This window comes from Alligator mississippiensis, unplaced genomic scaffold (genome assembly GCF_030867095.1).
Source record: "Alligator mississippiensis isolate rAllMis1 unplaced genomic scaffold, rAllMis1 scaffold_28, whole genome shotgun sequence".
NCBI classification, from domain to species: Eukaryota; Metazoa; Chordata; order Crocodylia; family Alligatoridae; genus Alligator; species Alligator mississippiensis.
This window is the reverse complement of record NW_026775377.1, coordinates 963-64,672: the sequence shown is the minus strand read 5'-3', so window position 1 is coordinate 64,672 and position 63,710 is coordinate 963. Positions and strand designations below refer to the sequence as shown.

The 63,710-nt window shown below is 51.1% G+C and overlaps 3 long non-coding RNA genes and 2 other non-coding genes across 5 annotated transcripts; 1 reads left to right on the top strand and 4 right to left on the bottom strand.

The window, feature by feature from the left end:
• Positions 1-17,781: 17,781 nt before the first annotated feature.
• Positions 17,782-20,090, bottom strand: LOC132247342 (uncharacterized). The gene is made up of 2 exons (XR_009458640.1): positions 19,881-20,090; positions 17,782-19,789 (listed from the first exon to the last, which is right to left on the bottom strand). It is a non-coding gene; the product is annotated as an uncharacterized LOC132247342 (long non-coding RNA).
• A 1,953-nt stretch (positions 20,091-22,043) lies between these two features.
• Positions 22,044-61,328, top strand: LOC132247341 (uncharacterized). Its single transcript, XR_009458639.1, has 4 exons — positions 22,044-32,469; positions 52,388-56,537; positions 57,135-57,200; positions 58,512-61,328. It is a non-coding gene; the product is annotated as an uncharacterized LOC132247341 (long non-coding RNA).
• On the bottom strand, positions 31,019-41,668 carry LOC132247343 (uncharacterized). Its single transcript, XR_009458642.1, has 2 exons — positions 41,582-41,668; positions 31,019-34,314 (listed from the first exon to the last, which is right to left on the bottom strand). It is a non-coding gene; the product is annotated as an uncharacterized LOC132247343 (long non-coding RNA).
• LOC132247348 (U2 spliceosomal RNA) lies at positions 43,994-44,187 on the bottom strand. Its single transcript, XR_009458650.1, has one exon. It is a non-coding gene; the product is annotated as a U2 spliceosomal RNA (small nuclear RNA).
• LOC132247346 (U2 spliceosomal RNA) lies at positions 46,767-46,957 on the bottom strand. Its single transcript, XR_009458647.1, has one exon. It is a non-coding gene; the product is annotated as a U2 spliceosomal RNA (small nuclear RNA).
• Positions 61,329-63,710: the final 2,382 nt, after the last annotated feature.

Below are 63,710 nucleotides of genomic sequence, written 5' to 3'. Positions count from 1 at the left end.
AGCTGACTTGCTACCACATGTGGATATAAAAGAAGTGGGGCAGCTTTTCTTAGGGGGAAAAAAGAGAGGCGGGGACTGGACTAAAGCTTTGGGACAGACAGATCTTGTGGAACGAATCGTAGGAATAGCTGTGTCTGAAAAGAAAGCTTAGTATTAGTTTTATGACAAGAAGTTGTTAGTTTTGTTTCGTTTCCTTACTGAAGACATACCTCCTGAATTCTGATGCAATTTTTGTGTGTATGCAGTTCAGTTTTGTGTGTATACTGTATTGGGGAACACTAGCTGTCTTCAGAGCTACTGGTTCAAGAACAGAAGAACCTTACATCAATTGTTAAATTAGCCTTTAATTGTGAAGCATTGTCCCCTACCTGTCTATAGCTGTGTGTTATGTTTAATCTTATACTTAGATTGTAGGTTGTCTGGGCAGGTAAAAAAATCATCTTTTTTTCTATATATGCTCCGTTCCAAGCATGAGAGAGTCCCAGGCACAGGCAAGGACAGGACTCCAGGAACTACTGTACTGTTATTATTATAGGCCCAAAGACACTGTCCCAGTAGGAGATGTATTAGATATTCCAACGCTAGAACCAATAGTTTCCTTCAAGGCCCGATACTTTGAAAGTTCTGATGTCCCTTAATTCCCTACCTACTTTCCACAGATTCTTAGTTCCTTAAGGTACGGGGTCTTATTTAGGGTCTAGTCCTTCAAGTTACTGGGCTTTTGCTCCTAACTTCCATAGGAGGAGTGAATGGACATCACCATGTAGGACAGGCCATCTGGTTTATTCCCAGACATGCATCCAGTTGTACAACCTATATGACCTCAGACACTTAAATTGTTTTTTAATTTCTCATTGTAAAAATTGCTCAAAGATTTTGATGTCATTTGTTAGCCTCTTGCTGTACAAAGCATTAACCAAACATAACATGAACCACAGGTATTTATACTGGTGAAGGATAAAAGAAAGCACAGCTGTGAACACAGCTCTGTTCCTCTTAATCTTTTTTTTTACCCTTTATAATAAAGTTACTACTATTGCTCTTGTCACAGTAATCTTGCTAATTTAGAGCCATAATCTTTCTTTCAGTCCTGCCAGCAAAGGAGGGAAAACTGGAATGAACTGAGATGGTGGAAAACAATGTAGGTAGTACTGACTTCTTATGTCTTCATTTCCCTTCTTTCTTCTAGATCTCTTTCCTGTAAAAGTCTCCAATACCCACAGTGGATTGAAACCTTGAGTTCTTAAACATCAGATAGAAATGTGGCAGGATGGGATGACAGCTACACTATCACCATTTTATACTATAACAAGGGCTACTCTACCTAGCCATTCATTTAGAGCCATTCCTTTAGAATCCTTCTGCCACCCCAGAGAGAGCTGGAAGCAGGTTAAGAGCCAGAACCACTTTTTGCTTTCTGGTAGGGCAATAATCACATCATATGGTGAGGTAAGATACTTCAATGGATTGGCTACATCTCAATTCATGTTCTCATACTAGAGAGTGATGGACCCCAAAATATATCACAGAGGGAGGAGAGAGATGCATCTAACTTCCATGAGTGCAGAAGGAAGACATGTGGGCAGAGGAAATGTGTCTAAACCATATGGCAATCTCTATGACATTTGAAGCATTAACAAAGGTACAGCAGAGATATCAAAAGATCTTCCCTTTCAGCACCGATCACAGTGTAAAAGAGGTAAAAACTAACAATCTCTCCTTTCTGTCGCTCTCTTTGTAAACAATGGCATTGTTTAGACTTAGACTAATTTATCTGGAACATGTCCTAATGGCAGAGAAGCACCCACCCCCACCCCATCAACAGCACAAATCAAAATGTTTTGAAGAGAGGCAGCCAACTAGGGTTTTGCAGGATAGAAGCCAGAAAAACCCAGCTGCTTGGAAACACCTACACCATTTCATCCTCAGCTTTTCCTACTTATAGATCTATATTTGGTGGAAGTACCTTTTATAACTAGGTCTTATATAGCATACAATTTGACTTCGACCTAATGTTTCCCCTCAAAAAAGCTGCTCCCCAGTCCACTGCTCACAAGATGAGGCATTCAGATTGCCGATACATACAGGAACCTTTTAAAAAAAAATCTTTTGTTAATAAAAACTCTCTTGAGTTGAGGTGCATGCAAGCTTGTAAACTATCAACAACAAAGAATTCCTTAAAATAATTTTTCATTAGTTATTTGCTGTTTGTATTTTGCTAGTTCAAAATATGCAACTCATTCTCATGTAGTCAGGATTTCATGCACACTGGTTGGCTTCATTTAAACTTTCTCCTGCACAACAGATACTGTTTTAACTTTTCCTAAATTATGCACACTTTTTAAGTACAAGGCTCTGCTCTCTCATATTTATACCTAAGTAACTGAGCAGAGTTTGGCCTGCTGACAGTTTCCCTTAAACATAGGGAAGTCTATACCAAAAGTATACTGTCAAACCAGTATGCAAGTTGGCAGGTGTCAGTCTTGCTGATGAACAAATGCAGAGATTTTTGTAGAGATGAACATGCTGCCTATATGTCTATAAATAAAACCTTCTATCTTGTTTGTGGAGGAGATGAGCTATAATTATATATTCACCTATACAAACGTATTAGGGGTTACCAAACAGTGTCATGCCTCTAATAGGCTTCCCAGCTCAGTGACCCTAGTCCTGACTTAAATCTTGATCTCTGTCAGGGACTTGTACCTTAGGTGAAGGAACCCTTTGCACCCCTGAGTGAGAGTGTATTTGTTGCAGGAAGTGGGTGGAGAAAAGAAGAAAGGAAGATCTGTGCACAGACGTTTCCCTCCACACCATGTTCTGGAGGCCATAAATTTCATGAAACATTTCACTTTTAAAAACACGTTCAAAATCAGAAGCAGAAAAAGGGAAGAACATATCTACTGAAGACAAAAATAGGGTCAGTTCTGAAACAAGCCAACTCAGGAAGATGGCTGCCCTAGATGGAATAGAAGTGCAGGTATGTAAACATACATCTCTATGTTGTTATATATATTTGTATAATGAATAGCATTCATTTTAGAGATGGTGGTCTTCTATGAACTCCATATCTGAAGAATGACCTCCATCACTTTGGGCACCCTTAATGTTGGCTTAAAAATACGACAACAGAGTACACACTTACCAAAGCATCCTCCCTCTGCATCATTTTACTACCAGTCAGGGAACAGGCTGCTAAATCATCCAGCATACTTTTCCACTACCCAAGAATCCTATGGTTCTCTAGCTCTTCCTTTTGTCAGCATGGGATCAAAAAGATGAATTAGTCTCAATTCTGCAGGCTACCTCACTTTTATGAGGCAAGTATTTTTGTGATATCTTTTACTGGACTAGTTGGGAGAACTGTTGGACAAGCTTTGAGATATCAGGTCACCTGGTCACATTTGATGCCCTAAAGCTTCTCCAACAACTCTCCCAACTGTAGGAGCTGGTTCAGTAAAAAGCTATCACAAAAAATCCTTGCCTCTCATACACTTCCCAGACCATCACAGCTTACACAACACTCTAACTACTCATACACTCACACCGAACATTTATTTCTGCAAAACTGTTTTGCTCTCATCAAGATAGCTGGGGAGGTTAAGGTAAAACAACCCCTCCACACACTTTTAAAAAAACTTTTCACCTTGTCAGTCTGTTACCTTCTTCCATTCACTGCAGAGCTGAAACACCACAAAACCTCCAATAAAGCTTCACGTGTCTCTTTACCCAGGAATGTAAAATTTAGATGTTCCCAGTACATTACTGGATGCCTCCTGAGAGAGAAACAGGTTTTGATGCCATTTGGTTTCTGTGCATTGCTAACACCCCCAGAGAATGAGTGGACCCTCTTTGTACTCAATAGTATCTGGTCTTTAAGAAAAACCTCTTATAAAGCAAAGGTCTTTGCTTTGATTGTAACATGCTCTTTTAGGACCTGATCCTGTAACATACTCAGTGTTCTTTATTCTCATTAACCTAAATGGATATAGATGTGGCTCAGAACTTTGAAAGACTGGGTAGAAATGCATAGCTATCTACATCAAAAAGTAGTGCAAGGAAAAGTTAAGCATTTTCCCACAAGACAATCAAGGGCCAGTTTGTTTGTTTAAATAATTTTACACTATTATAAGTTCTGATTAAAACAGCCTTACTTTATGTATTTATGTGAATCCAATTGTTCATAAGCCATGAGTTACAAGTATTATCACAAGCTCATAATCATGTTAAAATGTAAATAGTTTGCATAACTTTACACTGTATAGTCTGTTTGTTCAGGACATTGCCTTTAGAAAAATCCTTAAGAAAAACTGTAATTGCACTTAGAGTTGCATTAGAAGTCATGAGGAACTTAGCTACATACTGCTCTGGTACATATTCTGGAACACATGTACAGACATTCAGTTTCTCCTGGGAAAGTTGCTGCTCTACCAGAAGAAACCACAAGTGTATGGATGTTCAGGATTTTTCTCACAGAGCAGAAGAGGCAACTACAGGAGAAAAGTAACCTGGCAACAATGAGGGTTAAATCACTACCGAGAGAGTTTCTCCTGGGAGAGCAAATGTCTGTACACATTCTCTTCTGAGAAGTCACAGCACAGTCCTTCAGCATTCCAGGATGCTTTGCTCCTGCCATCCACCCCCACCAAGAGACAGTGTCTGAGTTGCTGGACTCTGCTGTCTTAACTGAACTGGGAGCAAAACATACCCCCTTCCCATTCCCACATTTTGCTGCAGTCTAGGTCAGCCAGTCAGGAAGCCTGCAGAAAGTTCAAAATGTGTAAAAAGGGACCCCACTGTGCTGATCTACAGCATCAATACTGCAAGCTCTGCTCATAAAGGGCTCAGCATTTGAGTGGAAGTTTTTTGGTAAGTTTGTCTACTAGGAAAATAAACTGGGAGAATTCTTCCAGATCATTTAAACATGTGTATGCAGCCATAGTGCAAAGTGTCCATGCCACATGTATGTGACGTGTCAAAATTTCCACGGAACAATCATAGGTTGAGTGCAGCCTTGTCCATGCCATGGTAGTTTACATGACAGTGTGTGTGTCTACATGTGCAAAAGCTATTGGGTGAGTTTACTGTAGAGTCAACCCAGCCTGAGTAGCCATTAGGGCTGTGCGAAATTTCATCAGCTGTTTCGTTTCGATGATGTTTCAACTGGTTTTGAGCTCGAAAGAGTAAAATCAAAACAAAACAGCAGACTTCAAAACAGCCTGAAAATGAAATCAGGCCAGTCAAAACATTTTGAAAGTTTTGAAACGTTTTGAGTTTCGAAGCAGCAGCCAGGTGGTGGGAGGCAGGGGAGAGCCAGGGCTGCGCTTGGCAGCTCCATGTGGCTCAGCCCAGCAGGGAGCACAACCCTGGCTCTCCCCACCTCCTGCCACCCGGCTGTGCTCCGATGGGCTCCACCAGCCCTATGGAGCTCAGCCTGGTAGCGGGAGGCAGGCAGAGCCATGGCTGCGCTCTGCCTCCCACCACCAGGCTGAGTTCAAAGGGGCTGCAAGCCGCTGAGACCTGAGCCCAGTGCAGAGGGCAGAGTACAGTCCCAGGGCTGAGCCCCGCCCCCTGTACCAGACTGCAAGCAGCTGGGACCTCTTCCAGCTGGCTCGGGTATGGGCAGATCAGCAGATCAACTGGTGCAGGGACCTGCCACCCCAATCCTGGGGCAGGGAAGAGTCCCCAAACCAGCTGATCTGCCCTGGGCCCCACACCCTCCTCCAGCTGGGGCCAGGGCAGATAAGCTTGTGAGGGGACCTGCCACCCCAATCCCTGATCCCTGCACCAGCTGATCTGCCCCTGGCCCCACACCCTCCTCCAGCCAGCTCCGGTACGAGGCCGGGGCAGATCAGCTGGTGCAGGGAGCTGACCTGATCACATAGTGGGGGAGGGTCCCCACACCAGCTGATCTGCCCTGGCCCCATACTAGAGCTGGCTGGAGGAGGGTGTGGGGCCTGGGGCAGATCAGCTCAGGTCCCAGTGGCTTGCATCCTGGTGTGGGGGTGGCAGGGCAGAGCAAGGAGCAGGTGGGAGGACAGGCGTACTGATCCGGGGTGGGGAGGGTCCCTGCATGAGCTGATCTGCCAGGCAGCAGCACTCATCTCCTGTCAGCTGGCAGGCAGATTGGGGTCCTGCAGGCACCCCTGGGAGGGCTGCAGGAGCTGTTCTGGAGTCATCCTGGGGGTGCAAGCCCCTGATCTGCCTGCCGGGTGACAGGAGCCGGGTGCTCCTGGTGCTAGTCCCAGGTGGCAGCACCCGGCTTCTTTCATCTGGCAGGCAGATCAGGGGCTTGCACCCCAGAGAGGACTCTGACACAGCCCCTGCAGCCCTCCCTGGGGTTCTGGTGAGACCCCAATCTGCCTGCCTGCTGCATTTTATGTTTCCCCATAATAACTATGGGCAAAACATCAAAACAGCATTGAAATAGCAAAACACTTTTGATTAAATGAAATAGCAAATCTGTTTCGATTAAGTCAACATTAGCTTGTCACACCATAGCTCACAGAGTATCTGCAGATTATACAACCATTGAGACAACTGGACCTTTAGCTTGATGGTTCTGACTTCATAAGCCTGTTTATTATCCGTGTGACTAATACAGGTCTGAATCAAATCTGAACAAAAAATCCAGATCTGAGGGCTGAATCTTAATGGGCCAGTACTGAGCACAGGCTCTGCATTTCTTGTCAAATATAAAATATGGTATCTGGAGTAAAAAAGCTACAAACTGAGGACCATCCAGAGCCAGTGTTCTGGTGGTTTTGCTGAGATAGATCTAAGACTCAAAAACATGTTTCTGAGTTTTGGATTGGAACCATGCTAACATGCTGTATAGGACTCATCCATCACCTCGACTTGAAGGAGAGCCCACCGACAGACTGACTGGTCGCACCAGTGCCCTGTGAAGGAGAGGCAGGCATGATCTCCACCCCGGCTGCTCCAGATATCTAAGGAGAAGTGTAAAGTCACCTGCAGACCTGTCTTGCACAGCTCCTCCCTCAAGTACCCCCTGCATGCTTCATACAGAGATGGCACCACCTTCCTACTGAAGGTGGTGCATGTGGGCACTTGGTGTGATGGGACTGCAAGTGCCATGAGATGCCTGAACCCTGGTCGCTCAACGAAGAAGGCCTGGTCATTAACAGCAAGCATCTCCCCAATGAATTGGGTGAGCTCGCTCGGCCTTGCAACGTGCCCCACTTTCTGTCCACCTTTCCCCCACTGTTCCAGCGTGGCCTGCCTCTGCTTTGGGGAGACAGGAGATTTGGAACAAGTGGGGGACTTCTCTTTGGGCATGCTCCCACTGCTGCCAGGCTGAGAAGGAGCAAGGGCAAGGGGACTCTCCCTGCAGAGATGCATCAGCATCCCCATAGTGCTCATCTGTTTTGTTCCCTTCCCCAGCTGGTTGTGGCTTGGCATTGCAGGCAGATAGCATACGTGGGATCATCTGCCAGTTCAAAGTGATCCCAGTCCACACTACCCACTCACTTCTGGGGTGTGGGTGCATCTATGGATGCTGCTGCGCTTTCCCCCCCCTCAGCAGGCAGAGGCACAGCAAGAGGAGGAGCACACTCAGCTGAGCTGCTTGCCTCCACCTCTACACCAACATCCTCCAAAGTGCCTTCTGGAGAAGTAGACCTGGCTTGAAGGGAAACTTGAGGGTGTCAAGCACAAACTCAGCTCTTTTCCCTCCTTCCCCAGAACTTCCTTTGCTAGGGCACTAAGATCCAGCACCAGCTCTTCTTCTGGCACTGGAAGGCTCAGCATGGGAAGGGACACAGGGGTGGAGTAGGCTGCTGGTCTGGTGCTGCTGGTTGTGGTTGTCGTCATGGTTGGGGTGGAGGGGGTATGGCTGCTGCATGTGGACCGGATGCAGTCTCAGGCACAGGCAGTGGCTGTGGCACTGCTCCCCTCTCCTTGCTGCTGTCCTGGGTAGAGATAAAAGTTCATATTCCATTGGATTTCACAGAGGAATCAAGAGATGGAAAACTTCTCTGGGCAGTCTGTTCATAGCTGGTACGGAGCTTCTCACCTCCCGTTAGGATCTGTGATGATGCAAAAGTTACTTAAGGCACCCGTCTGTCCAGTAAGGTCCAGAACCACTGATGGGGAAAGTCGAGAGATGTTTCATGGGCCCGGTGGGAAGAATTTCATAACACACCCCAAAATCCAACAGTTCTCTGACTGGCACGTCAGGGAGGAGGGCACGGCTGTGGTCAGCTCTGACCAGAAAGGAAAGTACCCTTGTCATAGCGCTGAGCCTGTGCTCGTCACGTCACATCTTGTAGCTGTATCAGTAGCTGCCCTTTGCACAACTGCTCTGCTCTCCTGGGAGCCCTCACCTCAGTAGAGAGCATGGCATCACTGCCACAACCCACCCCAGAGGGAGACAAAACACCCCCTGCCCCGCTACCGGACATTGCTCCCCTGATTCTAGGTTTGAATGTAGCTTGCTGGGTTTTCAGCCATGTCTTATGTAGGGCTTCCTCAGTAAACAAATGGCCTCACTCTTGTCATCACTGCCTATCAGACATCCCAACAGACTTAAGCACCTAAGTGTAATTCTAGTCCACCTTGCTCAAGTTCCTGAAAAATCCATGCATTAATCTGTTTTTGTAACGATTGCCATCTCCTTAAGGCTGAGGCATTAAAAAAAAAAAGTGAGGAGGCAGCGGTGGTGGCAAACAATCGACCCTCCTTTTGCATCAACTGTTTTCCAGGGACCCAGCAGGGTGGAAGAGAACTGCACTGAAGCACCTAAATCCACCGACCCACTTAGGAGGGGAACAGAGTCTGGGTCTCGGTTTGTGATATAGGGTTGCAGTGGAGGGGTGGGTTGAGTGAACTGTACTCGACCTAGTTTGTTTTGCAAGTCCTGAAGACACCCCTGAAAAGCAGAGATCTGCTAAAGCAGTGCTGGGGCTGCACTGTTTTAGACCGGGCCATGAAATACAGTAACCGAATCACACATGCATCCCCATTCTCATTTAGAAACCGAGTAGCTGAGGCTTTGGCCCATGCCATTCCTCCACAGTCAGGTACATCTCCACTGAGGTCACAGCTATTCAAGTAGCTCGATAGAGTCCTGGCAGCAGCCTTACACAGGAGCCCTGGACTCAATATCGGTCTATTTTACTAAATAGCTGGGAGACTACTCCATCCATGAGACCTCTCAGCAGACTTAGGCGCTGAAGTGCGATTTTATTTCCCACCCCCCTCACTGCGTGCCTGAGAAACAGCGAGTCCAGATTTTGACCCAAAAGTTTGAGCCACTTACAAAAATGCAAATAAAAAAACAGACAAATTGCACGGTTTTGACCCAAATATTGAGATCAATGTCCAAAAACCATGATGCAAACCCCCATGCCCTGAAATGCCAATTTATTACCCCAAAATTGACAAGCGGGGGCGGCAGGGCGGAAAGAGGGGTTTAAAAAAAAATTGCAGGCTTTTGATCATGAAAAAAAAAAATGAAATCAACTTCTAGAAATGTTAATGGAAGGGGAAAATACCCAGAATAGCAGGGTTTGACCTAAAAAAAATGGTCTATCAAGTCAAACTTCCAAAAACATGTTGTTCAAGATTTATAGAAAAAAAAAGCAGAATCATGGGTTTGTTACCCAAGAACCCATAAAATTGACTTCCAAAAGCCAAAATCTATTTATCCCCTCCATGAGATCATTTTACCCCCTAAAAAAACTCTCTCATTGAGGGGGATATATAATTAATGTCTCCATTTTTCCCTGAAAAAAACCCTGAGGCATTGGCTAAATTATTACTAATCTATTTATATTCCCCTCATATGACATTTTGGGGGGGAGTGGGGAGGGGAAACAGGAATATTGGCTAATTATTATAAGTTTCTCATCTTTCTCACCTTCCAACAGAGTTGTGTAGGGGGGAAATGGAGAAACTGGATGAAGTTAGTACTAATCTATTTATATCCTTCCCCTTGTAGGATCCTTTTTGTGGGGGTGGAGGGCATGGACATTGGCTAATTATTATGTTTCTCATATTTCTCACCCTCCAATAGAAGTTTTTTTTTAGGGGGGAAATGGAGAAATAGGAATAAGTTATTACGAATCTATTTATGTTCTTCCGCACAGGATATTTCGGGGGGAGCTGGGGGGGGGGGGGTGGGGGCGGAAAGAGAAATATTAGCTAATTACTATAAGTTTCCTATATTTCTCACCTTTCAATAGAGTACTGGGGGGCTAGGGTGAGCCAGTTACTATCATTTCCTGATATTTCTCCCCCAAATCCCCCTCCCAGCATTTTGTGTAAACCAGTCCTCAGGGGGAGAGGCCAGTTGTTACAGAAGAAGATGCAGGAGTGGATGCTCAGGCACTCCAGTATGGGGTAAAAGTAAATACATTCGTACATCATTCATACATTCGTACATCAGGAAGGCCCAGGGTGGACTAGGCCCTCTACTGAATGGGCAGAAGCAATTGGTGACGGACAGGGGGGACAAGGCTGAACTCCTCAACGAGTTCTTTGCCTCAGTGCTCCTAAACAAGGGACACGACAAGTCTCTCACTGGGGTTGTAGAGAGGCAGCAGCAAGGCGCCAGGCTCCCAAGCGTAGACCCTGAGATGCTGCAGAGGCACTTGGAGGAACTGGATGCCTTTAAGTCGGCAGGCCCGGATGAGCTCCATCCGAGGGTGCTGAAGGCACTGGCTGATGTCATTGCACAGCCACTGGTAGGAATATTTGAACATTCATGGCGCACAGGCCAGGTCCCGGAGGACTGGAAAAGGGCCAACGTGGTCCCCATTTTCAAGAAGGGGAGGAAGGAGGACCCGGGCAACTATAGGCCAGTCAGTCTCACCTCCATCCTTGGCAAAGTCTTTGAAAAAATTATCAAGGCTCACATTTGCGAGAGCCCGGCAGGAAAAATTATGCTGAGGGGAAACCAGCACGGGTTCGTAGCAGGTAGATCATACAAAGCTTGGGTAGATGTGATATCTTTTATTAGACCTGCCAAATGGTTGGGGGGAAAACTTTTTTCCAAGCTTTGAGGTTTTGCAGGCTTCTTTGGGCATTGGAAGACTCTGCTGTTGTGTGGTCCCCAAGGTAGAAAAGAAGCTGAAGTATAACAAGAAATCTGACAATGCAGACGAATGGCTGTTTAAAAGACAATGGGTAGAGATAGGAAGAGCCGGTGAAGGGAGGGAAATGTGTGAAGGGAGGCATTTTCTTCTTTAAGCTACTTAAATGTTCCAGCAAAAAAACACAGAATATCATAGAAATAATTGGGTATCATAGAAAATTAGGGTTAGAAGGGACCTCAGGAGGTCATCTAGTGCAGCATGTCCCAACCAGTGGGTCACAAGAACATATGAACGGGCTGTGAACAAACTTAAAAAATGGATCAATACACTATAAAAATGGTTTCTCCTTTAAAGGAGAAAAACACGGGAAACTGTGGGTTTTCCCTTGCAGATTGGCAGTCCCAGCCTGCAAGGGGCTGCTTGCCCCCTCCCCCGCTGCTTCCCTGCACCCCCACTACCTGCCCCGTGCACTGGGGGTGCTGGTCTGTGGGGTGGGGGGCAGCAGGTCAGGAGTGAGGGGCACTGGGCCAGGATTGGCCATGGATGTTTACAGACGGGTCCTGGTACAAAAAAGGTTGAGAACCACTGTTCTAGTGCTTCTAGTCTAGCCCCCTGCCCAAAGCAGGACTATCCCCAACTAGATAATCCCAGGCAAAGTTTTGTCTAGATGGGTCTTGAAAACCTTCAAGGATGGAAATTGCACAACTGCTCTGGGTAACCTCTTCCATTGTTTTACTATCCTCCGAGCAAGAAACTTCTTTCTAAATGTGACATCTTTTACTAGAGCAGCTAAAGAGTTGGAAAAACATGGTTTCAGGTACAAACACCCTCCTTCAGGCACAGGGAAAAGAGGTTCCTGCTCTCATCAGCAACCTTCCTGCACAGCCTAAGCCAGTGGTTCTCAACCTTCTTTTCTACTAGGACCCATTTGCTAAACACTCATGGCCTGTCCCACCCCAATGACCCTCGCTCCCAACCCACTACTCCCAGCCCCCCGCTGCCCAGTGTGTACAGCAGCAGGTGGGTGTGTAGGGCAGTGGAGGGTGTGTGGGGCATGGGGGGCCCCAAGCAGCCCCTTGCAAGCTGAAACTCTGCCAGCCTGAAAAGGAAAAGCCACATTTTCCCACATTATTCTCCTTTAAGGGGTGTTTGGTCACACGCACTACTCATTTCCTTACCACGCATTGTGAAGATCTGCTGACCACTGCTTTCCTCAATTCACACCTGAATCTCTCAAATTAGGCAAGGCAAAAAGAGTATGTGACAGTGAGAATTGGCATCTCTATTTGATTTACCTTCCTCTCTTTCCAAAGGATCCCATATTTTTCTCCCGGGATAAAAGACTGTCCAGTCTTCTGTAGCTGTATGAAAGAAATATTGAAGAGCAAGTTGAAACCACAACCAGTCATTCCCAGTTACTTGATGTCTGGAGCGAGGGACAGCATCATGGCCGGGGGGCAGGGTACTGCAGTTTGGGGTGAGGGGCACTGGCAGGGCTGGGGTCAGTGGGTTGGGAGTGAGGGGCAGCAGCAGGGCTGGCGCGGGCTATGGCTTGGCACTGAGAGGCAACAGCATGGGCAGGGACAGGGCACTGGCATGTCCCTGCCCCCCACTGTCATATCCCCTGTCCCCCCTCCGCCATGTGACAGGTGTCCTGCATTTTGGACATGGAAATATGGAAACCCTAAAGCAACCATCCGCATCCTCACTGCCTGCTCCGCTGCACCCCTCACCTTGCCTGCCCAGCCAAATAGCATCGCTCCAAGCACTCCCCCCGCCTCCCCCATATCAGGCCAGCACACCTCGTCTTCAACCCTTGGCTTGTACTGAAGCGGACTGAAGTCATGTTTAGGAAAGAAATGAAAGCATAAAAGTGACAATACCCCCAGCCACAAGTCACCCACCCCTACGACCCCCCAAGTGTGGGTGCAAACACCCCCTCATTTGCCCACACTTACCCTTGCGGTCAGGGTGACACCAAGGACACAGGTGTGACCTGACTCCAAGCAGTGTTGGCTCGGGAGCAGTCCAACTGCTGTGCGCGTCTCCAGGAGCCACACGGCGACGAGCCGGTTCTAGAAGGGGCCATTGTGATGCGCGTCACCTTCTCCAGGTCTCCCCGTGTTCACGTCTCGGCCATGTCCGGCCGCACTGCTGCATCAGCCTCCAGGTGTGAGACAGGGCTGGGCTTGCACGCGGCCTGATGGTGCTCACAACGAGGGACTTCGCACAGGACCGGCCCCTGCCAGGGTTTCCCTCCAGGGCACTGTGACAGCAGATGAGGAAAGGGACTCCAACACCAGGTCCTAACGAACACCATTTCTTGTCTGTGCACAAGAACAGACGGCCCAGGTCTGTCTCACACGTGCTCCCGGCGGTGACTCTAACCTCTATTTCTGGAGGCCGGGGGCTCCCGCTGCTCCCAGCTCTGCGCTGGGGAATACACTGTATTACTTGCCGCCTACTGTCGGCGCTTTGACTGTGTGGGTCCTCCCAGTGTCTCAGCATTGCACCGCTTTCATGGGCAACTTCCCCCAGTTTCCCTTCAAGCCCTTTCGCTTCCTGGAGGGCGAACTGTTTAACCAGATCCGTGTCCTGGATCTCCCTCTTCTGCCTTTGGTCAAACAGCCCTTGCACCAGAGCTGCGGCTGAAGAGGATCTTTCATGGATATCATGTGCTTACTGCGCCTCGAGGTAGTGCTCCTTCTCTGCCATCCTCATTTTACCTTTCCTGCCTGGTTCCTTAACCATAACCACGCTCTCACTTTCGTTTTCGATGAACGGACTGGAAGACGGACAGATCTTGGTTGAACGACTGTGTCCTGAGATTAGTCCTCAAGCTTGATGTCTTCAAATCCCTGAGCGGTGGCCATGGAGAGGACAGAGACATGTCCTGTTTTCTTCAGCCACAGAAACAGACGCAGAGGAAATCAAGAACTGCAGCAGGGGACATTTAGGTTCGATACAAGACCTTTCGCACTGTATGAGGGCGATTTTTTTAGGTTTTTTTTGAGCACGGAAAGGGGCTACCCAGAGGGTTGTGCAATCTCCATGCTTGCCAAGGCGTGAAAGCAGGGTCGATGCTTGGCTGGCCGGGTTTGTAGGTGAGATCCCGCCTCGAGCAGGGGGTGACTGGACGGCCCCGACGTCTCTTCCAGTCCCGGGTTTGATGATTCAATGCCCTCTCGGTGTGCTACTAAAGGGACAGGAGCAGCGGCATAAGAAGATCAGATCAAACCCCTTTTGTCACAGAAGAGTGAAAGACATGCTCCATTTGTTAGAGAGGCTCCATGGCCTCGTTTGGAAAAGGGGGGTGAAGTAGCAGAATAAAGAGTCATTTGGGGAGCTTGGGGTGATCAGTTCATACAGACATTTAAAAAAGTAACTATAAAGCAGTGCCCACGTGCTAAACACCTTGGAGATTGGCAGCGTGCTCTCCTGAGACAATGTGAAGTTTCATGGGTCTGAAGGCTGATAAAATGGTACACTTGAAGCACTAATTCAGATTCATAGATGCTAGGGTGGGAAGGGACCTCAACGGCTCACCGAGTCCGACCCCCTGCCTGGGCAGCAAAGAGCGCTGGGCCAGACGCCCCCAGCCAGGTGCCGATCCAGCCCTCTCTTAAAGACCCCCAAGGTGGAAGAGACCAACACCTCCCTTGGGAGCCCAGTCCAAAATGTGGCCACCCTTACTGTGAAGGAGTTTTTCCTGATATCTAGCCCAAAGCTGCTCTCTCTCAGTATGTGACCATTGCTCCTTGTTACCCCAAGAGGTGCCCTGGTGAAGAGAGCATCTCTGGTCCCTTGCTGCATCCCCTAATGAACTTGTTGGCGGCCACAGGATCCCCTCTCAGCCTTCTCTTGCAGAGGCTGAAGAGGTCCAGGTCCCTCGGGCTCTCCTCCTAGGGCCTTGCCTGCAGGCCCCTAACCACACGAGTGGCTTCCTCTGCACCCTCCTGACTCTAGCAACGTCCTTCTTGAAGTACAGTGCCCAAAACTGGACCCAATACTCCTAAAAGTGGACCCAATATCCTAATCATACTGTATAGCTCTTTTCAGCTTTGCCTTTGTGTAGATCTGCCAGGTTGTTTTGGCATTTTTTAAAGTGCCAGGTCCAGTGAAATGTCTGGGAAACTGCCTCTGGCGGGTAGATGTCGATGTCCCGTGCAGCGAAGACTTGCAGCTCCAAGAGGCGCACGGGATATTTCTATTGAAACTTCCAAGCAAACATGAAGACGCGTGTGCTTTCCCTAGCTGGCATGACACCGATTTTGTTAGGAAGTGTTTAACTTGCACATTTAGAGCTAGTACTAGCAAAGTGCCCATCAAGACTGACAGGCTCAGGGTCCAGATCCGTCCCCCGTGGGTTAATGGGTACTGGGCCTGGGGTACAAGGGGGTGGGGAGGGGCCCTTCCCCTCCTGGTGCTGGCGGGGGAGGCTGGGGGGACCCTGCTGGGCTGGGGGTGGGAGGCACATGCCCCCCTCTTCTCCCTGCTACCAACCCCCCATCCCCCATTATGGCTAATACACACACACTTACACACAGGCGTGCACACAGACAGGCACACACTCTACTTACCACAGGGGCGATGTGTGGGGGTGCACACAGGTGCACGTGCACCCCCTGAGCGTGGCGGTGCACCCCCTACTAAAAGGCACAGCCCACATTGCTGGCAAGGTCTGTGGGTGGTCGCTGCCCCCTGGCCAGCGCTCGCCACCTCCCCCCACCCCCCGACCGATGCCAGCGCCAGTGCCATCTGCGGGAGATCCCGCTTAGCCCTGCCACTCTCCCGCCACCACTGCCCCGCTCCCGTCGCCGCCGTAGGCACGTGTCCTTCATGACGCACCATCTCTCTGCACATGGGCACGCTGGCACAAGCATATTCTCCCTGCCATGAACACACACACGTACATGCAGGCACACGCACGCACAGACACATGCACACAGAGACAGAGATGGGTGTGCACTCTATTCACTCGCTGTGCACGTGGACACATTAACATGCTCTCCATGCCATGAACACAGATGCATGCACACGCACACACGTGAACAGACACATGCACACATGCAGGCAGGCATGCACTCTACACACTCACTCTCTGCACATGGACACGCAGACACAAATACACTCTCCCTGCTATGAACACAGACACACATGCACAGACAGGCATGTACACATGCAGAGAGGAGCACACGCACAAACATGCATGCACACACATACACACATGCACACACACACGCACATATGCATGCACACATGCATGCAGGCACACACGTGAACACAGATACGTACACATGAAGACTCATGAACAGACACACAGAGGTACATATGAATTCACACAGACATGCACATACACACATGCACGCACAGGCACATGCAGGAACACACACATGCACACAGATACATGCACACAGACATGCATATACACACAGGCATGCAAGAACACACGCATGCACAGACATGCACACAGATGTGCGCAGACACATGCACACACATAGATAATACACATGCACACGCATGCATACAGAAACCTACAAGCACACTCATGCATGCAGACTTGTGCATGCACACATAAGCATGCACAGGTGCACATGCACACACACATGCACACGTGTGTACACATGAATGCACACAAACACATGCATGCGTGTGCATGCAGACATGCACATGTGCATGCAGGCATGCACGCACATAAATGTAGGCACACAGGCACATGCAGGCACACATGTGCGTGCACAAACACACGCACACATGCTCGCGTATGCATTCACACAGATGTATGCAAGCAGACACACGTAAGCACAAACTCATGCATGCAGACACATGCATGCACAAACACATGCACGTGTGTGCATGCAAACATGCGCATGTGCACCTGCACACATGCATGCACATACATGCATGCACAGAGACACACCTGCACACACACGTGCATGCATGTAGACATGTGCCTGCACACATGCATGCATGGAGACATGTACACGCGTGTACGCAGACAGATGCATACACACGAATGCAGACAGACACATGTAAGCACATACTTATGTGTGCATGCACAAACACATGCATGGACAGACAAGGACATGCAAGCACAAATGCATGCACGCACAGGCACATGCAAGCTCACACTTGTGCGTGCAAAAACAAACAAGCACATACGCACACGATCCTGCCCGGCCATGGGGCAGGCTGGGCTGGCGGCAGGGGGAAGGTCCGGAGCCCCCAGGGGTCCCAGGAAGAGCAGAGGGGAGCCGGCCCAGCTCGGCCCCATAGGGGTGGGGGTGGGGGTAGCAGGGCTGCAGCCCCGGCCCTCCCCGGGCCCGGGCACTCCGGCGGGAAGGGGTGCTGCAACGACACCCCCCCCCCCGCCACCGGTGCAAACGCCCCCTGCTCCCCGCGCACACCCAAGTCTGCATCCCGCCCCCCGCGCCGGGCAGGGGCCGATGGGGCAGCCTCGGGCTGGGGGTCCCGCGACAGGGGTCCGGCTCCTCTCGTGCGGGGCTTTGCTTTTCTTCCTCTCCCTTGCTTTAGTCGCAGGTCAGGTCCTGCCCTGGGCAGAGCCCGTGTGCCCGGGGGCGGGGAGGTGCTGGTGGGGACGGTAAGAGCAGGGTGGCAGCGATCTCGGGGTGTTTGGGGGGATCTTGGGCGCTGCCAGTGTTGTCTCCAAAGGACAGTGTGAGCTCGTGCCCGGTTCGCTTTTGCCAATAAACACACAGGGGTGGAGGATCCAACTTAATCTTTATTGTTTCAAGTCTGCGCAGAGAGGGGTGCTTGGCAATCTTTTGCAAAGCAAGCACCACCGGTTTCTACCTTTGGGTACCTTTTATACATATGTTTGCAAGTGTATCGCTCAGTGATTGGTTACAAGCCACTGACATAAGACGTTCTCTACTGAGCATGTCTCTATACCTATGGTTTAGCCATGTATTTCATTTGCATACATGTATGTTTCATTAACATACTTTTGCTCTGCCCAGGGGTGTGATTTTTAGCATTATAATGAGACCTTTTTCTCAACTTCTTGCTATCTTACAAGTGTCAGGGAGACATTATCCTGCTGGTGTTAGGGAGGCATTCCAGGAATCCTCCGCATCCCACACGCTGTGCTCTGCAAGCATCTCTTAACACACACATACCACACCCCTCCCAGCACCAGTAAGTTGCCTTAAGTATTCAGTTAGATATAGTTTGCAAAAGCTAGATATACCATAAAAAAGATTACATAAAAAGATTACATCACCAGGAGGAGAAGCAGCACTGACTAGCACCACGGAGATGAAGGGGGTGCAAGGGGCACACGAGAGCCGTGGGTGAGCTGGCGGGGCGCTGCAGGGGAGGGACGAGCTGTGGGGGACCCAGGCCCAGGGGATTGAGGAGCGTTGGCAAAGCCGCATCCCAGGGCAGCCCGGTGCTCGCCGGCGTCCGGTCCCCAGGCGCTGCCCTGCGACCTGGGGCTGGCTGGGGGGAAGGAGGCCGGCGCCCGGCGGCCGCTGGGGACCACGTTCCCTTTGCTGTCGGGAACCCGTCAGGAAGTCCCCGAGGAGCCGCGGGGAGGGAGCCGTCCGCCGGTTCCTGACAGAAGAAAAGAACTTTTCAAGGTGTCCTTTAGGCTTCACAGCACACGGCGAGATTGATCTGCGCTCGGCCCCCCAGAGAAAATCACCGGGCTGGATTCCTCTTCCCTTGCACACAAATGGGCAGCGCTCGCCGCGCTCCTCCCGCAGAGGCTGCAGCCTTCCCTCCCGCTCTTCCAAAAGGCCTCGTGGCTGGGCAAAATAGGCCAAAAAGGCTCCGGGGGTGGCAGAAGCAGCTCCTTGCAGACCCCACTGGGCATGGGCAGGTCTGGGAGAGGGGTGATGTGGTGGTGAGGAAAGGCGAGGTCAGGGAGGAGGGTAGGGAATGCTTCCCCAGCCTTAAATGCACTCCTCCCTGCAACTCAGGGGCTCATACACCAGAACCCCTGGACCAGGAGGAAGGAGAAAGCTGGGAGGCAGCGAAGAAAAGTGCCCGGGTGTCACTTGAAGTCAGCTGTGTGGGGGAGGGCACCCTAGCGTGAACGCACTTCTTCCCCTGGGAGTACTGTTAGAGACTGATGGGGAATGCACAGGCTCCAAGGCTGATGCAAAGATCACCTCCTCTCCTTCCCCTACATCGGGGCTGACCTCTGCCTGAGGCGTTTCCTCTTAACCCCCTTCCCCGACAATGACACCTTGGGGGCCAGCCTCTGGGCTCTGGACTCCCGCTGTGCCCTACGAGGGACAAAGCCTGGGGGAACTCCTTCTGCAGGCCACCAGCATGAGGGTGCTTGTCTGAACGCAGCCCCTGCTGGGTGCTGAGCAGGCACACATCTCCAAGCCCTTCCTGCACTGCCGGCACAACTAGGGATGCTTCTGGGTGTGGACGTGCTGATTCCAGGATGGGTGGGAGAGGTGGGTGAAGCCTTTCCAATACTCAGAGCACCCACGTCACTTCTCCCCTGCGAGATGCACCGGTGTTCGGCACAGGCTGCAGGAGTAGGTGAAGCTCTTCGCACGCTCAGAGCACGGATATGGCTTCTCCCCTGTGTGGATGCGGTGGTGCCGGGCCAGGCTGGACGGCTGCCTGAAGCTCTTCCCACACTCGGTGCAGCGGTGTGGCTGCTGCCCCCTCCGCACACACCGGTGGTGCGACACGCCTTGCCAGCTGATGAAGTCCTTCCTGCACTCGGTGCAGCGGTGTGTCTTCCTCCCCTGAACCAGCAAGAAGAAAGGGGTGAAGGTCTTAGCACGTGTGACACAGCCGTACTGACAACACAAACCGAGGGAAGTGGCCCCCGCTGACCTGTTCGGGCAGGGATGTCTTTGCAACGTCAGAGCGGTCTCTGTGACGTGTTGCCCGTTTCTCGGTGTCATTGCGCTACAACAGCGCTGCACGTCGCAGCAGCCGCGAGGGGAGACTGCTCGAGCCCTCGGGCTCTCTAGGGGCCAGGCTGCAATGGCACGCACCCCCCTGCCCCGTCCGCTTCTACCCCGCGCGGGATGGACACCCCCCCGCAGCCCTGCTCCGACCGCCCACTACCCCTGGCCCCGCCCCTCCGCGCTGACCCGCCCCCCGCGCGTCCATCGCCCACAGCACACGAGGGGGGTTCAACAGCCTCTCCGCCCCGCCCGCCCTCAGCCCGCGCACCTGCGCCGCGGCCAATGGGGAGCTTGCGCGTCACTACAGCGGGAGGAGCAAGGGGGTTCGCGCGTGCGCAACGCAGCGCCGGCTGGGCGGTGGGAACGGGCCAGAGCGGCGGGAGGCGGCAGTCAGGTGCCCGCGCCGAGGCCCCGGCTCCCCCGCCCCGCGCCGCTGCCGGTAGGGCCGGGACTGCGTCCGGCGCCCCGGAAACGCGGCAGGAGCGGCGGGCGGCGGCGGCGGAGGAAGCGTGTCGAGGCTGCCTCAGGCCCGCTTCGACACCCCGCCGCCCCGACACCAGCGCTGGGGCAGCGCCGGCCCCGGCCCGGCCCCGATGGAGGCCGGGTCTCTGCACAGCCGCAGGAGCGGGGGGGGGCAGGAGCAGCCCGGCTGCGCTGGAGTCCGGGACCGGGACTGGCCTCGTGAGAGCGGGTCGTCCTCGGCTGCGAGGGGTTGCCCACGGGTGTGTGTACGGGGGCGGGGGTGTGGATATCCACATATACACTTGTACACGTATACATATACATGTGCATGTCAGTATACACACATGCAAAGAGTGCGTGTGGCAGTGCACATACATGTCTGCCTGTTTGCACGCACCTGCATGCGCACACACGCAGTATGCACCTGCAGGCACGCTGTACCCTATGTGCTACAGGTGCACTGTGTGTATACACCTGCACATGCAGATGCGTGTGCATGCATACACACACACACACACACATACATGCATGTACATGGCTGCATGGGCTCACACACCGAGTGCGTGAGTAGGGGTGGGAGTCAGTCAGCTCTATGAGGCATGTAAACACCTCGAGGTTTCAACCCATAGCATCAGAAGCCGTTGGTATCTGCTGTGGCAAGGGGTAGGGGGATTTAGTATGGGGTAGTTTTAAAATTGCTCTTCTGTGTAAAGTTAAGAGTAACAGTCCTGATTTCCTCAATGCTGAAAAAAGCCCTTCTTCTCCCTGATTTACATACTTAGGAACATGTTTCTATTTTAACACTGATTGATGGAGGTTGGGTGTTTTGCTTTTGTTTTGGCGAGTCTCTGCTCTTACATTGGTATGTGGTATCATAACTGATAGGTGATTTCCCTTGCGGAGTGGGGGGGTGGGGTTCCAAAGAGGAAATCGTCCACTATGAATGCTTTGGGCTTGATTCGGTACTCTGTAAAGTCAGTGAAAAGACTCCCATTCATCTCAGTGTCAATTGGATTGGATCCTTAAAATGGCTTTTCTTGGGGAAACAAGAAAGATTAAAAATAGATTAAAAATAAAACAGACGGATTAAAAATAGAATGAAAAGTTTTGACTTTTAAGCTGCTAGTTCAGGTGTAGTAACGGCTGGTAGGGAATAAAAGTCGTAACTGTTTGGGAACCTTTTGGCCTTTTTGAAGATAGGCTAGTATGATTTGTGGTGGAAAAGCATCAAACCCTACTTTCCAGCTTTTCTTGTGCTGTTTTCAAGGTTGCTTTGAAGACTGTTTGTTGGCTCCGTTAGTATCTTTGGAAATGGTGATTTGTATTGGACACGGAACTTTTGTAACTCTTGGAAAGGATTTCTAAATGTATTGTCTACAGAACTAACTAACCGTGGGTATTTTTAGAGTCCAAAATGTGAACTAATTCACTAATTGAGAAATTAACTTTTTTTTCTTCTTCTTCTTTCAGCGCTACAACTTGTTGTGAAGCATTCACAGCTGCTCCACTTATGCATATTTTCAAACAGGCAGGATCTTTTGAAAACGATACCTAATGTTATGTTATTAAAATGGCTATCCATACAAGGCAGAGAGTGTAAAAATGAAAATGCTGACAGGTATTTTTTAATCTTTTGAGATTTTAACTAACATATCATTGATATTTATGTTTTATTAATTATCTCTGTAAGCAAATACAAATTGACGTATTATGCATCTACTAGACAAGGGTTGCTCAATTTCCATCCCCTGGGCCAAATGCAGCCCCATGGAGCCATCACATCTGGCTTGTGGGGCTCCCCAGGGGTCTGGGGAATTGGCAGCAAGCGAGTGGTGGCCATGAACACAGCCTCCCCCCCACTTTCCCCTGCCAAATCCCCAAGCCCCAGTACCTGCATGGCTGGTCTGAGCCAAGCTATGCCTCTTTCCCCCGTGGGCCTGGGCCATGTTCCCCCACTTCGGGATCAGGGTTGGACCGTGTCCCCTTCCTTTCCTGCAGGGCCGGGTTGGGCCGGGCCACGCGCTCTTTCCCTCCCGACACGGTCACCTGGCTAGCCTTCTTTCCCTCTTGACAAGGATGGGTCAAGCTCCTTTCCCCATCAGGGCTGTGTTGAAGCCAGTTTGTCCCCCACCTGGCCAGATGGTGCCCACCCACGTGCCAGAGCAGGAACACCTGGATCCAGCCCATGAATGTATTGGCCACTGACAGTCTGGCCTGCCGTGTAAAACTGTTGGGGCTGCACTGTACTATCGGTGGTCCATTAAACCAATTTTAAAGAAACGAGTCATGGAATCACAGATTATGCGATCATAATTTTATCACTACTTTAGATTTTCCTTTCAAAGGAAAAAATAGAAGTACTCTGTGACAGGCTCACAGCCACAGGGGCTGCCATGACACCCCTAGCGGCCTTGCTGCTCCTGCCTGGCTCCAGCTCTAATGTCACTCTCTCTTCATTGTTCACCAGCCGTGCCTTGCTCTTAATATTACAGGTTGATTCAAGGAGGCTGCTAGCAGGCCTTAGAGTGAGCCCGAATCCAGTAAGTTTCCCCTGGGTCTGAGGCCCCATTGGCCGCTATCCAGACACCCAACCTTGGTAGGTTCCTCTCGGCCTGACTACAGGTGCCCTACAGGGACCTAGCCTTAAGGGCAAACGGTGCGGTTCCTTTTCCTCCCCTACACCACGCCCTAAGCCTCAGAGGTGTTCTCCCTTTGATTTTCCTTCTTATACACTCTGCCCCCTTGAGCTCTCAGACCCCTCCCCCGCCCAGCCCTGGACACAGGTGGCTCTGGGCCTCTTGGACCTCGTGATCTGGGTCTCAGCCTTTTTTCAGTTCTGGGACCCCTCCCTGGGTCCCACCCTCAGTGTGAGGGCTCCTGGGATACTGGCTGTCTAAGCAAGCCTTGAGTCTGCACCCCCAGGGTTCAAGGCTAAACATAAATCAATAAGAAACATCACGGCCGTCTGGCAGACACCTCAGTCTTTAGAGGTGTAACATAAAGACCACTTGCCTGTAAACCCAGTCTTCCTCAGTCCAAGAAACTTGCCTCTGTTTCCAGACCTGTAGAGTTGTTCAGCCAAAATCCAGTTCCCTTCAGGGACCCGGAGCCAGGAGTTCTGCACTGTGCAGTAGCTGGGGAGAAACGAACAGACTGGTGCAGACTCTGGGCTCATGTAGCTCTAGCCTGAGCCGTCTTCCAGCCAGGTGAGTCCCTCATTAGCTCCCCCCTGCCCCCTAAAAGCAGCCTCTCGGGCTGCTTGCTCTCCTAAAGGGTCAGGCACATCCCAGTGCCCTGCTACATATTCTGTATACTAGATAACCATGGTAGTTGATTACTGTGTTAGTTATTTGTACGTCCTTCGATGAGGAGAGGTGACAATCCCGACTAAAGTTCTGTTGTAGCAGATGCTGTACAAATGCAAATAAAGACTTAGGGTGCGTGTAGATGAAATGAAAATTCCCGTTTATGTCGACGCAACTGCATTTGTCACTATGGCCTGTTTGTTAGTTCTTATCCTGAAAAGATATAGTCTCAAAAAGCTCCATTTGTATTCGAAGGCCAAGTCTGCGTGTGCATAGTTTTCGACAAATGAGCTGTTAAACTCAGTAAGACTCTTGGCCCATGAGGCTAAATGTTTGCATAATCTTTTGCAGAAGTGGGGTGTGAAACTAGTTTTACAAATACACAGCAAAGCTAAGGCAGGTCTTACCTTTAAAGCCGCTAATCAATCTAGTGTTATGACTTCATTTACTTAGCTAGAGTAAACCAAACAAAGGAAATGAGACTTAATAGATACAGCATGGGATACTGGAGTTTTTACAGGTTAGTTTTATTTTGGTACTGTTTGTAGGCCACATTAGCCCACTGATTGCACTGGTTGCTGTGCAAACACACATGAGCTTCATGCTGATAAATTACAATTTTAAGCCTTGGGACCGTTCTCTTTCTGTCTTGGTTGGAGGATTTGGACCAAAAAGGAGAAACACAGGGAGGGGGGACTTTGGGGAAGTGATTGAACAGAACAAAATCTGAAAAACGATTCTGCAAGAATATCTTCTTTTACCACCTGTCATGATGTAGAAATAGGCAAGAGGTCAGTTTGGCTTTTAAATTCAGGAGCAGTGTGTAGGTCTGGGATGAAAAAAACCACCCCATTTCTTCCACCTGTTCCCTTATATACTAAGCAAATCTGATGTAGAGAAAGAAGGGTTTTGTTTTTACGAAAACTGCACTTAACCTTGACCTGGCAATCGCATAGCATCATAGCTCTTAACTTACTTGAATATTTGATTACTGTAACTTTAAAAAAAATGAAACATCTAGGAATTAAGAACTGTAAAGTAATAGGTAGTGTGTTATTTTATCATCTCAGGTTCAAGCAGGACAGTTTCAGGAAAGTATGACTTGAGAGAGGCAGCCAGACAGACAATCCAAATGCTTCAGTTGGCAGGATGAAGTGATATGCTAATGTAAGAGAAAAGGTGGGTGTACAATGGCAAGGAAATAAATACCCGTTAAAGGGATGGGAGGTCTAGGACAGTGGTTCTCAACTTTTTTTGTACCAGGACCTATTTATGAAGATCAGTGGCCAGTGCTGACCTGCTTTCCCCCAGCCCTGCTAAAGGGAGCCCCCAGCTGCCCCTGTGCCATTCGGGCCGAAGTCCCGCAGTTTGTGCGGATTTCAGCGGAGAGAGTCCAGCCCCAGCACAGGCTGGAGGGAGAAGGGGAGGCCTGTGGCGGCCCCCCCTGCCCTGGTCTGGGGCTGCCATGCCTCACCAGGAGCCTGGTCACGGTCCCTCCAGCCCATCCCTCAGCAGCGTCTCCCAGTTGCTCTGCCCATACAAGTATGAGCACCAGCTGTAGTGCCACCAGCCCAGCTATGCAGCTCCCCCCGATGCCTCCTTCTCTTGCTGAAGGGGCAGGCTCCTACCCGTCCTGTCCCCCCTGCCCTGATGCAGCCTTGGCGCCCGGCTATCTTCCCCCATATCTGGCAGGTACCCATCCCCCCTGCCCACACACACACACACGCACACACAGTCCCCAAGTCCCGGACCTCCAACCCCCACTGATCATACACTTACCTGCATCCAGCTATTGGTGCTACTCCCAGGACCCTGCCTGGGTGCATGCAGGCCATGGGGATGTGTGTGCAGAGACGCACGTGTGCCTGCTGCCTCCAGTCACCCAAAGCAGTGACTTGCAGGCAGGCTGGAATGAAGGTTGTGTGTCTGGGGAATGACAAGCTAGATGTGTGTGGGCTAGCTCGGAAGATGACATTGGGAGAGATTGGGGGTGGAGGGGAAGAGGTGGGAGAGGTGGATTCTTTGCTAGTGAGCTTCCCTGGGAATCAGCCAGCGTGGGATAGCTAGAATCTTCCTGCGAGCCCAGCTGTAGGTGTTCGGATTCAATGCTGGCAAGCATAATAAATATTGTTATAGTGTTTTGCTGATAGTGTTAGAGCACAGGTGCTCAACCTCTGGTCCATGGGCCAATTGCAGCCTGTGGAGCTATGATATCTGCCCCATTGGGCTCCCCACAGTTGGGAAATTTGGGGGTTTCTCACCTGTCAACTCTTTCTTCTGGTGAGACACCCCCCTCCCCCTCCATTGCCTTTGGATTGGTTTCTTGTCATGCCCCTACCTTTCCTCCCTCCATGGGCTTCGATTGGGGCTGGCCAAAAATCCCTGTTCATGCTGGATCAGGACTGGGCTGTCCCCTAGCCCGCTCTGGACAGCTGGATGGGACCCTGTCATGAACTCCTTGGGCCCCAGACTGGAACCACACTGCGTACTGCTTGCATATGGATTGGGCACTGCCCATCCGTCTCACCAGACAGAAAGGTTGAGCACTCTTTGTTAAGAGTGGTGTTTTAGCTGTGATGATCCAGGAAGTATGCAAAAGGCAGGGATTTTTTGGGTGTGGTGACTTTTATTGGACCAACTGCATGGTTGGAATTAAGTTAGATAAGCTTTCAAACACAAGATTCATAAATTAATAGATTCATAGATGCTAGGGTTGGAACGGACCTCAACAGACCATTGAGTCTGACCCCCTGCCTAGGCAGGAAAGAGCGCTGGGGTCAGATGACCCCAGCCAGATGCCTATCCAGCCTTCTCCTAAAGACTCCCAAGGTAGGGGAGAGCACCACCTCCCCTGGAAGCCCATTCCAAATTGTGGCCACCCTTACCGTGAAGAAATTTTTCCTGATGTCTAGCCTAAATCTGCTCTCTGTCAGTTTGTGACCATTGTTCCTTGCTACCCCAAGAGGCGTCCTGGTGAACAGAGCATCTCCGGTTCCTTGCTGCGCCCCCCTAATGAATTTGTAGTTGGCCACAAGATCACCTCTCAGCCTTCTCTTGTGGAGGCTGAAGAGGTCCAGATCCCTTAGTCTCTCCTCATAGGGCTTAGCCTGTAAACCCTTAACCGTATAAGTGGCTCTCCTCTGGACCCTCTTGAAGCTGTCCACATCCTTCTTAAAGTATGGCGCCCAAAACTGGATGCAGTACTCCAACTGCGGTCTGACCAGTGCCGCATAGAGGGGAAGTGTCACCTCCTTGGTTCTAGTTGTCATGCATCTGCTGATGCACGATAAAGTGCAGTTAGCTTTGCTGATGATTTCGTCACACTGCCGACTCATGTTCATCTTGGAGTCCACTAGGACTCCGAGATCCCTTTCCGATTCTGCGCTGCTGAGAGGGTCATTTCCTAGCCAGTAGGTGCGCTGGATATTTTTATGTTCTAGGTGCAGTACTCTGCATTTGCCCTTGTTGTACTGTGTCCTGTTGTGTTCAGCCCACTTTTCCAACCTGTCCAGGTCTGCCTGCAGTCATTCCCTACCCTCCAGAGTGCTTACTTCACCCCACAATTTAGTATCATCTGCAGACTTGCACAGAGGACACTTCACGCCCACATCCAAGTCACTGATGAAGACACTGAAGAGTACAGGTCTGAGGACTGAGCCCGGTGGGACCCCACTACCCAGATGCTTCCAGGTCGATACCGACCCGTCTACTACCACTCTCTGGGTGCGACCCGCAAGCCAATTTGCCACCCACCAGACCGTGTAAAGATCTAAGTCACAGCCTCTTAATTTATTTAAGAGAATGGGATGAGATATGGAATCGAAGGTCTTCCTAAAATCCAAAAAAACAACATCCACCTCTACTTCTGCATCAGCATTTTGTGACCTGGTTATAAAATGAAACCAGATGAGTCAGGCATGATCCACCTGCTACTGATCAATGCTGGTTGCCCTGCTGCATTATTTTTCCCACTGGACACCCACAAATATGATCCTTAATAATCTTTTCAAAGACTTTTCCAAGGGTGGAGGTGAGGCTGACTGCCGTATAATGACTTGTACCCTCTTTCCTCCCCTTTTTGAAAATGGGGACCACATTGGCCCTTTTCCAGTCGTCTGGGACCTGACCCGAGTGCCACGAGTGCTCAAACAGCCGTGCCAGTGGTTCTGCAATGACACCGGCAAATGCCTTCAGTGCTCGCGGATGCAGCGCATCTGGGCCTGCTAACTTAAACACACCCAGTCCATCCAAGTGACTCTGCACCACGTCAGCGTTGACAGTTGGTAGGCTGGTATCCCTCTGATCCCATCTAAGAACCTGTTAGGAGACTGATCTTGACCCTTCTTCAAGGACACTGAGGCAAAAAACTCATTGAATAGCTCAGCCTTGTCCCCCCTGTCTGTCACTAAGTGCTCCTGTTTCTTCAGTAGGGGTCCTGTGCTGCCCTGCGCCTTCCTTTTACTCCCTACATACCTGACAATAGACTTTTTGTTGTCTTTAATTTGTGTTGCCAGCCTCAGCTCTGTAGTTGCTTTGGCCTTTCTAACTGGCACCCTGCAAGTGCGGGTCAAGTAGATACACTCCTCCTTGGTAGCTTCCTCCTGCTTTCACCACCTATATGCCTTTTTTTTTTTTTTTTTTTGCCCTTAGGCTTTTCTGGATGTCTGTGTTTAGCCAAGGAGGTTTTTTGGCCCCTTTCTCCCCTTTCCCTCGCACTGGGATCATCTCCCTCTGTGCCTGAAGGATCGCTTCCTTTAGGAACGACCACCCTTCCTGGACTTCCATCTCGCCAATACTCCTCTCCTGCAGTGCATTGCTGATTAAACTGAGCACACTGAAGTTAGCCTTCCTAAAGTCAAGCACCTCCATCCTATTATTATCTTACCCACTCGACGCCCTATGATGAATTTGATTGAGTGAGTGGTGGTCACTGTCCCCAAGGTGACCACGAATCTGTAGTTCCCCTACCAGGTCATCCCCCATAGCCAACACCAAGTCCAGTGGGACCATATACTTCCTGCGTTAGGTGAGCGGTTGGATTTGGCTGACTGCTCTTCCCAGCAGATGTCAGGGTAGTTTAGGTCCCCCGTGACAACCATGTCCCTAGACTGTACGGCCTCTGAGAGCTGCTGCAAGCATTCCCAGTCTAGCTCTGCTCCTTGATGTGGTGGTCTGTAGCAGACCCCCATCACCAGGTCCCTTTCCCCTTGACCTCCATGTGTCCTAACCCACAATGCTTTAACTTTCTCTTAAGACTCCCTTCTGTGCACTCACCTGAACACTGTCTGAAGCCAGTGATGCTGATGTGCAGTTCAGACTCCTCCTGCTCTCCCCTCAACTAAATAGGGATGGGAGAAAACCCCTTCCCACTTCCCTACAGCTGGCCCAGCTCACCTTATTGCTGCTGCTGGTTCCTTACCACGGCACAGGCACGAAGGGCGCACACATGCTTGCTTCAGCATCCAACTAAAAGTCAAATGTTCTAGGTGAGGCTTGAACTCACAACCTTGGCATCACTTCCCCAGGGCTGTTTTAGAAGTTTCACATGCTAACCCACTGCACCACGAGAGCTGAGCTAAAAGGTTCTTTGTCACTATTTTAGAGCATTGGTTTAAAGTAATTGTATCTCTGCTATTGGCTTTTGGATTTAATAAAGACATTTGAACTGAATTACTGACACGCTCAATCAAATTCTAACACAACATGCAGGGCGCATCTACATGTGTCACTATGGCAACTTTACTGTGCTGTATGTGTGGCACATGATTATTTTTAGCCGCTACTTCACCGTAGTGGCGCGCTATACCAGGGGAGCGTGTTGCAATGGGGACGTAGGTGCTGTTTGCGTGTGGATGCCCATGGATGCTACATCACCAATTTTGTTTCTTATACTGCTGTTTTTCCAAATGTTTCTAATAAATCATAGAAAACTAGGGTTGAAAGGGGTTCCAGTAACTCATCTAGTCCAACCCCTTGCTAAAAGCAGGACCATCCTTAATTTGATCTTGCCAGAGATTTGTCGAGCCGGGCCTTAAAATCCTCCAAGAGTCCACCACCTCTCTAGATAAGCCGTCCCAGCACTTCACCAGTCTCTTAGTCAGAAAGTTTTTCCTAATCTCCCACTTGTTCACATCCTTTCTGTAGTAGGGGGCACAAAACTGAACACAGTACTCCACATGTAACCGCACCAGTGCAGAATAGTGGGGAATAATGACTTCCCTCAGTGCTGACAACACTCCTACTAATGCAGCCCGGTGTGCTGTTAGCCTTCTTGGCAACTAGCACACACTGTTGGCACCTATTCAGCTTATTGTCCACCGTAACCCCCAGGTCCTTTTCTGTGGAGCTGCTGCCAGCCAGTTGGTCCCAAGCCTGTAGCGGTGCATGAGACTGTTCTGTCTTAAGTTCAGGACTTTGCACTTATTCTTCTAGAGCTTTGCCTTCTTCCCCTGCATGGCTGGTTTGGTGCCTGGCCATTCTTCCTTCCATGGGATTGCCGTGGGGATGGGCACACCCCGAACCTGCCGCTGTAGTGGGGCCTTGTCAAGCCCCTTGGGCTCAGGTTGAGGCTGACAAAGCCCCCTTTCTGCGCTGTCTTGGGGCTGGCGTGCACCCTGCCTCCCTCTGCACAGATGGATGGGGCCCTGGCATGCCTTTGTTTAGAGCGATGTTTGAGCACCCCGTGGTTTGAGCACCCGTTTGTGTAGAGTTATGTTCTACCTGTGATGATCCAGGAAGTATGCAAGAGGCAAGATTTTTTGAGTGTGATCACTTTTATTGGACCAACTGAATGGTTGGAATTAAGTTAGGCAAGCTTTCAAACGCAAAACGTTCTTTGTCAGTGTTTTAGAGCAGTTGCTTAAAGCAGGTGTTGTCAACCTGGGGTATGCCTACCCCTGGAGGTAATTTGAAAGGTCCCAAGGAATGTACAGGGGCAGGCGCAGATGTAGGACACCTGCTGCCTCACAGGAGCAGGGCCAGGGCGGAGGGAGAACAGGGCCCACAGAAGCTGCGCTGCCGCTGCTCTGCCACTCACCGTGCCCCTGCTCTGTCTGGCCCTTGCCACCCCCCGCCACGTCTGACCGCTCGCCACCCCCACCTGCTCCACATCCGGCTGCTCCCACCCCCCGGGGGTACACTTTTTAAAAAGGGGGCTGCCGGGGGTACACTTACTAAAAGAAAGGTTGAAAACTACTGGCTTAAAGTCTCTATATATCTGCTATTGGCTGTTGGATTTAATAAAGACATTTTAGCTGAGTTCCTGACATACTCAATCAAACTCTAACACAACATGCAGTGTTGTTCTGGCTTTTGAAGACTTTGCCCAGAAACCTCTGCTTTTTTATTAATTGCTGATCATTTTACAGCTTTTAGAGAAAAAGGAAATTAGTTAAGCTCTTTCTGAGTAGTAAGATACTCTTATGTTTATTAAAAGCTTAATGAAATTTGGGACAATAACCAAATAATACCTTTAAAATATTTTTTAAAAGTTATGATTTTATATTAGGGGCGCACCGTGTCGCTGGGTTTCTTAATCCGCTCCCTCTCTCTGCTCGCCCCTCTTTCCAACCAGACCTTTCCTAGCAAACTTCCTTGTAAACTGGCCTCTGTGCTGCCCCTTGGTCCCAAAAGCTTCCCTTTCCCCTGCTAACCCGCTTCCTCTCTCTAAGTTTACGGTGAAGGAAGGTGAGGGAGAGTTTCCAGATAAATTACCTAGCAAACGCCGCCTCCAACTTCCCTCTCACTCTGGACTCCAGTTAAGCAAGGAGCACAAGAACTGGTCTAATTGCTGTGTATTAGCGACTTACACTAAATAGATGTAGATTAGGTACTCTCAATTAAAGCAAGGTCTTACATTAAAGGCTCCCCTTTAAAGAACGGGGGGCAAACTGACCTGTGAACTAACTTTAAAAAAACATAATATTTCTATATATAAATAGATACATATCTATATAACTGTACCTCTAACACAGTGGTTCCCGAACTGTAGGTCACAACCCCAAATGGGATTGAAAAATCAGCGGGATGGGGTGGCAGGGGTGGGGGGCTATGGGTGGGGAGCGAAGGGTCATGCTGAGGAATGGGGCCATAAATGGGGTCATGCTGAGGAAAAGTTTGGGAGGCACTGCTCTGACAGCCTGCCTTGTGACTGCCATGGTTCGCTTGACAGTCCAAACCACACTTGTACAGTTACACCGCTCTTAGTCTTGTTACAAAGACTGTACTGTGCAGTGTGCACACCCGTCACCGTCACATTGAAACCTGCAAACTGACTTATGAACTGTTTGCAAACTGCCCCGTTTGCTGCCCCTGGTCACGCAGAGCCTCCTTTTCTCCCCTCCTGGGCCTTGTTAAGACTTTTGTCAGACAGAGGTAGCAGTCCCCCAGCTTGCAGCACTCCCAGCTCCTTAGAGCACGTGCCCAGACGAACAGGCAGCCCCAGCTCACTTTCCTTCCAGGGGTTCGGGTCAGGTGCCTGGCTCCTCTTCCCTTGTCTCCTTTGCCCTGTTTGCTGCCCGTTCACCTTGTTTCTCTCTACTGAGCCTTTCAATGTACCTCAGTCTAACGTTTATCTTTAAATTCTCTTTTATTTAGAGCCCTTGCTTTCTGTAAGTGCCTTCGTTGCATCCCAAGACAAAAGCTGCTGCGTCGTTCAACCAGGTAGTCTCCAGCGTGCCACCCTGCCCAGATTTATTCCAAGGAAGGAGTAGTGGATGTGATCTCTGCGAAAAGAAAGCTTGTCTGGTAAAGAGCACTTTTCCTCTTTCAGTAGCTTTTGACATTAAAGCAAAGAACTCTCAATACCATATTTTATGTACTTTTGAAAAATGGGCTGTTTACTTCGTTCTGTCTGTGCGGGATATGCAGATTGAGGACTGTACTGTGTCATACACAGACATCTGCGACCCTGGGTAGAGTATGTAATGCTGTAAACGTTACAGTCCACGTGCTTGCACAGAGCATTGCATAGAAACTAGAAGAGTTTGTGCCAGAGCCAGGGGCACAGGAGTGGCTTTTTAAGAACTGTCCTTATGTCTGTTTCTTTTAGTTTGTAGAGGTTAAAACTTTCTGAAACATTATGCAAAGCTGAGGTATTGCACCCCTGCCTAATACAGTATGTAAATATTCTCATTAAATTTGGGGGGCATATTTCACCATTTTGACATATAGCAGTGCTATAGAGGGGCATCACAAGGAGCAATCTATATCTGCAGCCGTGATGAGGCAGTTATATTTCAGACATAACATCATTCTTTGTAAAAATGGTCCTCACTCTCTCTAGGCTAAAACATCACGGCCACCTGTGAAGTTTGTTATGCTACAGTCAAAACTGCAGTTGAAAGGCATTTCTTCTTTCCTTTTATTTTTGTTAACTTACGGAGGAGGAAATAATTTCAGCTCACTTTAGGAATCGGTCCCGTTCCTTTGCACCTGTTTTTCCTAAATTAGTCCTTGGAACAATACCGGCTCAATTATAGTGAAGTAATATCATGCATTTTGAGCTTGTGGAATCCACAGACCGTGTAATTCTCTGCATTTCCTCCCCCTTCTTTGCATCCCACTTTTTGACAGTGTCATTCTGCTGGAGCTATGCTGGAAAACCTTGCAAGCTTGCGTGTGCGTGTGTGTGCGTGTGTGTGTCCACACATGCTGCGTGGAAAATCCTACACTTTGTTTAGTCTGCAGAACCTCTTCTGTTAGCTAATGCTCCAGGCTCCTCAAAGGTGCAGTGAGAGAGGAGCACTAGGAAGTACCTAAGGCAGAAAGCAAACAAGGGCTTTATCACTGATCTTTAACTCCTATCAAAAGGGGAGTGAGGGAGAAGTCATTTAAACATGAGGCTTGAATGAAAACTAGCATGGATTAGTCACAGTTGTCCCAGGAGTCCTGTTATCTCAGTTCACAGGTACTTATGGTAGGGAGTGGGGTACTTTACCTCTAGGGTCCCCAAATGAAAGACTCTTGAGGGAGCCAAGAGGGGGAGGAAGAGTCCTGGGTCTGTTTTTAGCCAAAGGGAATTACCCTTGAGGCATGGCAGGAGTAGTGTGTGTCTCCCTGTCTTTTCCCAGTGGGTGAGCTCCCGGGCAGTTCATGCATGGAGGAAGGATGACTCTGTAGCCTGTTCCCCACAGGTAAACTGCAACAAATTGAACTGATTTGGAGAAACAAGTGGGTTACGTCTGAGCAGCTTCCTTGTTTGGTAGTCAGTTGGCTGAAGAGCGGTTGATGCTGATGTTACTTAATACTAGATTTACCCTTCTGTGGCCCCTGGCAGAGAGATCGGGGCGTTCATCCTCCACTTTGCACAGACTGGACGGAACAACCTGGCTCCCATCTTAGTTTTGAAGAACTTCATTGCTGAAAAATCAAATGTGCACGTGTTCCCTAAGGAACGTATCCGTTCAAAGGCATGAAAGATAAACGTATATTGTTACGTGCAAATGCTTTGCACAAGTACATTTGCTGGATGCATTTGGTATGTTCTTCAAGCAAGTAGTGTCGTTAGCTGTTAAATTCTTGACTCCTCTGTTAGGCTTGGGACAGAAATTACACACAAGCTGGTCAAAGAGATTGGAAACAGGTTCAGATCTGGAACACAACAGAAGGATGGTGCACATAAGCCACTTTCAAGATTGCCGAAACAGGTTTAAGATAAGCCTGGATGGATGTAGTATGAGACTGAACTGATTTAGATTCAATTGCTTTATTGTACTTCTGACCCAGACCCTCTCCAGATTCATATTAACACATAGTCCCCCAGCATCCTGTCACAACCAAATTAAGTACTGTCTATGCCACAAGCAAGAAATATATTAATCAAAACAGTTTTAGTCTATACAAGGTAACTAAGGGTTAACTAACAAGATGAAAATAACAGGGTTTTTTTCTGCGCATGTCAAAAAAAAATTTATTACTGCGCCACTAACAGAGATAAAAACTTTTGCCTTCTTTGCTTTATATAAATCATTGTAAGTGGTCGGAATGACAGGGGAGTGAGTGTCTGGGAGTGTTCCTATGATAACACCCTAGCGAAGACCACTATACAATTGGCGATTCTAATTAAATTTATGACGTGACAAAAAACAATTGGCTAATATACAAATAAAACCCATCTTCACTTCCGTGAAGAAGGGGGGACCTCCGTACGAACCTTAGAGACCTCTGATCACACGTATCAGAGTAACTGACAACTTGATCACTTGCCAGTGCCCCCCTCGCGTCTCGACCCAATCTTAAGACGTAAATCACCGACCTGCCGGCCCGATTTTTTTTCCGTTTATCTGCCCGACGGAAGACTTTCATGCAGACCGACCTTCGAACCTTAAGCTGTAACTAACCAAATATCTCTGACCTCCGTCTGTCACCACCTTAACAGCGTGAGTAAATAATCTTGCCTTGCAACCGATAAGCGTCTGTGCCTAATTCCACTCCAAGCATCATAAGTACCCGCCTGACGGCCTTCAAAGGTCTCGTACCCTTCACTGCAGTGCACGGCAGTGACATGGCGTCACGAACAGGATATGGGGTAGACGCAATGGAGTTGGAACTAGTAAAGAACTGCCCATGGCGCAGTGGGGACCGCCTGACATCCGATTCGGATGAATTATGGGCACACATTGCCTACCATCAGGCAAGGGGAATAGGACTGAAAGCGGTTACTGGACACTTCTCCCTAAGGGGTGAAGCAGGAGAAGGGAAAGAGTGGAGCGCTCAGCTCGATGTGAGGGCCCTAGGGTGTGTTATGAGCGCTAAAGGGGTTATGTACAGACCCAGGGACGAAGCGGGAATCATATCCCTACATCGGGTGAAGGTGGTGACAGCGGCAAAAGTGCCGGCAGGGGTGGACCCAACCCCTGCCCAAGAGATTGCCCGTTGCATCTGCCACGTACGAGAGGGCGGGGAAGGAACACCCCCCGACAAGTTTAACTGTCCGACCATGGTGCCCCAGTCCCCAGTCACAAACTCTTCACCCAGCTCCGTGAAAACTTGGAGACAGAGGGTTGCACCGCGACCAAATGGGCAGGCCCCAAGTGGAAAAAAGAAAAAATGATTAATGTTCTGTTCCGCGCATTTGCTAACGCAACGCGCTATATTAAAAATTTGAATAGCCAACTTCTGACCCTGGGAAAAGTCACAGCTAAAAATGCTGCTGCGCAGGAATCGCCTACACCATCGCCCCAATATGGCGCCAGCGAAAAACTCAGCTTCTTCAAAGAATCGGAGAAGAAGGGCGGAGCTTCAGAAAAGGACGCGGAGGACAGAGTTGTGGGAGGTCCACAACTACCTCATTCTCTACGGGAGTACAACGGGGCAGACCCAACGGCTCCGACCCCGGAACATCAGCTACCGCCTCCCTATGACGAAGAAAAAAAACCCTCCAAGTTAATATATCCCCCCTCCCTACCAACGGAGAATCCGCCCCCACCGATGAAGTCTTCGCCGACTTCCATGAAAACGGCCTTCCCTATCGTTGTTACAAAATACACAACGGATCCACAAGGCGTAACTCACGCTACTTCCACCTACCGCACCCATAACCGAACAGAGATACAAGATATTTTTCAGCTATCCGAATTTAAACCAGGAGAAACCCTGGCGATTTGGCTTGGCCGACTGGTAGTTGAATTTGGCTCAGAATTACTGGACATGGAAGAGGCCAGCTTCCTCATCCGTCAAGCTGCATGGAGTGGAGGACACGCCACCGACCGCGGCCCAATCATGAAAAACCAACACTGGGCCATACCACTCCCTGTGCTTCTAGCCCGCCAAATCGTGAACAAGTCCCACCTGTGGCACAACGACCGCCCAGAAATAACATCGGCAAAACAACTTTTATTAGCAACAATAGGAACCTCGTACTACACATGGGATGGGGGGCCCACAGCCGACGGGTATTCAACACAACAGGTTCGGCTTGACAGAGCAACAGGCCGCTGGGCCGTGGCCACATCGATTCCTAACGCAACCCGGAATGGTTCCAATCACCCCTAAAGCCTTGGAAGCTTGCATAGACATCTATGGGGGATCTCATGCCATCACTCTTTGCCTCCTCCTTACCCCGCAAATAGACGGACGGGCCGGAAACATCCTCAGTCAATTGGGCCGTATCCAAACCCTCATAAAGCCAACAGCGATAACTCAAGGTGTCAATTGTGCTACAAAACCGGACCCATTGTCAGTGTACCCCATAAAACAACCTGAAGTGAACAGACCACCCTACAAAGGCTCACCACCAGTCCCAGGACGGACCCCTAAAGAAAAGGCCATGTTTTGGTTCCTGATAAAAGAGTCCGGGCTTACCAAACAACAATTACGCGCCCTGAGGGACGATGGGCAAAAGGCCCTAGCAGAAAAGTTGGGATTCAATTACACCCAAAAGCCAAAAAACGGGTAGTGGCCGCCGGGCGAGCCGGCGGCCCTACAAAAAAGCCTGACCCTTCGGATCCTCGCCCATATACCAGCCTTATTATCGTTCACCCCGATAATCCCTCGATACAACGAAAGATTTCTTGTCTCCTCGACACGGGAACACAAATTAACGTCGTAGCACCTGCGACACCTCATAAAAAGACTTTGAAAACCATCATGGTACAAGGGCTAAATGCTATATCAACTGCTAAAAAAGTCAAATTTTGGATACACAATCACAAAAAACCCCTTAAAGAAGTTCTAGGGGGCATGAACATCTTGGGCGTACCAGGCATTAAGACACTCCAGTTAAAAAACTTAATATTTCAAGCTCTTCCATTCTTTATTGCTGAGCCCGACCGACACCAACCTACGCTTCATAACACATCTACATGGCGTTATAAACCAATCCTGACCAAACAACGTCTTCGGGAAGCCCTTGTCACCCTGTTACAGAGGCTCGAACAACAGGGATATATAACACCGATAGCGGCCAGTACCCACCTATCACCAGGGTGGGGAATCGCAAAGCCCGAAAAACCCAACGAAGTCCGACTTATAGTGGATTTCCGCGAGGCGAATAAACGGTGTCTCCCACTTACGCAACCCAATGCTTTTACGCTACCCCAGTGTTTATATAAAATGGCGAGGTTTCAAGGGGGCAAGTAAGACGGGACGACCCTTGACCTCAAGGACATGTTTTTCTCCATCCCAATTATTGACAACAGCGGAATCTTAAACATGTGCGTCGAAGATATGATATACCGATGGACGGTATGCCCGCAAGGATATCGCAACTCTCCTGCATCGGCCACAGGCGCAATGAATGACACACTTAAAGACTTTCGCGCTTCCTATCCTTTGCCAGCGAAAAAACAACTCAAAATTTAGAGTTATGTTGACGACCTTGCCATTATGGGTCGTGACCAGCAAGTTGTTGCTGAGGTCACCCGCCGTCTAGTCGACCATCTCCATGCTAAGGGCTGGACGGTTAATTTAAAAAAAATCAAACTTACAACCCACGATAAATATTACATTCCTAGGTACCAGATTTACCGGCGCAACTAGATCCGGTGTCACACACGACAAAACCCCGGAGCTCGGTACACTTAAAGATCCATTACCAATGCACAAAAAGCAATTTCAACGGCTCTTGGGACATCTCAATTGATATCAACATTACATCACTCCGCGTTACCTTCCGCTATTGGCGAGACTCCAGCGTCAGACCCGCGACAAATTGCGGAAAGCCACACCTTGGACGGACAAAGACAGAAAGGATCTTCATAATCTTCTCCACGCTGTGAAACACACGCCACTTCAAGCACTTAACCTCACCGAGACATTAATAATTACTTTGGGATATACTGCCAGTCATGTATGGGCCACTGCCCATAACCCCCAAAACGAACTGGTGTATGCCTCACACAAAGCTCTCCAGACAACACAACATCGCTACGGAGCCTTTACAAAAATTCTGTTGACAGAAAGACTCGTCACATTACTATCCCAGGGACATGAAACGCTTCGAACACCAGCTGCTACTCTCTTACCTTTGCTAAACGCCACAAAGGTTGACTCACAGTTCCAAGGAGAACCGGATACTTGGAACAAAATGGTATTACATTACCACTATCATTGGTGTTGTTAAAAGTGCGAAGACTTGCCACCCGGTCCCGATACACAAGATGACGCAACGCTCACTCTCTATGAGACCATAGCCCCAGCCTAGGTGGCCTCCGATGACACCACTCGAAATGGACGGGGCTACGGGTTCTACTACAAACCGTGCCATGATGTGGGATTACACAGAGCCCCGGAAGGGGCTACAGCCCCAAAAAATGAACTCTTAGGTTTTAAAGTTGTCATCCGCCACTGTCTTCAACATCACGACGGAACACTTCCGACTCCCATCATAGCTATTGATTCCCAATATGTCTACAAAATTGTTACTGGCACAGCGACTGCGGCGGAAAACCTAGAGGATTGAAAAAAAATCTGGGACCTGTTATCCCAATTTATTGTTCTACCGCTCGTAAAACACACCAAGTCGCATAAACTTAAAACTGATCCAGTACATAAAATCATCGACAAGCTTCTAAAAGACCCTCTCTGGAGTGATGTTGTCTTAGTTGCTAAAGCAAACGACCCCAAACCACAGTTCGATCCGTTCCTTACGTGGCTACATGAACACTGGGGACACCCAGGACCAAGGGCTAGCCACCTCCCAGATGACTCTACAAAACCGCTTAACATTAGACGCCATTCTTCTTCAACAAGGTGGACTTTGTCAATACCTTAACCTTTCTCATAACCATTGTTATATTGCCATTCCCAGTGTATCTCTCCCTCTATCTCTACAAGTTGACAAAATAAAAAAAAATTACAAAAAACGTCAACCGACTTTCGGGTATAGGTCAAGGTTGGCTATCAGACCTCTTCCGTTGGTTTAGATGGGACACATCATCATGGTTTCTCAACTTGTTAATGCCCCTCATTACGCTGTTGTTACCGATTGCTGTGTTTATATGTTTTGGTTATTGGATTTTACAATATCTCAAAACAAAGCTAGCCACGCTTTCTGCTTTTATATACACCCGCTTGCCAAACACTAACAATGGTGAACAAAATGGTCTATACATAAATATGATGTAACTTGCTGTGCCATGGGCAAGGGGGCATGTCACAACCAAATTAAGTACTGCCCATGCCACAAGCAAGAAATATATTAATCAAAACGGTTTTAGTCTATACAAGGTAACTAAGGGTTAACTAACAAGATGAAAATAACAGGTTTTTTTTCTGCGCATGTCAAAAAAAAATTTATTACTGCGCCACTAACAGAGATAAAAACTTTTGCCTTCTTTGCTTTATATAAATCATTGTAAGTGGTCGGAATGACAGGGGAGTGAGTGTCTGGGAGTGTTCCTATGATAACACCCTAGCGAAGACCACTATACAATTGGCGATTCTAATTAAATTTATGACGTGACAAAAAACAATTGGCTAATATACAAATAAAACCCATCTTCACTTCCGTGAAGAAGGGGGGACCTCCGTACGAACCTTAGAGACCTCTGATCACACGTATCAGAGTAACTGACAACTTGATCACTTGCCAGTGCCCCCCTCGCGTCTCGACCCAATCTTAAGACGTAAATCACCGACCTGCCGGCCCGATTTTTTTTCCGTTTATCTGCCCGACGGAAGACTTTCATGCAGACTGACCTTCGAACCTTAAGCTGTAACTAACCAAATATCTCTGACCTCCGTCTTTCACCACCTTAACGGCGTGAGTAAATAATCTTCCTTTACAACCGATAAGCGTCTATGCCTAATTCCACTCCAAGCGTCATAAATACCCGCCTGACGGCCTTCAAAGGTCTCATACCCTTCACTGCAGTGCACGGCAGTGACACATCCCTGGACCTCTGCCAGCCTGCAAGGGAAAAGCCACCTTTGCCCACGTTTTCCTCCATTAAAAGACAATCCACTTTAAAAGTTTCTTGATCCATTTTTAAAGTTTGTTCGTGACCCTTTCATAGGTACTTGTGACCCCCTTTTGGGACACAACCCGCGAACTGAGAACCGCTGCGGTAGAGCAGCAGGGTCGGTCGCGGAGCGCGCTGCTGCGGAGCAGAGGGGCAGTGCCGCTCAACCCTGTGAGACGGATCCCACGTACCAGATCAGACCTCTTTGTGGGCCAGATTAAGCCTGTGGGCTGGAGATTGCCACCCCCTCTTATAGCTCCTTTTCAGCTGGGGCTTTGTAGATGCTCCTGTTACCTTGTTTCTACATCGAAAGACTCGTGCTACACGGCAGGGTAGGCTTTCACCTCGTAGACTAAGTCAGTCAGAGGTGCGTAAGCTTTTGTAAGCGAGCTCGCTTCATACCCCTTTCTTTTTCCTCCCTTCCCTACCCTTTGTTTTCCAGTAACTGCTCTCTGTTTAGAACCGCTGCTTCCTGAAACGTCTGGTTTGACAACAGAGCCGTCCAATTTCTGAGTGGCTGGGGCTGCAGCCCCCCTATCCGCATGCTGTAGGGGCTGCATGCCCACCAGAGCCGCCTCCTGCACGAGCTGAAAGGGGTCTGCAGGACCTCCCCAGCCACAGACTCCCTTGCACCAGGACTGTGCCGCCCTGCCTTGGCCCTAGTGCACAAGGGGTGGCGGGGGGAAGTGGGCACGCAGGAAGCAGATGCTGGGCTAGGGAAGGGGATTTTGGTGGCAGCAGCGAAGCGATGGGGCAAGCAGACTTGGGACTGGGAGTTTGGGAGCTGCACGCAGCCCACAGGCCGCCAGTTGGATGGCCGTAACTAGTTGGCTTTCTGTGGTGTACTCTCCTTATGTGCTGTCCCTATATTCATTTCAGTTCTCGTTGAGTTTTCCTTTTCTTACTCCTTTTTCGAAACATCTCCCAGGTTGATCCTGACGGTAAAACAAGCGTACCCGTTAAGATGACTGCGGGGAAAGTATCCTGTTTTCATCTACGCAGCCTGGTGAGTTCCACGATTTACATTTGAAAAGTACCTCTTACAGCACATGTCCTTAGAGCTGATTTTTTCTATTATCTGATAAGCTTCTCATGGCTTTTCCCTCCCCCGATACGTGTGAAGTGGGTCTAGACTTTTGGGAGATCGCATGTTTTTCTGTCGGAAAACCACAGGGCGGGTCAGCACTGCTACTTAGGACGCCGTAACGTGCGACTTCTCGGAGCGTGTGACAAAGCGTTCCCGTTGACATTACACGGTATTTAGTATTGCCAGCCCCACAACCATTGCTAGTTGTGTCATTGCATTGCTGCTGCGGCTGTTGCATTGGTTAGCAGCAGCCCCTGAACTGACAAGCTCCACACGTCTTCAAGGCTCCCAGGAGGCAGTTTCCGGACTGGCGTTATCACCGACCGCGCTGGGCATGGCTTATGGCGCTAGCAGTGCCGCGGTGCTTGCAGCGGGCTTGCTGACAGCCTCTTATCCCACGGAGAGCTCCTGACGGTCGGTCCGTTCCCGCTGGGGATTTAACGAGCCCTTTGTTGGCAGCGCCTTCCGAGACGGGCAGTTTTCCTGTGCGGGGACAGCCTCCCGCGTCCATCCTGCGTCTCCCTGGATGGAGCAGGGCCGGGCAGAAGCCACGCGCTGCGGTCCTGAGGAGAGCAGTGCCGGGGCAGGGTTCAAGTCAGGATGTCGTCGTCACGCTGGGGCGTTTCTCCGCCTTCCTGCCGAGAGCGTCTCGTCTCCGCTTCCTGTGCTCCAACAGCCAGCGCGGAGGCGAGAGAGGCAGGGAGGCGGTGAGGGGTGGGAACACGAGCAAGGCAGATGCCAGTGCTGTGGGCCCCACGGGGGGGGGGGTGGGCGGCGTTGCCGGAGGGATTTTTCCCTGGGGCCGGAGGCTGCTTGTGACAGCCGAGGGAGCGGGGCTCTCGTCTGACGGTCGGGTGCGAGCACACTGGAACGATTCAAACGAGGCAAAGCACAGGCTCCGCGCCCCAAGCTGGAAAGGTGTCGCTGCATTCGAGTTGTTCCTGCGCAGCGTTGAAGCGTGTTCACGCTCGGTGACGAAGCTCGTTCATCCTGCATGATGAAGTACGTTCACACCCAACAATGAAGCACGTGGACACACAACGAAATGTGTGCACACAAACAGCGAAGCCTGGTCACGCGCAGTAGCGAGCGGTCTAAGTGTTGTTAGGCGTGAGCTCGCTGAGAGCAACCGAGATGAAGCAGAGGAGAGGCCCCACACGCCAAACTGGGAAGGTTTTGCCCTGGTTAAATCCTCGGCTCGTTCACAGGCAGCAGTTAAAGCGTGTTCACACTCAATGATGAGACGTGTTCAAATGCAATTAGGTGCGTTCACACTCAGCGATTTAAGAGCGTTGGAACGCGTTTACACGCAGCGTTTAAGCACATTCGCATAGACGAGTGACGCGCCTTCCCTTCCTCCTCAGGGATTAGAGCTTACTAGCAGCTGCCCCTTTGAACCCTGCCCCTGGGGAAGGACTCCCAGCGTGCCTGTGTGCCGCTAAGAGAGCTGTCGCTGGGAGCAGGGCCCCGCTGGACTGGAGAGGGTTGATGCGAGACGCTGCCATCGTGGGGCTGAGGCTTCCTTGCAAAGGTGTGGAGCCTCTCAGTTGTTCACAGCTAGTTCACACCCAACCACGAGAACAATGCTTTTGCGTATGGCCACCAGCCACGAGGCGCCAGGCAAGCTGTTGTAGGGGGCAGTCTTGAATAAGAGCCTTTGACCAGCAGACGGGGCTTGTGCGTCTCCCCTGCCCACGGGGGGTGCTCCTCCCACCGCACCGTCCATCTCCCCCTGCTCCAAGGCCACGCGACGACAAAACGATGCATGCGCTCACCACGTAGGTGGTGTGTAGCGCGTAGTGCTCCAGAAGCCTCGCCTTGGTGTTGTGGCGGCCTCTGGCTCTTCCCAGGCCTTCCAGCTTTCAGTTCTGGCTCGCATCTGACCTCTGAGAGGTACCGTACCGTACCGTACCGCCTGTGTTCAGTTTGGTTCGTTTTGCTTCATAACAGTGTGACGACAACATCCACGGCTTTCTGGCATCCTAAAGCCCACGATTTCTGCTGTGACAGAGGATTTCCGTTGTGACAGAGCTGTTCGCAGGGGGTCACCAAGCAGGCTGCCCCTGACACCCCCCTCAGCTGCACGCTGCTGACCGCACTCTCCATCCAAGCGCAGGCAGAGGGACCGCTTTCCTCCGGGCAGCCAGCCACCCTGTCCTTCTCGGACAAGTAGTAGCCTGCCTGCCAGACTGCTGGGGGCCCCTGCCCGGCACCAGCCCCCCCAGATGTCTCTGAAGAAGCGACGAGATCTACTTTTTGACAGCAGCAAGTTCTCCCCGAGGGGAGGTGCTCCGCTCCTGGAGGCACTGCAATACCAGGCCGATGCGTGGAGTGGATGGAGCAAGCTCCGAGTCCATCTCCCAGTTCCAAAAATCCATTTAATATAAAGTCCTCACATCGAGGACATATCAGATATTAAACTGATAAGAACAGATTTTTTTTTGATTTTTTTTTTATTATATACATTAAAATCATACCTCGTTCACCACCACCACCAAAATGTTCTCTTTTCCCGGTTCGGAGCTCTAAATAACACCATTCACGTCATAGTATAACAAAACTTTCCTGTACAAAACAGAAAACCGCTTCCCCCTTTGTTACAGATTCAAACTACAAAGCGTTTCAGCTCTCTCTTAAATATCAACACTTAACATAAAATAACATAACATAACATACATCAAAACAGTTGTTTCTCTTCACCGTTCCCTCCCCCTTCCTTCCCTCTTACTCAAACAATTTCTTCCAATCAGTACCTTCCCACTCCCCTTCTCCTTTCCGTCGATAGTACCCCAACTCTGCGTACGCCAAAGAAACACATTCCCGTGACGTAAAATAAAGCCCCTTCTGGACCAATGAACATCTCGTTTTCCCACACTGCCATCCGTGTACACAACAGCAAAACCCGAATCTCCCATTCCCACACTTTACGCCTCGCCAGACCGTACACCGCTCCCTCGTACCTCACACAATCCCCCCACCCTATCTCTTTACAAAACCTCGCCACTCTCTGCCAAACCTTCCGTGCATATGAGCGTTCCCATAACACGTGGAACACCGTTTCCTCCCTGCTGCATAGTTCCCTCGGACACTCCCCTGACCTTACCAACCCCCATTTCCGCTGCTCTGCCCTCACCGGTAGCGCCTTCCTGACCTGGGTCCCGACATCGTGGGGGGTGCGTCAGGGTTCGTCGCCGTCTCGGGTTCGCTGGTTCCACCCTCCTGGGAGGGTCCTCCGAGATCCGTAGTCGGCGGTCCACCTAGCTGGGGTCTCCTGACGTGCCTCGAACGTTCTTGCCAGTGGATCGGGGCGTCCTTGGGACCTGGGGGTGTTGACCCACGTTCCGTCCTCCTTATTGGGTCTGGTGAACCGTGAGACCCTTTGGCTACTCACCTGAGCGGCACGGTTGCTTGCGCAACCGGCGCTCGTTCGGACGTACTGGCGGCACCGCCTTCCCTAGCCCGTCATGACTGACGAGACCCCTCGCTGCAGCGGAGGAAGGAAAAGCAAGCTGCTAGTCAGCTCACTTTTTGCTGCTCTTATTCCGGCAGTCTGCCGGCCTGGGTTGGCGCTGGTCCTGGAGAAAGTGCAACAGCAGGCCAAGCGCGGGGGAAAAAAGAAGCGGTTCTCCGTGTTTTCAGCGATTAAACAGGGTGTCTTGCCCTTTTTTACAGGAGCGGCGTGTTGGAAGGAGCGGCGTGTCTGAAGTCCACCTGCACGCTGGACTGCCGAGGGCCCTGCGCAGCACAAGCCCCACCCCCCAAGCAGCTCCCTGGGAAACGGTGAGTTCTGCTTTTTGACACAGGGGTGCGCCGCTCCTGGAGGCACTGCAATACCAGGAGCTTCAGTTGTGGTTGAACACCCTTAATCACCGAGTGGGAACCCCGCTAATTGTACCTGAACAGGAGCACCACAACACAGACACGCTGCTCCTTCAGAAGCCGCTTGCCCTGCTTGCCCTGAAGCTGCTGGCCTGGCCTGGCCTGGCCTGGCCTGCTGCGTGAACGAGCCGAGACCGGTTCCAGTACGGCCAGACGTGGCCCATTTTAACACGCCTTCCAAAAGACAGAACTCGCCGCCGCGTGCTGTGCAGGGCCCTCGGCAGTGCAGCGTGCAGGCGCGCTTCAGACACGCTGCTCCTTTAAAAAAGGGCCAGACACCCGGTGGAAGACTGCCTGCGCCTGCGCCAGGGGAGCAACAAAAAGCCTGCGCTGGCAGGCAGTCTTTCAAACACCCTGAATTGTTGCCTGTGAAGGAGTCGAGGACAATTTAAATGGAGCCAAGCCTTTTCAGTTCTGGGTGTGGAGCCTCTCAGTTGTTCACAGCTAGTTCACACCCAACCACGAGAACAATGCTTTTGCATATGGCCACCAGCCACGAGGCGCCAGGCAAGCTGTTGTAGGTGGCAGTCTTGAACAGGAGCCTTGGGCCGGGAGACGGGGCTTGTGCGTCTCCCCTGCTCACGGGGGGCGCTCCTCCCACCGCACCGTCCATCTCCCCCTGCTCCAACGCCACGCGACGGCAAAACGATGCATGCACTCACCACGTAGGTGGTGTGTAGCGCGTCGTGCTCCAGAAGCCTCGCCTTGGTGTTGTGGCGGCCTCTGGCTCTTCCCAGGCCTTCCAGCTTTCAGTTCTGGCTCGCATCTGACCTCTGAGATGTCCCGTACCGTACCGTACGGCCTGTGTTCAGTTTGGTTCGTTTTCTTCATAACAGTGTGACGACAACAGCCACGGCTTTCCGGCATCCTAAAGCCCACGATTTCTGCTGTGACAGAGGATTTCCGCTGTGACAGAGCTGTTCGCAGGGGGTCACCAAGCAGGCTGCCCCTGACACCCCCCTCAGCTGCACGCTGCTGACCACGCTCTCCATCCAGGTGCAGGCAGAGGGACCGCTTTCCTCCAGACAGCCAGCCACCCTGTCCTCTTGAAGGCTTCAGCCAAGTAGTAGCCTGCCTGCCAGACTGCTGGAGGCTCCTGCCTGGCACCAGCCCCCCCAGATGTCTCTGAAGAAGCGACGAGATCTACTTTTTGACAGCAGCAAGTTCTCCCCGAGGGGAGGTGCACCGCTCCTGGAGGCACTGCAATACCAGGCCGATGCGTGGAGTGGATGGAGCAAGCTCCGAGTCCATCTCCCAGTTCCAAAAATCCATTTAATATAAAGTCCTCACATCGAGGACATATCAGATATTAAACTGATAAGAACAGATACTACACTTGATCTTAGCCAAAAGGCCGAGAAGCGATACCGTGAGCCCCTCGGAAACCTCGGGGCCCCCACGGGCAGCCCCCCCAAGCACACCGCAAGCTGCCACGGAGGCCCCTCCGCTCACAGTCGTCACCTGAAGCTTCTGGCACCAGAAACCCACACGGAAAAGTCCTTCCGCAATCTCTCGTGCCCAACAGGTCCAAAGCACCCCCCCCACCCCTCCCACGTAGCCCAATGGCGCCCCCATTCATGCCCTCTCAACACTGCCCTGCCTCTCGCCTCATCCTCGCTGGCCATGAGAGGAGAGATGATTTGCTCAAAGCCAGAGCGAGCGCGATGACGACAGCATCTCGCGGGGCGTTCCTCCAGCCCTGCTCTCCCCGCCAGCAGCAGCACAGCAACAGCAACAGCAACAGCAGCAGCAGCAGCAAGCCCCTGAGCAGAGACGGGTACACTGGGAGCCCTTGTCAAAGGGGCGGGGATCAAAAGGGCAGCTGCTGATCCCTGAGGGGGAACGGGCTCTAATCCCCGAGGGGCAATGCGCTTCACTGGTTGGTGCCACCGTGCTTAGTGGCAGAGCGGGAATGTACTTCAGTTGTGCTTGAACACTGTTAATCACTGAGTGTGAGCCCACCCGGTTGTATTTGTACGGGAACACCCTTAATTGTTGCCTGTGAGAGTGTGATTGTGTTTCAGTTGTGCTTGAACACCCGTTGATCACTGAGTGTGAGCCCACGCACTGGTATTTGAACAGGAACACCCTTAATTGTTGCCTGTGAGACTGTGATTGTGCTTCAGTTGTGTTTGAACACCCGTTAATCACTGAGTGTGAGCCCACCCACCGGTATAATGGGAACACCCTTAATTGTTGCCTGTGAGAGTGTGAATGTTTGCAGTTGTGCTTGAACACCCGTTGATCACTGAGTGTGAGCCCACCCACCGGTATAATGGGAACACCCTTAATTGTTGCCTGTGAGACTGTGATTGTGTTTCAGTTGTGTTTGAACACCCGTTGATCACTGAGTGTGAGCCCACCCACCGGTATTTGAACAGGAACACCCTTAATTGTTGCCTGTGAGACTGTGATTGTGCTTCAGTTGTGCTTGAACACCCGTTAATCACTGAGTGTGAGCCCACCCGGTTGTATTTGAACAGAAACACCCTTAATTGTTGCCTGTGAGAGTGAGATTGTGCTTCAGTTGTGCTTGAACACCCGTTAATCACTGAGTGTGAGCCCACCCACCGGTATTTGAACAGGAACACCCTTAATTGTTGCCTGTGAAGGAGCTGCGGACGACTGAAACAAAGCAAAACCTTCCTTTCCGGTTTCGGCTGCGGCACCTCTCCTTTGCTTCGTCTTAGTTGTTCTCAGCTAGCTCACAGCTAACAACTAGAACAGGCTTGCACGTGATTGCACTTCACTGTTTCTGTGCACACACTTAATTGTGTGTCAGTGGACATCCCTGTTGCATGAAAATGCACTTAATCGCACAGAGCGAACGCTGAGCGAACACGCTTAACGGCTGTGCAGGCACGAGCCGAGAACGACTTGAAGGTAGCAGCTCCTTTCCAGCTTGGGGCGAGGAGCCTCTGCTTTGCCTCGTTTGAGGCGTTCTCAGCGTGCTCGCACCCCGCCATCCCAACGGAGCTGTTGCTCCCCTTTGGAAAAGGCCCCTTTCCTCTCGGCTGTCACGAGCAGCCTCTGGGCCCAGCAACCTGGGGAGAAATCCCTCTCGCAACACCGCCCTCGGCACTGGCGTCTCCCTCGCTCGTGTATCCCAAAGATTCCTGCCCCCTCAACGCTTCCCTGCCTCTCGCCTCCTGGCTGGCTGCGTGAGGAGAGGAGACGAGACAGAGACCGAGACACGCAGGATCTGCATGAAGGCAGTGAAACGCCCCAACGTGATGACGACATCCTGACTTGAACCCTCCCCTGGCAAGGGGACGTGCGTCTGGCCGCCCGCCCTCTCCTCTGCCCGGCCCTACTTCCTCCAGGAGCACGCGCGACACGAGCAGGGGACCGACCCCACACAGGGACCCTGCGCTTACTGGAAGGCGGTGTCAACACAGTGCGCGTTAAATACACAGCTGGAACTGACAGTCAGAAGTCTTCAACGGGACGGGAGGCTGTCAGTCTCCCTGTACGCTGCAAATACCGCGGCACTGCCAGCACAGTAAGCGGGGCCCGTGAAATGCCCAGCGCTGTCAGCGATAACACCAGTTCAGAAACTGACTTTTGGGGGCCTCGAAGGTTCGCGGAACTCGTCAGTTCAGGACCTGCCAGCAAACGTCACAACCACAGCAACAAAAATAACAACAATTCACAGATTCATAGATGTTAGGGTCGCAAGGGACCTCAATAGATCATCAAGTCCGACCCCCTGCCTAGGCAGGAAAGAGTGCTGGGTCTAGATGACCCCAGCTAGATGCCTATCCAACCTCTTCTTGAAGACCCCCAGGGTAGGGGAGAGCACCACCTCCCTTGGGAGCCCGTTCCAGACCTTGGCCACTCGAACTGTGAAGAAGTTCTTCCTAATGTCCAGTCTAAATCTGCTCTCTGCTAGCTGGTGGCCATTATTTCTTGTAACCCCCGGGGGCGCCTTGGTGAGTAAAGCCTCACCAATTCCCTTCTGTGCCCCAGTGATGACCTTATAGGCAGCCGCAAGGTCGCCTCTCAACCTTCTCTTGCGGAGGCTGAAAAGGTCCAGGTTCTCTAGTCTTTCCTCGTAGGGCTTGGCCTGCAAGCCCTTAACCATACGAGTGGCCCTTCTCTGGACCCTCTCCAAGTTATCCGCATCCCTCTTGAAGTGCGGCGCCCAAAACTGCACGCGGTACTCCAACTGCGGTCTGACCAGCGCCCGATAGAGGGGAAGTATCACCTCCTTGGATCTGTTCGTCATGCATCTGCTGATGCACGATAAAGTGCCGTTAGCTTTTCTGATGGCTTCGTCACACTGCCGGCTCACGATCATCTTGGAGTCCACTAGGACTCCGAGATCCCTTTCTGCTTCCGTGCCACCCAGCAGGTCATTTCCTAGGCTGTAGGTGTGCTGGACATTTTTCCTCCCTAGGTGCAGCACTTTGCATTTCTCCTTGTTGAATTGCATTCTGTTGTTTTCTGCCCGCTTGTCCAACCTGTCCAGGTCTGCTTGTAGCTGTTCCCTGCCCTCCGGCGTGTCCACTTCTCCCCACAGCTTTGCGTCGTCCACAAACTTGGACAGAGTACACTTCACTCCCTCGTCCAAGTCGCTGGTGAAGAGGTTAAAGAGTATCGGTCCTAGGACCGAGCCCTGCGGGACCCCACTGCCCACAACCTTCCAGGTCGAAACCGACCCATCCACCACGACTCTCTGGGTGCGACCCTCTAGCCAACTCGCCACCCACCGGACCGTGCAGTCATCCAAGTCACAGCCTCTTAACTTGTTCACCAGTATGGGGTGGGATACCGTATCGAAGGCCTTCCTGAAGTCTAAGTAAACGACGACAACCCCTACTCCTGCGTCCAGGTGTTTTGTAACCTGGTCATAAAAAGAGACTAGATTAGTCAGGCACGATCTGCCTGCCACGAACCCGTGCTGGTTTCCCCTCAGCAGAATTTGTCCTGCCGGGCTCTCGCAAATGTGAGCCTTGATAATTTTTTCAAAGACTTTGCCGAGGATGGAGGTGAGACTGACTGGCCTATAGTTGCCAGTATAGTATTGCGGGACTGGTATTAATACTGCGTGACGTCAAAGCGAACACCTTGTTATACGTTCAAAAAAGTCGCACCTTCCTGTATCCTATAGAGAAGCGCTGACCACCCTCTTATCTGCTGAGCACAAATCGTGACAGAAAAATCTGGTCTCCCCAAAAGTCAGGGCCCAATTCAGAAATAGGGAAAAAACCAAAAAAGCTACAAAAAGTCTATGGTATAAATAAAAGTATGAGGTCTACGGAGATGAGGTGTAAGAGGTGCTTCTGAACAACTGGACAGCCCTGCTGGAAAACGCGATACGTTTCTGAAAGTCTTTTAAAAACACAATGCACATATTAAGTAATCAACAGCACCCGTTTCTAAGGCGCAGCTTCGTCAAGTAACCAGAGTATGAGCATCCACCGTACTCTGATATGCCGTGGCATCAGGTTTCACTCTGGGCTGCAGACCTAAGGGCCTGCCTTCAGCCTGCTCCTTTAAGGATCCGAGTGGGGAGAGGAACTGGCCGCGCTAGCCTGGATTCAGGGGAGATTTGCAGTGCGGATCTGCCCTTCCTAGATTCACTAAACCAGGGATGCATCAGCTTTCGTAAGCAGCAGCTTGCTTCGTCGGATGCTGAGATGCAGCTGGAGGAAGCAACGATGCTAAACCGAAAGCAGGGACTGGAATACCAAAGGGTAGGGAAGGGGAAGGACAAAGAAAGGGGGGCCGCGAGCCCCGCTGACTGACACCTGCAGGGTACCGCAGGCCCTGCCGGCACCTGCTTTTTCCTCCCCTCCCATTCTCATCACTGCTCGAGACAGAAGTGCTGCTTCCGGCACTCCCGTCTGACCAGCCGATGAACAGGGCCTCTGATGAAAAACAATTCCCCAATTTTCAGTTAAAAAAACGCTAACCTCGAACCCCCACATTTCCCATTATGATTAAAATGAAACCCCACTATATATATATATATATATATATATATATATATATATATATATAAAAATATAAATATAAAAATTGGGGATTTTTTTAAATTGGAGAAAACCTGGATCCCTGCTGATGAAGTGAGCTAGCTTACAAAAGCTCACGTGCCTCTGATTTTCTTAGTCTGCAAGGAGTCTGTTTCACTCACAGCCGTTATAGTCTTTGCCCGTGGCCACCAGGTTCCTGGGACGGGGTACTCACTCAGACCTCCATGCCCCTGGGCTTCTGTCCTCGAGCCAGCATTCAGCACAGACGGGTGGGATGGGAGACAGCTTTATCTTTATTAGGAACAGGATTCAGCAATGCACGCACTCACAGCTTGCGGGGAGAACAACAACAACCCACCACCCGCACACCGCACCCACCGGGCATCGGGGGGAGGACTGGAGCGTGCCACCGCAGGCCCCTTCCAGGCGCACGCCGTGGACCGCATCCCCCTTCTTCACTCGGGGAGCTCCCTCTTCCGTAGTTGAAAGTCCCTCAGCGGCTACTTTAACTGGGAACATTTCAGGACCGTGGAGCTAGAGGTTGCTAGCACTTGGCTCACCAAAGGGGTCTGGATCCCATTACGTAATCCTTGTACTTCACAGGCAGCCTCACCTCCCATTCACTCTTTGTTTCCGTGGTGCCATCAGGTGTCTGCGTGGGTACTGGTGGATCCTCTGAAATGTAATGAAACTCTTGCTCTTGGTGATCTGGTTTTACTTCCGATGCTTGTTCTGCTGCCGTCTCCTGGGGCGCATCAACTTGTTCTGCTGCTACTGAGGACTGATCTTTCCTTAAATGTCTTCTGTTTCTCCTGTAGACATTACTGCTGGGAGTTTTTGCCACGTAGGAACGGGGTTCATCTGCGACCATGTGGATTCCTGGAACGTCCCCAAAAGCACTCGCGGTTCTTCTGTGGGAATACTTCGCTAGCCGACTCGACACCAAAGGGAAGGCGACTGAAGTGGCACGCAGCTCGGCTGATTCCTTGTCCGGTTTGACTTGCCCGTAGCCGTCCTCTTCATCAAGAACGGTGAACAGCTTTTTACCTGACAAGCTCTTTTGCACATCCTCTACAGCGGGAATAGAAAAGTGCTGCCTCGATACTGCCTCGTTGAGGTCTCGCGGGTATAAACCAAGCGGTAGCGAACCATCCTTCTTTTGTGCAATCACGAGGCTATTGACCCAGGGTGTGTGGGTTTAGTCACCTTCGTAAGGACTCTCACAGCTTCCAGCGTTTCGAGGGCAGTCTTCTACGTGCCTAGGGTTGCACAGGGAATTGTTCTACACCTGTGCACCGCTGGTGGTACTGCCGGGTCAACACAGATGTGGTAGGTACCGGGAAATTGGCCCACCCCTTCGAAAACGTCCGGACATAGTTTGAGAAGGTCCGCCTTGGTTGCGGGTATTGTCGGGGCCATTCCGTGGACTCGTCTGATGAGGTCTGACGTGGTGCATGCCACCCTACCAGGTCTTGGTGGGTCACTATTGTCGGTTAGGTAGAAAGGTACATCGGATTCATTAGCACTAGATTTGCAGCCTGCAATGCCTGCACCTTTTGGTTTCATGGGTGCACCGCCAAATGCGACTAATGTAACATGAGTTTGAGCCTTGCAGTTTTCCCTGCAAAGCCTTTGCTACAGCTACTGGAATAGCGTTTGCCTCCGCTCCAGTATCTAACTTCAAATTAGCTGGCAAGCCAGCGGTCATCACTGTGCTATACCAGGGGTGTAGGTTGTAGCCGTGTTGGTCTAAGGACACAGGCAGACAAGGTTCCTTGGGTGAATTTGATATCTTGTATTAGACCAACCCAAATAGTTGGAGAATAGTTATTAAGCAAGCTTTCGGGTTCAAAAACCCTTCGTCAGGCTAAGGAGGTTTCAGCACTTGGTGTGTGCTCTTCCTGGATGGGATGAAAAGTCAAGAAGCCAGGGGCTGGGCTGGGCTGGGCTGGGGAGTCAGTGGCCAGGCAGACTGTAACGTATCAAAACTCCTGTGCTATACCTGCGCTATACCAGGCACTCTGCTTATCAACGGTCGGTGAGTGCTGCTTGGCAGACACTGAGCCCATATAGAGGGTACTGACTCCTTTTGCAGATTTTGGAGCCTCTCCCTTTGATTTGCACATTTCTGCAAAGTGGTTCGCTCCAGAGCATTTGTAACAGGTTTCTCCAAAAGCTGGGCAGGATCTAGGCTTGCGTGTGCTTCCGCATCGTTTGCAAACTTTGCCCTTTGCAGCTTGATGGCCCTCCTGTGGAGCAAACTGCACCGGTGGTTTGCTTTGCTTTTGCAAAGTGCTATGGCAGCTTTCCTTCCGCTCAACTGTTTGCAAGCTTGCTTCTGTAGAGAGCCTTTGGTCTGCCTACTCCGACAGGTCACTTCTGACACCATACAGTGTTGGCCTTGGCCTCGGGGTCCCTGGGACGGGGTACTCACTCAGACCTCCACGCCCCTGGGCTTCTGTCCTCGAGTCAGCGTTCAGCAGAGCGACTGGTGGGACGGCAAACAGCTTCATCTTTATCAGCAACAGGATTCAGCAACACACGCTCACAGCTTACGGGGGGGGAGAACAACAACAACCACCACCCGCACACCGCACCCACCGGGCATCGGGGGAAGGACTGGAGCGTGCCACCGCAGGCCCCTTCCAGGCGCACGCCATGTACCGCAGCCATCCCCAGCATCCTCTGGCCCCGTGAGCCTGCACGACACCCCTCCCGCAACGTCTCCTGCCCAGCGAGTGCAAGGCACCACGGTGCCCCTGCTCACCCAGGCAGTCCAGAGGCGTGCCCAGATTCATTGCCCCCGTCTCTCGCTGGCTGCCAACCGGAGACAGAGGCGCCAGATTTGCAAGGAAGCCTCAGCCCCACGATGGCAGCGTCTCACATCAACCCTCTCCAGTCCAGCGGGGCCCTGCTCCCAGCGACAGCTCTCTTAGCGGCACACAGGCACGCTGGGAGTCCTTCCCCAGGGGCAGGGTTCAAAGGGACAGCTGCTATTAAGCTCTAATCCCTGAGGAGGAAGGGAAGGCGCGTCACTCGTCTATGCGAATGTGCTTAAACGCTGCGTGTAAACGAGTTTCAACGCTCTTAAATCGCTGAGTGTGAACGCACCTAATTGCATTTGAACACGCCTCATCATTGAACGTGAACACACTTTAACTGCTGCCTGTGAAGGAGCTGAGGATTGAACCAGAGCAAAACCTTTCCAGTTTGGTGTGTGGGGCCTCTCCTCTGCTTCATCTCGGTTGCTCTCAGGGAGCTCACGCCTAACAACATTTAGACCGCTCGCTACTGCGCGTGAACAGGCTTCGCTGTTTGTGTGCACACATTTCGTTGTGTGTCCACGTGCTTCGCTGTTGTGTGTGAACCTACTTCATCACGCAGGGTGAACGAGCTTTGTCACCGAGCATGAACACGCTTCAACGCTGCGCAGGAACAAACCGAGAACAACTGGAATGCAGCGACACCTTTCCAGTTTGGGGCGCGGAGCCTGTGCTTTGCCTCGTTTGAATCGTTCCAGCGTGCTCACACCCGACCGTCAGACGAGCGCCCCGCTCCCTCGGCTGTCACAAGCAGCCTCCGGCCCCCTCCAGCAACACCGCCCCCCGCCCGCCCGTGGGGCCCACAGCACTGGCATCTGCCTTGCTCATGTTCCCGTCCCCTCACCGCCTCCCTGCCTCTCTCGCCTCCGCGCTGGCTGTTGGAGCACAGGAAGCGGAGACGAGACGCTCTCGGCAGGAAGGCGGAGAAACGCCCCAGCGTGATGACGACATCCTGACTTGAACCCTGCCCCGGCACTGCTCTCCTCCGACCCGCAGCGCGTGGCTTCTGCCCGGCCCTGCTCTGTCCAGGGAGGCGCGGGACGGATGCGGGAGGCTGCCCCCGCACAGGAAAACTGCCCGTCTTGGAAGGCGCTGCCAACAAAGGGCTCGTTAAATCCCCAGCGGGAACGGACCGACTGTCAGGAGCCCTCCGTGGGATAAGAGGCTGTCAGCATGCCCGCTGCAAGCACCGCGGCACTGCTAGCACCGTAAGCCATGCCCAGCGCGGTCGGTCGGTGATAACGCCAGATTTGAAGACATCAAGCTTGAGGACTAATCTCAGGACACAGTCGTTCAACCAAGATCTGTCCGTCTTCCAGTCCATTCATCGAAAACGAAAGTGAGAGCGTGGTTATGGTTAAGGAACCAGGCAGGAAAGGTAAAATGAGGATGGCAGAGAAGGAGCACTACCTCGAGGCGCAGTAAGCACATGATATCCATGAAAGATCCTCTTCAGCCGCAGCTCTGGTGCAAGGGCTGTTTGACCAAAGACAGAAGAGGGAGATCCAGGACACGGATCTGGTTAAACAGTTCGCCCTCCAGGAAGCGAAAGGGCTTGAAGGGAAACTGGGGGAAGTTGCCCATGAAAGCGGTGCAATGCTGAGACACTGGGAGGACCCACACCGTCAAAGCGCCGACAGTAGGCGGCAAGTAATACAGTGTATTCCCCAGCGCAGAGCTGGGAGCAGCGGGAGCCCCCGGCCTCCAGAAATAGAAGTTAGAGTCACCGCAGGGAGCACGTGTGAGACAGACCTGGGCCGTCTGTTCTTGTGCACAGACAAGAAATGGTGTTCGTTAGGACCCGGTGTTGGAGTCCCTTTCCTCATCCGCTGTCACAGTGCCCCGGAGGGAAACCCTGGCAGGGGCCAGTCCTGTGCGAAGTCCCTCGTTGTGAGCACCATCAGGCCGCGTGCAAGCCCAGCCCTGTCTCACACCTGGAGGCTGATGCAGCAGTGCGGCCGGACATGGCCGAGACGTGAACACGGGGAGACCCGGAGAAGGTGACGCGCATCACAATGGCCCCTTCTAGAACCGGCTCGTCGCCGTGCGGCTCCTGGAGACGCGCACAGCAGTTGGACTGCTCCCGAGCCAACACTGCTTGGAGTCAGGTCACACCTGTGTCCTTGGTGTCACCCTGACCGCAAGGGTAAGTGTGGGCAAATGAGGGGGTGTTTGCACCCACACTTGGGGGGTCGTAGGGGTGGGTGACTTGTGGCTGGGGGTATTGTCACTTTTATGCTTTCGTTTCTTTCCTAAACATGACTTCAGTCCGCTTCAGTACAAGCCAAGGGTTGAAGACGAGGTGTGCTGGCCTGACATGGGGGAGGCGGGGGGAGTGCTTGGAGCGATGCTATTTGGCTGGGCAGGCAAGGTGAGGGGTGCAGCGGAGCAGGCAGTGAGGATGCGGATGGTTGCTTTAGGGTTTCCATATTTCCATGTCCAAAATGCAGGACACCTGTCACATGGCGGAGGGGGGACAGGGGATATGACAGTGGGGGGCAGAGACATGCCAGTGCCCTGTCCCTGCCCATGCTGTTGCCTCTCAGTGCCAAGCCATAGCCCGCGCCAGCCCTGCTGCTGCCCCTCACTCCCAACCCACTGACCCCAGCCCTGCCAGTGCCCCTCACCCCAAACTGCAGTACCCTGCCCCCCGGCCATGATGCTGTCCCTCGCTCCAGACATCAAGTAACTGGGAATGACTGGTTGTGGTTTCAACTTGCTCTTCAATATTTCTTTCATACAGCTACAGAAGACTGGACAGTCTTTTATCCCAGGAGAAAAATATGGGATCCTTTGGAAAGAGAGGAAGGTAAATCAAATAGAGATGCCAATTCTCACTGTCACATACTCTTTTTGCCTTGCCTAATTTGAGAGAGTCAGGTGTGAATTGAGGAAAGCAGTGCTCAGCAGATCTTCACAATGCGTGGTAAGGAAATGAGTAGTGCGTGTGACCAAACACCCCTGTCGCTGTCGACTGCAGCACGTGAAGTTCAGGGTGATTAATGCCATCTCCGTGTAACGATTCTGTGTTCATGGCGAGGGGAAGGGCAGGGAGCTGCGCTGGAAAGGAGACGGCCCAGCCAGGTCGCTGCGCATAGCGGTGCAGTGAGCGCTGGAGCAGGGCCAGAAAAGGCAATATACTCCACGCAGGATTCGGAGAGAGCCCGTGCAGAAAGACCGAGCCCCGAGGCCCGCAGACACGCAACGACGCCTTACTTCATTTCCATTCCCCTCTTTACTCTAGGGAAGGAGAAGATGCTATTGCTGCTAACTTTGCCCTGGTTGAGCACTGAGGAAAAGGGCGAGGGCTCAACCCAGCAATACCAGTTTTTCTGTTGGCTTTTTTGGTAATTGAACCGACCCCAAAATTCTGCTTCCAGTTTCATTGGTTACTGTCCATTGACTCTGCGGGATTTACATCCATGATGGCATGCTTTTGAACTTAAAGTAAGGATATACATTTATTTAATTGTAACTTTAGGATCTTCCCTATTGTTCTTTACACAAGGATCTGGCAGACTCAATTAATTGAGTCTGCTCCAGCGTGCTGCATGTCCAGCGTGTCAGAGCGGGCTCCCTGCACGCGTATAGGACCTCATAGTGACTCACTGAAATAAGAGCAATGTTTTTGCATTTTGCTTTTAGTAGTACATGCATTCAGCAGAGCTCTGCCCAGCCAGCCTGTGTTTCTGGCAGCACACACTGTTGCCACGTGGACCGTGCCGCTTCTGTTTCTTTTCTTTTTTGACACCAGGATCTCCCAACGTCAAACTTCGGCACCACGCTGTAAATGTGCAGTATGGCAAATGAGTGCATGTGCACCACGTGCGGTCTGTGGGGCCTGACATGGGTTTGAAGTGCCACAAACTGCATGAAAGGGGGAGCAATGCTCCCTCTTTCCGCAGTTTGTGCACGCTCATCGGGACACTCATCGGGCCACGCTTTATGTGTACAAAGAAATGGCACCATTGCATTTTGAATTCTTTTCTTTTTTTTTCTCTCTGATTTATTTTGGTTTTATTTTGAAAGGTGTAGATGTGCTTAGTACCTAAGCACCTTGGCTCCTTACGCCAGTAGAAGTAATAATTTCCAATTAACTAGGTTTTGAACTCCTCAACAGGGCATCTCAGGAGGAGGGACAAGGATGGAGATGCATCCCTCTGCCATCCTGCCTCAAGCACTGCCGCACGCGGGAGCCGAGGCCCGAAGCAGGCAGCCAGACAGGGCAGCAGATGTTTGCCACAGCAGAGTCAAGGGCCTGGGACGCTGTGTGGCGGCAGCAGCTGCGGCTGCAGCGGGCAGGCCAGGAGCGGGTAAGACCATCCACCGCTCGGTCTCCCCCACGCACAACCCACCCTCCCTTCTATGCCCCGGGGGCAAAAATGAGTAGTTGTACCCCTGTCTGCCCACTCCGGGAGTGCCTCCACTTAAAAATCCTAGATGTTATCCTCCCTTTTGAAGAACCCTTTCCAAACTAACCATGTCCATTTGTAGCCTAACTGGTAAGAAAGCCAATTACTCTTTCAACATCGCAACCAAATGGCAAATTGAGCTAGTACCGGCGGGGCTGTCTTTACCCATCCAGATCGGAAGTTGTTCCAGACTTTGAGAAGCCGTCAGAATTTGACCGTCCCCCACGACAGTCCTGTTTGATCAGAAACCAATTGTATTTGGAGACATCCTGAGGCGGAGGGTTGAGGCCCCATTTTGAATGCAAAGTGCTGAGTTTGATGATTGCTGAGGAGGCAGTTGCAAAGGATGCTGTCTTTATTCACAGAGACTTTTGTCATTCATTTCCATAGCTACAAAAATGGGGTGCTTCTCTGCATCACAACTCATTGCCATTTGTTGCACACCAACACCATAGATTAAAAGTAACACTTCTTTGGTGCCTGCTGCCCAGAGGACTGCTGCTAGAGATGACTACCAGCTGTGATCTGGAGACATCCTCTGTGGCACCCTTGAAAGGTCCCCTGGGGCACCCCGACTACCAATCCTTGATCTAGAACGTGTGCACTTTGACACGTGCTCTCACAGGGTAAGCTGTGGGCAATTTAGTGGACATAGCGTAAAACTTGTGTGCTGTTAAAATGCTCCTTCCTGTTATCAAAGAGAATAGCTCCTGCACTATGGAATATCTTCTGGATCGGTTTGATATTCCACAGCTAAAATATAAGCACATGCACAAAGTGGAGAGCACTCAGATCAAGTCACGCATAACTCAATGCACCTCAGTCTTAAGGTGCAGGCAGACATGACATTTGAAATGTCTCCAGGCATAGCTGGCTTGGGGCTGTTTCAAAAAAGGAACCACTGCAGGACATTGCACGGCCTCTGCAGTGGCCCCTGGCTGGAGCACTTGGAAATCTCCACGAGGCTGCAGCAATCGGTGGTTTGCTCCCCCTTTCCGCCTCCCCCCACAGGGCAGAGGAACGGAGGATGCTGCCAGTGCTGCTCCGCTCCCGTTCCCCCACTGCCCCAAACCCTCTCCCTTACTGACATGGGCTCGAGAGTGGGAGTGCAGGGAGGGCAGTGGTGGGGGTGTGGTGGTGTGGTAGGAGGTCACACAGGGAGGAGCCATGGGGGTGTAGTGGTGAAGGAAGCAAGGAGTCTAGTGCAGGGGCTTGCAGAGTTTGGTGGATTTGAGTCTCCTGCGTGGGGCGGGGAGCTACCTGTAGTGCAGTGCCAGGGAGGAGTGGCCCAGCTCTGTGTGTGCTGGACCTGGAGACGACTGTTTTCCAGGTAGCTCCAGGGGGTTTTTGTGGCCAGTCTTCTTCGTGGCCACCTCCTCCCCCTTCTCCTCCCCATCCTTCTTCTCTGTGCCGTTTCCCTGGAGTAGGGCCCGGCGGTAGTTGTCGATGTGGTCTTCATAGGCCCCGATGTGCACAGCTGGCGTCCCTCCTGCTCAGGCTCCCGCACTTGGCCCTCCAGGGACTCCAGCAAGGAGCACATCCCACAAGTGGGGGAGCGCCTGTGCTCGGGGCCAGCACCGCTGCCACCCCAGGCAGCCCCGCCGTCCAGGGCCAGGGCTGCACGCTCTGTCTGCCTGGGGTCTGGGCGCAGGGCAGCTGAAGCTGACAGGCACGGTGAGCCACTGCCACAGCTGCGAACTACGTCTCGTACTTACCTGGTCTCAGCAGCTGCTCTTCAGGCCCGTGGGCTCAGGCCGCTTGCTTGGACCAGCCCTCTGGGTGCCCTTTGCACGCCCCTCTGCACGAGCTCCTGTGCAAACCGCTGCTCCCCAGTTGGGCTGCACCTGTTCGTGCGCTCTGTTCCCGGGGCTCCCGGGGGGGCTCAGCTAAGTAGGGACTTGCGGGGGGGGTTCCCTCCCGGGCTCCACTCAGCTGACATGTCCTGCCCAGCATGGCCCCAAACACACACATGCACACACTCACTGACGCACACACTCGCACTTCCTCACGCTTTACAAGCACCCCTGGGCTCACTCGCCCCCTCTCACGGCCGAGCTCCTACCTCCTGGCTCTTCGCTGGGGCGCCCGGGTCTTCGGCTCCCAGGGACACAACAGGCATGAACCCATGTGTCCCCCTGGGGAGCAGACCCAATAGCAATATTGACTAATGGAGGCCACTGGATGTTCCCCACCTCCCGTGTCTGGGACAGCACCGCACCTACTGCCGCGTTGGAGGCATCCGTATGCAATAGAAATGGTTTGGTGAAGTCGTGTGTGTACGCCCCTGGCTGGGTGCACAGAGCCTTTTTAACTGAGAAATGCCTGCTCCAGCTCAGGTGTCTCAGGTGTGCAGCACCCCGCTCCCTCCCAGCCCTGCCGGCATCCCTCACTCCTGACCTCCCCCAGCCCTGCTGGTGCTCCTCATTCCCAACCCACGTTTCCCTGCTCCCCCTGGTAACCCTAGATAGGGGGGCATTGGCAGAGGGGCAGGGGGCAGGGGATGTCTGCAGGGGAAGGGGGTGGGGGGGTGCAATGCATGGGGGGTTGGGTGGGGAATGGGTAGGCACAATCTTGGAGGGTGGAGGGTAAGCACAATCCACGGGAGGGATTATGGGTATGCAGGATCTGCAGGGGATTTCTGGGCTCTGGGAAGGTTTGGCAGGATCAGGTTTTTAGCCCCCAGCCTGTGTCAGTTCCGGTTTTCATCTACATGTGGCAAAAGCACGGACGTGCATCCAGACAGGGTCTGCAGAATGGCTGTGCAACCTCCATTCCTGAGATGGCCAACTGTATATAGTTAAAACATTTCTGTTTCTATTATTTAATGCAATAAAATATTTATCAGTTAAACAGTCTGGTTAAAGGTCATCTTTTTCAGCAGTTGCACTCTCATGAACAAGATGTCTAAAAGGTCAGAGTGCTTCTTAACAAGATGTATTTGCAACTCTACTGCTCCTCTTTCTTCCTCCTCCCTTTGATTCAGCATTCATTAATATTGTACTGAAATTATGATAACATTAGGAGTTAGCTGGTGTTTTGTGCGTGGCTGGCCCTGGGATGTTCAGGCAGCCGCCAGGTGTTCAGACATCCCTTTTCTTTTTATTATATCATTATTATTTTTATATAAGGTGCATTTGTAGTGAAAATACAGTTGTAGATACTTTTACAAATGTACTTTATGTTTAAAGTTAAGTTGTACCCTTGAACAATGTTAGCAAGAACAGGAATCTCTGTATGGAGTAGGTCCCTGAATGAATCGTGGTTGGTTGTGGAACACAGTAGCTAGTCTGGAGAAGCATGTTAATGAGTGGGAATTAACACCTACAAAACTACAGGCCAAGAAGAGGAAAGAATTAATAAAGAGCTAGGAATTCCAGGAAACTTCACTGTTAAAGGTGTGAAAGCCCCCGTTTGAACTAATCAAGGCTGGAAACAGACCCTCAGGGCTGAAATCCCTGCTGATCAACCACTTCTAGAGCTCTATTCATCACAGTAGTGAATCAATCAAAATTCATCAATGAACTTCTGAGACTGCACGTACGTGCGGATGTGACCCCTGGGGCTGACAGCTGCCATCCAGCAACTACCAAGAGGGACATCCCTCGAGGTCAATGACCCCTGGATTGGGTAAGCCTGAGAACTGGGGAGTCACCAAAGTCTGCCAGAGAAGGATAAAAGGCAGCAAAGAATATCCCACAATGGTGCTCTCTTTGACGTGACCAGCACCCTGCCTGTCCAACCAGAAGGACCAGCTGGTGACCCCCTTCCAAAGCAACATCACGCTGTAAGAAGCCTCAACTAGCCATCGATGGTGGACTCCAGCACTTGGGGATAGGTATATCTTGATTCTGGTGCTTAGTATTCATAGCTAGCTACTGTGTGTGTGTTTGTGTGTGTGAATTTGTGTGTTTGGAGGGATCACCACCAAGGTTTATGGTCTGACTTTTGCATCCATCCAATAAACTCGAATTTTATGATGATCCTGTGAGTTGGTGCTTTGTAGCCAACAGCTCCATAGGAAACTCATTGCCACAAATGACAGCAGTGTGTTCCAGGTAAAGGTGATCTACCCATCTGAGGACAGTTATGTTGCCAATCTGGCAAGAAGTGCGTATAGCTGCCACATTGGAATCCAAGATGGCTGCTGTGAATTCCCCTTGTGGTCAATATTTCAGACCTCAGTAGCGATAGAAAATTAATTCCAATGATGAAACCAACATTGTAGAAACTGAGAGCAATCATTACGATTCCATTGTGGTAGGTGTATTGCATTGTGAGATAGATGGCACGTATGTACATTTTAGTTTATTATTAAATACCAAAACGTTTTGAAAAATTGCAACATCAACTCTGTTCTGTTTCATATTACCTCAATAAAAAAACCTGCCATGCAGATGGTTGACACCAGACTCTCCTACATCGTCCATAAAGAAACATTGCTATGGTGCAAATAGCATCCCAGAGTCCAGTGAAGCACAGGCGGTACTGGTAATATAAACAACCTTCATTTATAAATCTGTATGGATTCATATGTTCTCTTTGGGAGAAGAGATTGATATCATATATCTTGACTTCAGAAAAGCCTTCGAGCTGGTATCCCACGATCACCTCCTGGTGAAAGTGGCCAATCGTGGCTTTGGGACCACCACGATCCATTGGCTGGGAAATTGGCTCTGTGGTCAGACCCAGAGGGTAGTAATTGATGGAAATAAGTCATAATGGTGCCCTGTTACAAGTGGGGTCCCCCAAGGCTCTCTCCTTGGACCCATATTGTTCAAGATCTTCATTAATGATGTGGACATTGGAGTCAGAAGCAGACTGGCCTAGTTTGCCGATGACACCAAACTTTGGGGCAAAGCATCCACATCTGTATTTATTCTTGTAATTAATTGCACATAGTTAAGTAT